The sequence below is a fragment of the Meriones unguiculatus genome, chromosome 7, assembly GCF_030254825.1.
Source record: "Meriones unguiculatus strain TT.TT164.6M chromosome 7, Bangor_MerUng_6.1, whole genome shotgun sequence".
Lineage (NCBI taxonomy): Eukaryota > Metazoa > Chordata > Mammalia > Rodentia > Muridae > Meriones > Meriones unguiculatus.
Window position 1 is genome coordinate 79,956,643 of NC_083355.1, and position 71,760 is coordinate 80,028,402.

The following is a 71,760-nucleotide window of genomic DNA, read 5'->3' on the forward strand; positions in this document are numbered from 1 at the left end:
CTCTCGAGAGGTGCGGAGGTATCCCCAGAAGTAGGGAGGTGAGAGCAGGAGGATGTTAAAGGTCATCCTCAGTTTCCTAACAGTTCAAGGTCAGCCTAGAATAGCTAAGACTGTCCTGAAACACGCATGCACACACGCACGCACACACACACACACACACCAGCACATCACTAAATGGTGGCTGTCACATAACTCTGTATGTCAGAATGTTAAATCCACGAGAATGCTCGGCATGCTGTAACTTGCTGAAGTACTAAAAGTGCTACGAATTTAGTCAGGTGTGGTGGCACACGCTTGTAATATCAACAGTCCAAAGGCAAAAGTGGGAGCGTCACTATGTTTGAGGCTAGCCTGATTTACACAGAGAATTCTAGGTCTCAATATAGAAGCCCTGTCTCAAGAACAAACAAAACAGGCATAAGCACATCCAAAAACCCTAACCAGGGCAGAAGACAGAGCTTAGTGGTTGAGCACTTGACTAACAAGCAACCCTCTTTTCAATCCCCAGCATCGCCACTTAACAAAACCTAAATGAACAATTAACATAGATGTATATAATACACAATTAATCCAAAAAGGCAGTCTTTCATTAAAAGATTCTACATCTAATTTAACTTTCTGCATTTGTGTAGAGAATTAAAAACTGTATAGTGAATTTTAATTTAACCTTATACACCTGAAAATGTTACACTTTCATCTTCCTCCCAAGAGACTGAGTGGCCTCCTGGGGAATTGGCAGTCACATTTGATCCTGCTGTTGGGTGTCAGGTGTCAAAGTGAAGGAAACAAAATCTCAAAGAAGTCATCCTGTAAATATCGGAAATGGTTTCCACAACATACAAAGCAGAGAAATAGTTTGCGGGATGATAAGCGGCGAAAGGCAGGTTGCATGTGATTTAAGAGTCAAGACAATGGGTGTTTAGGAGACACGAAGTAGCAGGGTGCAAATTGCTGCAGAAAACACCAGAGATAGAGAGGCCCTTACCGCAATTCATCTTCTTACTGGGAAGAACTCAGTTGGGCTAATAGTTTTGGTATTCGTTTTTCAAGTACTAGCCTGTTTCAACGGAATATTTGGTTTTTCTTTGTATTATACAACATCTTAAACTTCTTTTCCTGCGATTTTGATGTAAGGGTTAAGCGAATGACTGGGAAGCTGGGAAGGCACCCCAGCCAATGGGATCTAGTACTGGTGATGTACTGCTTTTCAGCTCTGTTTCATTGGCTGCCTACGGTTTGTCATTCTATCCCCGGCGTCTGCAAGCAGCGTGGGTCAGGTTTTCTGTGGTCTAGCGAGCTAAACTGGATTTTGGCCGCCCGCACGTGCATTCTGTTACCCTTAGCTCGTCTCTAGCTCTTCATGAAAGCAGCTGTCACGTCTGCGATTATCCTCTTAGATTTTGGAAAACCCTCGGTTTCATCAACCTCACTGGGAGGTCTTTGGAAGTGCCCGTTGAGGCCGAATCACGTGACCGTGTAGCGTGCACACAAATACAATCCGGAATCCCTGGAGCAACCCAGGGACAAACCCGCCAGCAGCTCTAGGCACGTGTCCCAAGGCGTGAACTGGTGGCACACGCACGTCTGTGGTAATGGCCGTGGCACCCGTGTGGGCCTCCTGGGGTCGCAGGGGCAGGCTGACTCCCCCGCGCCGGGCCTTAACCGAGGCTGCGCCCGGAGACTGGCGTCCGTAGGCTCGGGTAAAAGGGGGGAAATGGGCGACGGCGGCCGGGTTTGGAGGGGAGGCCTCCGGGCCCCCACCCGGGACTCCGAGGCTCCCCAGGGACCAGCCCCGGGCGCCGGCCGCCCAACAGCAGCCCCGCTCGCGAGCAGCGCAGGGCAGTGACGTCACCTCCGCCCCTCCCCCGCCCTCGCCGCAGTTCCGGCCCTCCCACATCCGGGTCTCTGGGGCCGCTGGGCCGCGCCGCAGCGGCAGGGCGGGGGAGGGGGGGTAGCGGCGGGGCGGGGCCGGGCCGGGCGGGGGGAGGGGCGGCGGCCTCGAGAGCGCGCGTGCGCGGGGACGCGCTAGAGGCGGCGGCGGCGGCGCGAGGCCCGGGAGCGCGCGCAGGAGCCAGAACGCCGTGGTCTCCGCGCCGGCCGGGTCCGCAGCTCGGGATCGGGTGGCTGGGGCGGGGGGAGGGGGGCCCAGGCAGGTGGGGCGGCAAGCGATGAGTCCTCGGCGCCTCCTCCGCCTCCCGCGGGCCCCGCTCTCTGCCTCCCGCTCCGACGCCCGGATGATCTGAGCCGCGAGGGCTCCGAGAGCCGGGGGCCCGGACCCAGCCCGGCTCCTCCCCTCCTCTGCCGGGGGCCCGGCCGCCGCCGCCGCGGGACCCCGTGCCCGCCCGCCGCCGCCACCGCCGCCCCGGCCGACCGACGGACCCGCCCGCTCGCGGCTGCTCCGGGTAAGCGCGGCGCGAGGGCGAGGGCGGCGGGGCGGGCGGGCGGGCCTGCGCGGCGGCGGCGGCGGCCAGGCCTGGGGCCTGTAAACAAGCCGGGCGTCTGCCCGGGCGATCCCGGGAGGAGACGCGACAACTCCACCCCCTGGGCGGCCTCCTCCGGGAGCCCGCGGCGGGCGGCGAGGGGTTAACGCGCGGCGGGGGCGGGGGCGGGGTGTGCGCGGCGGCGGGGAGGGGGCGCGACCCTCGGCGGCCGGGCGGGGCGGGCCCCAGCCCCCGCGGAACTTTCCGGGAGCCCGGAGCCGGGTCGCCCCTTGAAGCAGCCCAGCCCTCGAGTCCCCACGATTCGGGGACTCGGCCCCTGGGTGGAAAGTGAGAGACCTGCCCCCCCCCCGCCCCAAAACTCGGTAGTCATGCCTCCGCTCCATTCATTATTCCGACTGCGAGCAAACCCATTGAAGTGAACGGCAGGTTTTGCATCATTTTGGCCGCGTATATTGGAGGAAAGTTCTCTATGGTAGAGTTTAGTTGAGAGTTGAGGCGCGGCTCCCTTCTGCGTGTGGGTTGTAAATACGCTCGGGTCCTTTTCTTGAAAGACAGCTGGCTGTGGAGAGCCTTCTGCCAACTGGAGTTATAGATGTTTTGCAGATTTCACCGTCCGAAGTGTTCTCTCTCTCTCTCTTTCTCTCTCTCTCTCTTTCTTCTCTCAGTGGTACTTGAAAATCCACAAAGGTCAGAGCTGCCACCCCCACCTCAAGTTTCCTGCTAGTTGGAATAATGCGCCTGATGTATTTTTAAACGTGGTTAAGAGTATGAGGAGACTGGCATTGTTTGAGGAGAAGAAATGATTTTTGATGTTATGGAAATTAGTAATTTTCAACAGTTGTGAGAAGAAAAAAACAAAACGACAACAACAACAATCTTTTCAAACCCCGGCTTTCAGGTTTCAAACAGGACCACTCTCTCGACGGAGGGGAAACGGTCTCCAGAGTCACAGAACTTAAAGGGTTCTCTTCTGGGCCTTAGGGTTTCTGAGCGTTCACTCCATAGTGAAGCAGTTCCTGGTCCCCAACCTCCCTTTAACCAGACAGAATACTTCATTTTCACACTTTTCTGTGTTCTGGGCCTTTGCCAAAGATTATTTCTGTACTTACAGAGGAAACTGGAGACTAGAAAGATAGTGAGCAGTTTGACCCCTGCTTCTCAACCTTCCATGCTGCCTTTAAATGTCAGCTTTACTGTTTAATCATTTGAAGCACAAAAAGTGCATTTTCTTCGCTGCGTTACAGTTCTGTTCTGGGTTTTTGGTGTTTGTTTTGTTTTGAATTGCTGGAGATTTAGCCCAGGGCCTCTTGTGAGGTACAAGGGTTACGTTCCCATCCCAAGTTCTCTTCATCTGTCTATTTTTGTATATACACCGGATTAAACAACTATGTTGGGATGACTGCTTTTAAACTGGAAGTTTACAGCAGCAACACTGAAATTATAATGAACTACACGTGCAGGTGTGTTCAAAAAATTTTATTTAATACTAAACACTCATTTTACATCTGGGAAGTAATTACGATGGTGGCATAAAATATTAAGATGGATAACGTTTCTCATTAGTTGCCGTGATATATTCCCATATGTCTAAAAACAGAATAATTGGCTATTGGAAGGATCAGGTTGCTTCTTGGAAGGTCTGCATCTCTATATTTTCACATGGCTTGAATAACTATATTTCAGTATGAAGGGCTGAGGTGATAAACCTTAATTACAGCATAACCCGATGAAAGGAGCGCTGCTCTCTAGAAACATGCTGGAAAATATCTGTATTCACAAACGAGTCATTTAATTTTCAGAGTCTCCGCTTCTGTATCAGTAATGCCAAGGGGGTAGTTTATATCATCACATATACTGTCTGTTATTTTTTTTTTGTTATCTTGACATTCTGTGACTGTTACACATACCTTTAACTGATATGTGCCAGCCAGTTAGATGTTTTAGCATTCTGAAGTTGACTTCTTTCTGGGTTCTGTTCTTTTGAAGAGAACCTGAAGCTTGCAGCTGTGCTTTAGGGAAGCTTCCTGTGGTCCTTCTCTTGCCATTGGGAAGAGACAGAAGGATGGACATCCTGTGGAAACAGCATGTGCCTGAAACAGCACGTTTGAAGAAGCTAGGACTCTCAGTAGTTAGACATGAGGCGCATTCTGAGAGTACATTATATATATTATACACACACACACACACACACATACATACATGTGTATGTATGCATACATATATAGAGTTTGGTTAAAGCTGAGTGTTGTTGATTTTGTCCCATTAAACTTTTGTTCGGAAATTTACCTAATACCTAGTTGACCACCCCTCCCCCCAAATGTATAGCAACCTTTTTTGTCACCTGTTAAATATTGCTAAGTGATTACTAAATGTCAGCTTCTTTCTAATTTTTTCAGACCACACCTTGACTGTTTACTATATGGCCAATAAAATATTGCTGATTGTGGTTTAACCAAAATTACTCCTTTACTTGATAATTTTAAAGACTGGATTGTCCTAAAGCTAGTCTGTACGGATACAGAAATAATTCTGATATATATTTGATGTTCCCTTCAAATGATCATCTTTCCATCCTTAATCAAATCAGAAGACAGTCTTAAACAAAAATCAGTTCATGCAGAATTGACACGAAAAGATAAAGTAAGTCATATCCCTGTGACATACATATAGGGGTGGACCTCCAAAGAGGAAAAACAGGTAACACGGAGTAATTGGGAAGAGATTTCTTGTATGTGTTGTCATGTTTGTCCTGCCTTCAGATAACAAAAATAGTTAAAAGTTCTGTTGCCTCACATTATTTTCCTGTTTTTAGCAAGAATGTATATATTTTCTGGCACGTTAGCCATTCTTATGTAAGAAGCTTGGGTAATGTATAGCAAAAGAAAGGTTGATGATATTTTTTAATTAATTAATTAGTACACAGAGTTCTGCTTACATGTACACCTGTATGACACAAGAGGACACCAGTTCTCATTACAGATGGTTGTGAGGCACCATGTGGTTGCTGGGAGTTGAACTCGGGACCTTTGGAAGAGCAGCCAGTCCTCTTAACCTCTGAGCCATCTCTCCAGCCCATATTTTTTCTTCATACTTTTTAATATTTAATGTACTCCATATTATATATTTTAAAAATTTTTTGTTTTGTTTTTTGAGACTGTGTCTCACTACACTGCTTTGGCTGGCCTTGAACTTACAGAGATCCACCTGACTCTTCTCTCCCCAGTGTTGGGATTAAAGGCATTTGCCACCACAAGTGGCTATAAGTAACAATTTTAGACCTCGTTACATGTTTCCAGAATATACACACACATATATTAATGAGTTTAATCTTGTATTACTTGTCTGTATACTACCACACTCTGAACTGTTTTGTTTTGTGTTTGCCAAGGGTAGAGAAAGTATTGAGTGTAGTGAGCTCTATATACCTTTACCTAAAATGTACTAAGACTTGACAATTTTTATAAGAAACTAAGAAGTGAAAATTTATATATGTTGGTAAATTGGACTATCAGGCCTCTGGTTAAGAACATTTGCGGTTCGTGCAGCAAAGATCCGAGATTTGGTTCCCAGCACCTAAATGGCAGCCCATCAGTTACTACAGTTCCCGGGACTCTGATACCTTCTGGCTCCCAGCTGTGGTGAGCAGGCAGACATGTAGACAAAGCATTCATACACATAAATAAATTAGACTGTAGATACTGCGTTTTTGTTTTTTGTTTTTTTGTTTTTGTTTTTGTTTTTGTTTTTGTTTTCAAGACAGGGTTTCTCTGTGTAGCCCTGGCTGTCCTGAATTCACTTTGTAGACCAGTCTGGCCTCAAACTCACAGATCCACCTGCCTCTGCTTCTCCGAGTGTTGGGATTATAGACCTGCGCCACCTTACCTGGCTTATACTGTTTTTAATAGAGATGTCCTAAGCATTGTTTTGAGTGAGTAATAAAGAGGAAACTTTAGTTTTCATAATAATTCTTAATGCTTTTATTTGTAATCTATTAACTCAAGTGTATGTAGTATTAATAGTTGGGCTCTGAATTGAAGTTCTGGATAAATAGAAGTAAGCAAATACTAAAAGCTGTACTTACCAGCAGGGGTGGCGCACACCTTCCCTTTAATCCCAGTGTGTGGGGGAGGCAGAGGCATGTAGATCTCTGTTAGTTCAAGACCAGCCTGGTCTACAAAGCAAGTTAGTTCCAGGACAGACAAGGATACAGACAGACAAGGACAGACAGAGAAATCCTGTCTGGAAAAACAAACAAAAAAGCCCTATAGTCTATTGACAGTTTATTTGCATAAAGCTTTAATTATTTCACAGCAGCCCTCTAACGTTAGTACATGATGTTATCTCCTCTTAATAATAGTTTTCCACCTCTTTGTTCAATCAACCCTGACTCAATATTTTTAAGTTGTAAATGTTTCTAAACATTTATAGACTCTCATGTAATATTCCCTGAACAGTATAGCTTAATTTACTCATCATTTCCATCGTATTTGGTATTAAAGTGATCTGAAGGTGACTTAAAGTATACAAGTGGATGGAAATAGGTTACGTGGAAATACTACACCATTTTAAATGAGGGACGTTGCAAAATCATATCTATAGATTTAAAAATAGTCTTAAAATAGCCCTGAGTGGATTCTCTCAATTAAAAAGACCTTGTTCCTGGAACCAGAATTTTCAAAGCTCAATGTTAGTATTTCTGAATCATGGCTTTCTGGATTTTAAATTAGTAAATGTATGTCGTTGTCTTCATCTGCATGAATCCCCTCAAAAAGGATGATGTGTGGTGATGCTTATTTTTTTCATTTCCAGGGCTTTGGACATTAAAGCCCAAAATTCTGTCCTGCACCCGCCACTGTGAGATTGAGGAGTAGCGTTAATATACTCTTGAATGGCTGAGAGCCTTAGTAGAGAACCTGAGGAACTATTTCTGAGTAGATGAAACCAGTGCAGCCTCACGGAAGGGTCCATTAAGAAGTAGGGGCAAGACTACTCTTCAAAAGCTAGAACCCGGTCTGCTTCCCACAGAGTGGATGTTCTTGACTGATTCACTTGATTTTAAGCCTCAGGTCTTTACAAATCTGGCAAACAGAAATGTCTTTTACAAGGTCGTAAACGTTGGGTGGAATAAAGATTTGTATTGGTCATGGTGGCTCATGCCGGCACATGGTGTGATCTCTGGAGTTTCATGCCAGCCATTCTGGTCTATATAGGGAGCTAAAGGTCTGCCAAAGCTACATAGCAAGACCTTGACTCAAAAGAGGGCTGGGACACATGGCATTTTCCATCATAAAGAAAGTACCAAGTACATGGTAGCTATTGTTACTAAGTATATGGAAGTTTAAGATCCTGAGGGAAATAACTCTCAGAATGTGATTAGAAAATTGAGAACATGTAAAGACTGTTGGTATATGCACAGAATGAAAGTTGAGTAAGAAGAAAGTGAAACTTTTACTTGGTTTTCTAGGGTTGGAAAGACTCATGGATGGGTTTGAAGTTGGTGGTGAGGCAATAGTAGATGGTAAAATTGATGGTGAAGAATAGCAGTAATAAAGCAAAGGTGAGAATAAGTTGGGAAGGATAGAGTTGGTATTTTGAAGAGGAGTTAAATTTCATGGCCAGAAAAGATAAAAATAAAGAAACTACATTATTCTGCTTGACTCAATTATGCCTGTTTTAGAAACCCCTAAAGGACATTAATAAGACTTTGTGACTGTTCTGGGTTAAATAAGGCTGAACACTTGAAGTCTTACTACCTCAACCCGGAGCAGCACCAGCACTGTGACTGGCCTCTCCCCACTAATCCTGTACCACCACTAATCCATTCTATAAATACAACATTCTTCCCCAAATAATGTTCGTCCTCTTGCTTCAGTGCTTCCCATTTGGCCCCTTCTATGCTTAAATCCAGGCATTGCCTGTCTCCATCAGACGCACCCCCTGCCTCGGGAGTGCATCCATACTTCTTCTCCAGGGTCTTCTTCATAATAGTCTGCAGTCTGGAATTTGTTCCAGCCCCCTCCCTCCTTTAAATCAGCTCATTTTTAATAGCATGCCTGTTACTTCTTTATGACTTTTAAATCATGTATTTTACTTCTAGGTATTATATATCTTAATTGTGCTTTATTTTTAAAGGGGAAATACAAAAGTTAATTCCCAGGAACCACCACAATGCTATGTGGATAGTGGACATCCAGGTGTTTGTAGGGATAACCCTATCAGTGGGTATCACTGCTGGAGGAGGGGGAAGTGGTTTTGATCTCTCTGAGAGCAGGCTTTGAAGTGTGAGGGTTCTATACGTATGAGGCAGGAGAAGATTCTTACGTTGGTGTGCAGCATAGGTTGTCTGATTGTGGGCCATAATCTGACTTCTTATTTTTTGGCTTTGAGGGTTAATAGGACATTTATAATCACATTCCTTTTCAGAGCAGCTGACATGACAAATATTATCATGGCATAGTTATTCTTGTAATCACAGGGGAATTATGGAGTCACAGGAATTTGACAGTATATTAGTTAAAGGAAGACAGAGTTGTCAACAGATTTAATCTGAATCAGATTGCTAACATGTAGTCTGCTCATATATACCTCTAAGCTAATCTTTACAGATACTCAAAATGTTAAACTTATTTCCAGTATTTAGAAAATATGTGTTAATATTGTGTTACTAGATTTTAAGTGGGTAACTTCCTGAATAGTCAGTGGCTTCAATTCACTTATTGGACCATGATGCGAATGAGAGTCGTGAATTTAATTTTTATGTGCCTCTTATTTTTCTAACCTTGACATTGACCAGTAACAAGCATTTATATTAACAGGTACTCGTAGAAGATATTTTAGATTATCTCTTCAAAGCTTTGCAATTATTCCTTTTAGATAGATAACATTTTTAGTTATAGGCTAACAAATGAGGAAATTGAGACAGAGCTTTATAGCTGGTAAAGCCAAATGCGTGTTCTGAAACTTTGGAAAGTAGCTCTAAATGTGGGTCGGTACACTTTTTTTTTTAAACTTTTTTATTGATTCCTTGTGAGTTTCACATCATGTATCCCACTCATCTCCCTGTCCCCTCATGTGCACTTTTCACCATTGCAACCCCTCACCCAAATAAAAAAGAGAAAAAAATCTCATCGTGGAAGCATCTCTCATATGTCACAGTGGGTGCCACATTATATTCCTCTGTCCACACATCTTCACTTGCAGGTGTTCATTGCAGTGAGTCATTGGTCTGGTTCAAGATCTGGCTTCTGTGACACCATCAATATTGGCTCCTCTTCTGGACTCCTCCCAGTTATCCTGTTGTTGTCCTCTGTCATAGAGATCCTGCAGCTTTGGAACAGCAGGACCAGCCCTTTTTTCATGTCCCAACTGTTCCCAGATGGGCCAACTCAGAGCCCTAGATCTGGGCCTGAGTGGCTGCCAAGCTGGTCAGCAAGCTGGCTGTGCCTTATCCACACCAGCAGGGCAAGTTCTCCAGCACTGCTCTGGCTAGGCCACCCAGTGCCACCATGAGCAGGAGGCAGGGTCAACTTTCCTGCACCTATGCACTCAGAGCCCGCTCCACTGTGTCGCCCAGTCAAGGCACTGGTCTGGTCTGTCTCCACTGAGTGCTACAGCCAGTGAGGGGGCAGGGCCAGCTCTTTGTTCTTATGCCCTCAAGCCCAAATACTGACAGTGGCAAGGAGCCTGGGGGTAGGGACATCCACTACCGCTGACCCCTGTAACCCATGCCACTTCCACACAGCTAAGTGACAGGGCTGGCTCACCTGTACTGCCGCCGCCAGGCCAGCTCTACTGATTGCACTTTTACTGCTGCTGTTGAGAGTCTTTGCATACGAAGGATATGACTTCAGTTCTATTGTGTCCAAAGAATGTGACTCTTGTGGTGACTTGGAATCTAATATAGCAGTGCATAAAACATGTGAAAAACACATCATTTTGTCATGTTACCTTCCTTTAGAACTTTTCACCAAGCTGAACTATACATATATACTCAAACAAACACACATACACTCCTGGGGTACAGTACAGAAGAAAGTCCTTGAAAATTGGGGCCTTGTTTCAATCATTGGAAATAGGCCTTCAGTGTGTGTCTATTTAATCATTTCATTCTCTTCTGGTTTCTGATCACATGACAAAAAATTAAATGTGAACTAGAACTGTCAGACTATGAGAAAGCATAGGTCATATGTAATTCAGTTTAAATAAAGCCTAGTACTATACATTTATCTACAAGACTGTCTGAAGCAGAGGTAGAAAAAAATCATTTTTTATGCATGCTATGTGAATCTGAACTATTTTAGTGAATGTGTTATTGAAGAACTATATGTTCTGTTTCAAAGAATAATATAATTGATTACCAGCTTTGAATGCCTAAATTCTTAGTGCTGCTTCTTTTAGTATGATTGGTAGAAACTTTAATCAAATTTGTTATTACATCTATAAGATCTATAAAATGTTGTTACATGTATAAGGTGGTTTGCCTTCCTTGTTAACAGATTCAGAAGTGAAAAAATAAAGCATGGCTATGTATTTTGTCTTGTTTTTGTTTTCTATGCAAAAATCTCAGAACTTGTCAGGCTTTAGAAAATCATCTTTGCAGCTTGTCATCATTGCTTTAGAGTGGTGGGGAGTGAGTGAGCTTGTCCTGGCTGGGCATGCAGGAGACGGTTTCCAGCGAGATATGGAAGGCTTTGGATGTCGAGGGGTAGATCTTTGAAGTGGCAGCTTCTGTTGTGTGGTCAGCCCACAGTTTAGGCCATATAAGTAAGTTCAGATCTGTCATCTGTCTGCAAACATGTGTCTTGCTACTGTGGGTCCTCCATCATCTGTCAGTCACGGGACTGCTGGCCCTATACTGGCTGTGGGTCATGGGAAAGGAGCTCCATTATTACAACCTCAGGGCTGTGCCAGAGGGAGTGGCTCCTGCTCCCCTAAGTGGCTTTTCATGTAAAAAGACTTTTTAATTAATTTATTCATAACCCTCCAGGTTTATGTTTTCCTGGGATAGGGATCTCATTAGGGTGCCCAGGCTGGTCTCCAAACAACTCAATGCAAGAGATATTGCCACCTTATTCTCCTTCCCCACTTCACATGAGCACTGCCATGCCCAGCTCAGTATTTTCATATTTATATCTATTATGAGTGTTTCTGTGGCTGTGAAACAGAGTGGACTGTGCAAGATAAACAAGATGGAAATGCTAAGACTTTGTTGGTGGGTCAGCTTCCATGAAGATGGTAGCTGCTATTCATTTCCTGCACACATGTATCCTATCAGGTGTTACCCTGTGCTAACTACCAAAAGGCATGCCCTCTTCCCTTATGGAGCTTAAATGTACAGGGAGAGGCTGCTCTGGCAGTGATGGCTTCCAGAGGAACTAAAAGCCTCTGTGAGCCTGTGGCTGAAAGACAGCTCTATTTCCCGAGACAATGGAAGTGGTAGCCATAGGACATTCCTTGTGGGCCATGTCATTAGAAATGAGGTTATTCAGATGTAGGTGGTAGTTGGATAGAACTTTTTCGTCTTAATTTTTATTCTTCCTTCCTTTCCCAGCATCCTTATCCACAGGAAATATGTGTGTCAGTGTGTAGATTGAGTGCATGTTTGTGGCATTTGTCCTGGAAGACAGATCTCTCAGAAGTCTTGTCAGGCAGCTGTTGTTGACTGTCTTTCCTAGAGGGACTTTTCATATGTAAAATATTCAGAAGCCCCATGAATTTCCTGTGTTGAAGCATTTCTCACCTCAAATGTTAAATAAGTTACGTTGCTCCATTTGCACTTAGTATACAAGGTTTTTAGTAAATGCTAAAGACATTCAGTTGAAAAGAGATGACCGGCTCAGGAAGTCAGCTGGTGTTTTCTGGGTAGCCAAATCTGAATCGTTAGCAAACGAGGGATTAGCTCTATTTTAAAATTTGCAGTTATTGCTCAAAACTGATAAATTTGGATCAGTTAGCAGATAAGGCCAATTGAGGTTGTACATATCAAACATTCTTAGAAAACTTCATAGTTGAAATAGTTCTATGCCATTTAAATCCGTATTATAATTGTTGGAGAAAATGGGTCAGTCTGTAATTTTTGTAGTCGCTAGAGCCCTCTAACTAAATTTAGCTCAGGTTTTTATTCAGGTAGTTATTCAGTATACTTGTAAAATTTACTTTAAAAAATTGTGTAAGACACATGTAGGTAAAATATGAGACAACCACTTTATGCGTTACGCAATCCAAATCTCAGCAGGTCTAGAAGATTTGATAGCACTCTGAAACTGTTGCCAGCATCTGTACAAACGCCAACTAGCTGGAATAATTGTAAACTTTTACCTGGTCTGGCAAGAACTAGTTCTGTTTTAATAGTTTCGGTTAAAAACATGACCTTTGCCTTCTTTTAGTTGCTTCAGTTGATTCTAGCTGCATTTTGAATGCTTTAAAGTTTTTATTTGGGACCATATTTAATACAGGTGTTCATTTGCATTATTTGAAGCTTTTTGCAGTTAAAGTAAATAATTTAATTGAAAAATAAATATTTAGTTGAGGCTGTATGATGAAATATTGGGCAGCTGAGAAATTTTCCAATAATGTCTTTCACCTTTCAAAAAACAAATAAAGATCTTTTCCATATTAGTATGTCTAGTCTTGTGGCCATTTGTTTTAGCCATTTATGTAATAACACAGAGAAAGCTATAGCAATTGTCCTAAACAGCTTTTATAGCTCATGTCATGAATTTGCCCATTTAAAGTTTAGTAGCTTTTCTGGTATGTTCGCAGAATTATGTGGCCATTACTGCAGTTGCTGTGTGTGCGTGTTTTTAAACTGTTTGGGGCCCAGGATCTTATTGTTGTCTTCCAAACTGGTCTCCAGTTCTTGGGTGTGTACTCCTTCCTCCTACCTTAGCCTCCCGAGGCACTGACTGTGGGTGCAGTGGTGCTTCCTTCCCCTAGTTCAGGCAGGGTATTTCCATGGTCCCAGAAATAACTTATCCCCCCCAGGACTCAGTCCCTGTTCCTCTCTCTTCATCCTTAAAATCTGTTTATCTCTTTCCTGTCTATAGATTTGCCTATATGAGTATTTGGTATAAATGCAATGCAGGTAACTTTGATCAGTGATTTTTTTTTTTTTAACCCCTGAAAACATCATGAATGTGCAAAAAGAGAGCTACTTAGAGATAGAATGAATCATCCAAATAATGATTGCTTCTTTATTCTCTGACTAGGGTTAAAAAAAAATTGGTAATTCAAAGATTGTGACCAAATTTAAATCAAGAATTGAACTTGTCCCTGGCATAACTGAATGTGTGCTGTAGACCTCTAATGCTTTTGATGGTTGCTTAGTAGCTGCTTGGCTTTTTAAAAATGCTGCTATTGTGGTCTTGTTTGTTTGTTTGTTTTTTAAAGCCAAGAATATTTTGTGTCTAGCTTATTTTATATGTATGAGTGTGTAGCCTGTCTGTATGTATGTATCATGTGTGTGCCTATGCCCTTAGAGGTTAGAAGGAGGCACTGGGTCCCTTGGAACTGAAGCTAACAGGTGATCGATTGTGAGCCACAATCGATTAATTAAGGACAAATGATGGAAATATGTTGTGTTTTCTTAGATTGAAGTTTATTATTTTAACAGATAAAGTTGTCTGAGTTAAACTGAGCGTGTAATAGAAACAGGTCTAAAATGTGTATACTATTTGTTTTAATGATAAGGATACTTTGTAAATATATATCTACATTAACTTTTATAAATGACCTGAATTATAGGAGAAACTTAAGGATAATTGTAAGGATATTTATTGAATTTTTTTTTTTTTAATATGTAGGTCCTGGGAACTAAAGCCAGGTCTGCTCTAACAACATGGGTTCTTAAATGCCAAGCCTTCCCTCCAGCCCCGTATGTACAGTTTTTTAAGAAGATGATGAAAGTAGCCCCCACCAGCTTATAAACGAATTTTTGTTTCATTTTTGTTAGCATACTGGGTTTCGCTGCTGTCTTTGTGCGTGTGTTATGACTTACCTGCTCTTTAGAGTTGTCCTCTTTGCTGCCCAGCCCCAGCTTCCTCCTCCATTTTTATTGGTCCCCCTCCTCCTCTGAAAGAGTGCCCATCTGTGTGAGGGTTGTGTGTGTGTTGAAAGCGTGCAATGGTAGTCTTTTTAAATTTATTTATTTCATCTAATATTGTCTCTTCTCTGTTACTGCAGATATTTAGTTCTTTGTATCAGAAATAAGGTCTGGAATATTTTGGATATAATTTTTTAAGGACAAGTGGTAAAAATGTGTTATATTTTCTTAGACCAAGTGGGTTCTTTTTTTTTTTGAGGTTTATTATTTTAACAGATAAAGTTACCTGAGTTAAATTGAGCCTGTAATAGAAACAGGTTTATAATGTATGTACTATTTGTTTTAATGATATTTTGTAAAAGACTTCCATATAAATTTACATTAACTTTTATAAATGACCTGTATTATAGGAAGGAACTTTCAGGATAATTGATTTTTATCTAGTTAACCTGCAGGTTCATTGGTTTTTTGTTTTGAAATAATAACTGAATCAACAGAAACCTGAGGAAATATAATTCTGACATTAGTGTGACATTCTAAAAAATGTTGGCTTGGTAAACTGCCAACTAAGATACTCTGTAAGAAAATCTATGCCGGGCTGGGGAGATGGCTCAGTGGTTAAGAGTGCTGCCTGCTCTTCCAACGGACCAGGGTTCACTTCCCAGCACCCACATGGCAGCTCACAACTGTCTGTAACTACAGTTCCAAGGGATCTGACACCCTCACGCTAATGCACATAAAATAAAATTATTTAAATAAGTTATGTATTTACAAAAGGAAAATCTGTGCTGCTGACATAGGTGTCTCCAACGTGCACAGGGCAGCTCACAATTGTTCTGACTCCTGTTCCAGGGGCTCTGCTGGCGTGGATATCTCTTTTGATGTCAAGTTTTTTAGGAAACGAGCTATTAGAGCATTTGCTAAATGAGCTTTGGCTCTCTGTACGTGAGGCTCAGGCAATAGGCTTGGGGCTGGCACCACACAAGCACTGAGTACCCCAAGCACGCAAGTGGTGTGCAGATGTACACCAGGCGGGACGCCTCCACACAAATAAGGCTAAGAAGGTTTTTTCAAAAGAAGCTGGTAGGTGAAAAATAAGTTTGTGTGCAGTGACTAGTGAGATCGGTCGATGTTCCGTGTATTTATTGGCCATTTGTTTATTTACTTATTCATTTAATTGCCTGTTCATATTTTTCTTCCCATTTCATTTCCTTTGAAGTGTTTCTTCTTTCCAGAAGTGGAAGTTAGAGGGTTAGGACTTCTGGGTCTCAGGCACAGGTCCAGGCCCCTGGCTATGGCAGACTCGGTTTCAAAATGATAGTTTTTGCCTTAAAAGCCATTTACATGTTTTAGGATTAATTTTTGTTTCATACATTGCAGATTCTTAGACTTGTTTGACTTTCAGAATGTTTTGTTATCACTGTTGGGCTGTGTTGTTTTTGAGGTAGAGAGGGTCTTGCTTTCCCTTACAAATGTAACCTGCCTCAAACGCTTCCTGCTACAGGCTCATGAATTTCAGTGCAGAGGCTTCTTCAGCCGCAGCTCCTCGATCCTCTGGAGCCAGCCTTGGCAGCATCCCTGCTATTCTTAGAAAGCCCTTTCTGCATAGACCATTCCAGAAACCTTTCCGGGGTCCTGGTGTGGCTCTCCACCAGTATTGGGGGTGAGTCTTCACTCTGGTTATCTATAAGGTGGAGCAGGCCAGCTGTTGTCGCCATGGCTGAACCTGTCCCGTATTTCCTCCCTGAAATCTCAGTTCTTTTTTACTCATCAGGTTTTTGTTTCAGCACTGCCTCTTACATACCTTGATTGTGCAAATTCTCATGATGCTTGAGAATGTGTCACCATCACGTTTGTTTTGATGCATTTTGAAATTTCATCAGGGTCTGGGAACCTAAAGGCCTACTTGTGATGATTATATTGAGTTTATAGCCCACTAAAACTAGATGATAGCCACTTTTATAATGATTCTGTCTAGGTAAAAGTCTCTTATTCTCGTTAAGGGTCCTACTTTCTCCTGTTCTGAACTTCTGTGGCCAGGTCTTAGGTTGCCCAGGCTGGCCTTGAACTTGGTAGCCTCCCTCAGCTGCCCAGAAGCTGGGATAATGGACATGTGCTGCCATACCAGTTTGAACATTTCTTACTTTTATTGCTGTTTTCTCTTAATTTTTCTAAATGACAGTTGTGAATAACATACTTAATGACTTCTATATCCATATAACCTTATGATTTTTTTCATGTGTAAATGTTAGGTTTTCAGTAGTTGTTGGTGACAAACAATTTGATTTATTATCATTTTGTGTCTCTATCTCACCTTATTGACTAGTCTTTCTGGACATTGCTAAGCAACAGGAATAATACCTTGTTTTCTTTCTTAGGAATTGTTCTAATCACAGTGTTTTATATTTGACTTTAAATATGAATTACTAAAGAATGAATTTTATCAAAATGTCTTTTAGTGTATGCTATAGTTGTGGAGTTTTTTGTTGTTGTTGTTTGTATTTTGAGTTTTTTTTTTGAGATGGTCTCACTAAATAGCCGTTGCTGACCTGGAACTTGCTGTGTAGACCAGACTAGCCTCAAACTCAATGAGATTCACCTGCCTCTGCTTCTGGGATTAAAAGCCTGCACCACTGCGCATGAATTCATGATCGCCGTTTTGATTCTGCAAAGAAATCGGAAGCCAGGCTGATTTCTCTCTTTTGAGGAGGGGTTATGTTAAGTTTGTCTGAATCACTATGCTACTGAATTTCATTACTTTTAGCAAATTATGCTTTGATGCTGGCTAACTTTTACTAAATGTAAATTTATTCTGTGATTAGTAAAACCTTTCAGGCACATGTCCCCCAAAAGCTATGAGTATAGCACAACATTAAACTGTAAACCTGAAACATTCTGAGTTTTGTTTGTTTTGTTTTGTTTTCGCTGGGTTGTGCAGCTCTTGACTGTGAACTTTGTAGGTGACAGCCATGCTGCGCTGTCTAAAGCACTGTTGTTTGTTTTCCTCCTGCTTAGATTTGTTCCTTCTTCGTGCAGTTTCTCCCTGCTGCTTGATTTTCTTACAGTGTTCTAGGTAGATTCTGGGCCTGCTTACTCGGCACTGTTTCCACCCACTTACTTTGTCATTGGCTGGATGATTTTCTCAGTTCCGTCTCCAGAGTCAGATCATTTGCTTCTCTCAAGTTTACTCATGCTGCCTAAAATGTTGCAATGTTTCTTTATCTCCTAAATTAATATCTTAGCTTTTTAATGATTTTTTTTTGTTGTTTCTTATTTTTCTTGTTTCAGGTTTTTAAATTTTTTTATGTGTAATTTAGTTTTTGTTTTCCAGAGTAAATCAGAGTGGACACATTCATGACTACTTTTTCAGAATTTCTGTATTTAGGTTCCATAATTTTTTGGAGTATATTTTGTTCTTTTGACAATTTCACACATGTATATAATATATCTTGATCATATCCAATCCAAATCCCTTTTCCCCCAGATTCCCCTCCCACCTTAATGCCCTGTCATCTTTGTAATTTTTTTTTTTTTTTTTACCCTACTGAGTTCAGTTGGTGCTGCGTGAATGTGCTTTTATGTGAGGCCATCTACCAGTGGTGGGCAACCTCCCAGCAGCCCTCAGCTGCCATAGCTTCTCAGCTGGGAACGGGAGGCTCTGAAGCCACTCTGTTCGCTGGAATTGCCTGGCTTAGCCTTGAGCAGGTCCCCATAGCTGCTGCTGAGTTCGTAGCATTCCTCTCCATCCTCCAACTCTTGCATCCTCTCCTCCGCCTCTTCCTCAGTGTTCCCTGAGCCTCGGCAGTGGCAAGGAGAAGGGAAGAGCATGATATAAATATCCCGTTAGGGCTGGCACTCAGCTGTCACAAGTGCTGTTCTCAGCACTTTGACTGGTTATGTCTGCCTTGACTGACGCCCACTACAAACAGCAGCTTCTCTGACCAGACCCAAACCAAGAACAGCGTTAGCCTGTGGGTATAAATGTAAATATTTAAAGGCAGTTTGGCAAGAGATTTTAGCAACACTCCAGGAGTACGCTTCCCCCGAAGTCACTGGTTCCCAACCTTCTGCTGCTGCAGCCCTTTAGTACAGTTCCTCATGTTGTGACCCCAATCATAAGGTTATTTATTATGGAGTTACAGTTGCATAACTGTAATTTTGCTACTGTTACGAATCGTAATGTTTTCCAAGGTGACCCCTGTGAAAGGACCCCCGGAGGAGTTGTAACCTACAGGTTGAGAGCTGCTACCCTGTGGTCCATGATCTCCTCAGCCCTGAGCCCTTGACCAGGTTTATAATACCAGGCACCCTTCCCTCCAGTGGAGCAAGCCTGGGGTCCAGTCAGAAAGTAGTCGATCGCCACCGGTCCTGCAGTTTTGACCACCTTCCCTGTGAGGTGGGTTTTGTAACAAGCAGGGTCCACCACGGGGTAAGTCCACTTATTTTTTTTTCTCTCCTGCTGGCATGCATAGCAACTTCCAGCACTGTGAAAGGTAGCCGGCAGGTTGGTTTTTATTTCCAGGTCGGCTCTAGCTTCGAAGTTCCACAAACTTTGTTTCTGTTTTCTGTTTACGCCAAAATAGTGTGACTAGAAAATCCACTTGTCAGAATATCTGGTCATTTATATTATCTTATCTTCCCCGTGGAATTTAAACTGCCATACTGAATTATATAGACTTACAATTTATTATGACCATTCTTTGAGGAGTATAGTCGTCCTCTTAGTTTGAGGTAGGGAAGAAGAAAGCTTTTCTCCTTTGGCTGTTAAAATTACTACAGATTACCATCTTTTCCAGTAGCAGGGCTCAATACTGGGTATTATGTCAATATTCACAACTGATACAATGAATTATAATATAAAGTTGGTGGCTTAAAACAGTTTAGAATAATTGTACCCTTTTACAGTTGTAACGTAAGTTTCACTTGGTCTGAGTCACAGTCAAGGGGTTGCAGGAGTGTGCTCACACCAGTGGCTCTGGGAGACTCCTCCCCTCGCTTTCCCCACCTGCTTGTCTGTCAACAGTCTGTCCTTCCCTTGTAGGCGCATTAGTCCGAGTCTCGCTGACCATCTTCAGATTTCTCTGTCCGTCAGGTGACTTTGTGTGCCAGCTATTTTCTAACTCTTCTAAGCACTTGTGGCTGCATTTGTAGACATGGATCATCCAGGATTACTTTCCCATCTCAAATTCCCAATTTAATCATATCTACAAGACTGTCTTTTCCTGACCTCCAAATTAGGTAGCATAGGATTAAGGCCTGGTAATTTCAGGAGCCATTATTCAGCCCACAACAAGTATCATTTCGTTTTGCTGCTTTCAAATGAGACTCAAAATTAGACTAAAGCCCCAGATTTTATGCTGTTAATTAGAATCTAGTGGTATTTTCTTTGTATGAAATGACAGTGCACAGATACTGTGGTGGGAAAGTGGGTGAAATGAGTTCAGCCTTGTTACTGGGAGCAGCGAAGATTCCAGGGGATCTTGTTTGGGGAAAGAAGCTAACAGTTTGTGACAGTCAAATTGCACTCCTGTTGGTGGTCTTGATTTTTAGTTACTTTTTTTTTTTTAATATCTTGCAAGTTTATCTTTCTGTAGTAAAATAATGTGACAGTTTTAAGAATAACAGGTTTTATTGTTTTGGTTTTTTTCCAGGCAGGGTTCTGTGCAGCCCTGGCTGTCCTGGAACTAACTCATTCTTCAGACCCGGATGGCTTCTGCTTCCCAGATACTGGGGTTAAAGGTGTGAGCCACCGCTGCCTGGCTAAGAATGACTTTTTTAAAGTGGGAGTTTATTGACCAGATTTGTACTTACTGTTTTGTGCTGTTTACGTTCTTCAGACCTTCAGGGTTTTTTTGGTTTTTTTTTTTTACCATAACTTCTTACACATTTTCTAGTACAAGATAATTGGCAAGCAAATAAAATAATTTGCTAGCAAGGGAAGTTAGACATTAAGGTAAAAGGAACTGTCTAATATCACATATTATACAGATATACCATTTTACATTTTTGTTTTTGTTACATTTATGTATGTAGGGGGAGAGGTTACATATGGCATGCAAATGGAGATCTAAGGACAGCTTGTAGGATTCAGCTCTTCTACCAGTTGGTTCCTAAGGTTTGAATTCTAGTCATCAGATTTGGTTGTAATCTCTGAGTGAGCTGTCTTACCAGCCCAGCCCTAGCCATAACTTTTCATCTTAATCGTAATATGAAAGTGTGTTTCTGTTCTCCTGATTTTTTTGTTGTTGTTGTTGCTTTTTGTTTTTTTCAATAATTTATTTAATCACTTTACATCCCGATTGAAGCCCCTCTCCCCTTTCCTCCCAGTCCCACCCTCTCACCCACCTCCTCATGGTACTAACCCACCCTGGCACATCAAGACTTAGCAGGGCTAAGCGCATCCTCTCCCTCTGAGGCTAGACAAGGAGGTCCAGCTAGGGGAAGGGGATCTAAAGGCAGGCAACAGAGTCAGAGACAGCCCCTACTCCTCTTGTTAGGGGACCTACATGATGACCAAGCTGCACATCTACTACATATGTGTAGGAGGTCTAGGTCCAATCCATGCATGCTCTTTGGTGGTTCAGTCTCTGTGAGCCCCCATGGGTCCAGGTTGGTTTACTCTGTAGGTCTTCTAGTAGTGTCCTTGACCCCTGCAGCTCCCTCAGTTCTTCTTCCTGCTCTTCCACAAGACCCCCTGAACTCCGCCTGTTGTCTGGCTGTGGGTCTCTGCATCTGTTTCCACCAGCTGCTGGGTGAAGCCTCCCAGTGGACAGTTATGGTAGGCTCTTACCTGCAAGCGTAGCAGAGTTTCATTAATAGTGTCAGGGGGTTGCATGTCTCCCATTTTTTTTTGAGAAAGGTCTCTCTATGTATCCCTTGCTGTCCTGCTCTGTAGACCAGACTGGCCTCAAACTCAAGGAGATCCACTTGCCTCTAACTTCTGGGATTAAAGTGCTGGGATTAAAGGTGTGTGCCCCCATGCCTGGCTAATCTTCTGGTATTTTATAGTACTTTGCTGTTAATTTAATAAAGGTATGTACTGTTTGCCTAGTATTTACATGACTGGGAATTTTCTTAGTTCTTTATAAATTATGATTTTGTTTTTCTGGATATATTAAGAGTTCAGGGAGAGATGGCTCAATGGTTAAGAGCACTGGCTGCTCTTCCAGAGGACCCAGGTTTGATTCCAGCACTCACATGACAGTTTTCACATGGCAGAGAAACAAAAATGCAGGCAAAATACTCAAACACAAAATAAAGACAAATCTAGTATTTTAATTAAAAAAAAAAAAAGAGTTCATCTTGGGGTAGTGCTACCTATGTGTGCAAACGGACAAAATAAAAGTGTACTATGCATTGATAATAATGGTAGCTTGGAGATTAAGGTTTGATTTAAAAAAACTGTAAGCTTTCAAATATTTAAGAAGCATAATCCATGAGACTTGATGGAAGAGCTTAGGGAGGCAGCATATGGAAGGTCTGGGAATAGCCCTGAAGAATACCAGTGCTTAATGGCTGGGGAGGTGAGGGTTAGCTTCCTAGGGAGACGAGGAGGAGACCACTGGGAGTAGTATGGAAATCGGGTGTGTAGCAAAGTCAGGGAAAGAATGCTTCAGCAGGGATCAGAGTGTTGAAGAGTGCTGTGAGCTGTCGGTTAGATAGCAGCTGGGAGATGGTAAGAACACCGGCTGCTCGTCCAGAGGACCCAGGTTCAGGTTCCAGCACCCACATGCTGGCACACAGCTGTCCGTAGCTCTAGTTCCAAGGGATGTGATGCATGCCTTCTTCTAGCTTCTGTGAAGGCCAGTAGAGCTGCGTCGTACTGATACACATCAGGCAGAACACCCATACACACGAGAGAGACATGAATACAGTCTGTGTCCCCACCCCCAAAACAAACAAACAAAAAACCCACAACTCAAAATTGATTAAATACAGTGTCTTGGAGGAGTATCAGCACTTTTCAGAAAGGTTAATTGAAAAGGAAGAGAGAGGAGATGGATGGCTAGAAGAGTTTACATGAAGATTTTGGTGGGTGACTTGAATAGTTCTTAAGTCACACTCCAAGGCCTGGTGTGGCACAAACTTTTAACCCCAGTATTCTTAAAACAGTGTAAGTTCAAGGATCTCTGAATTCGAGGCTAGTCTTACTTACATAGCAAGTTCCAGGCTAGCCAGGGCTACTCTGCAGAAACCCTGTCTCTAAAAGGAAGAGTCAGGTATATTTCAATTGAAAGATACTGATGTGGAGGAGCCAAGTAAGATAATGGTGTAGGAGCCCAGAAAAGTCATCTGAAATTCATTTAAGCCTGGGCTGCCGCTCTCATAGAAGGGTTTGTTGTGGACAAGAAACAGTTTCTATTAGAATACAAATATATGGGGCAGGATGAGATCTGAAAGGAATTTAATCACATTTGCTGACTACCACTCCCATAGCTGTCTCTGTTTTTCATCCTTGTCTTTCATTTCCAGAAAACTATTTTCAGAATGCCTTAAATTGTCATCTCATCTTGATGGTTGGTTTCTGGCTTGTAGCTAATACATTTTACCTCTTTTTGACTTTCGATAACAAACACAATCTTTTGTATATAAGATGCAGTGTGTGTGTGTGTGTGTGTGTGTGGCCTTTAATCACAATTGTAGATTTTTTTCTTTCTTGGAAGTACAGGGATTTAGGAAATTATGTAGACTTGCAGGCAGGGAATAATGTTAACTCTGAAGGAAGTTGTTTTTGTGTTTTGTTTTGTTGTCAGAAAACCTTAACCACTTCCTATTGTCTTTAATTATTCCCATGTACATGTGATGGCATGTATAGAATTGGAGTGCAAATCTAGAAATCTGGATCCTCTTCTCAGCCTTACCTCTTTTTCCCTGTACCTTCTTATTTATAAAATAGGTTTTGACAGATTGCTTCTGTATTTATATCAAAATTAGGTTTGTAAATATAAATAAATGTGTTTCTGTTATGTTTGTCTCTTGTTAGCTCTTTCCTCCCAGTTTGTTGTAGTTTGTATGCACTCTTTTTCTCATTCTGTGGATAACCTGAAGTAGCTGCCTTAATGAATCACAGCTTGGGAAATGAAAGGTGCTTTGTGTGTTCTGAGTTATCCTTTGCAGAGATGTGACTGCAGACTGTGTGCTGCCTCATCGAACTGCAGCTGTTCATGTGTTGCCTAAAACTATTCAGTCTACTTCAGAGACCAGCTGATTGTTTGAGGACAAAGTTTATCTGTACATAAGCACTGATGAACTATGAAAAATACAGATTTGGTGGCACTGGTGCAGTTCTGTTTGCATCCCCCTTCATGTAACGTTTTGCACTGCTTCCTATGCCTTTAGCACGCCCCCCCCGTCCTCGCTCCATCCCCCTTCCTGTCCCCTCCCCTCCACTCTTTCACTGGGAAGCTTCTTGTCTCTTACTATATGTACTTACTTTTTCCATGGATTTTTCTTTCCACCTTTAGGTTCCCATCTCTAGGCAGATCTACTCCAATTTTTATAACTGACTATTTTAATGCTCATCAAAGGCTCTCCAGTTCCCAACATCCTTCCTGTTTGGAATACCAGCTAAGCAGTGCTCTTTTGTTATTTGAGTAGGTCCTTGTATCTTACCAACCTCCACCGTAAATATCACTAAATACGGCTTCTCAGAGCAAGTAGAGCTGGAATAATGTATCATTTGCCAGGAGTATCATTTTCCCCACATTGTTTACATGTATCTATTTGACATAGAAACTTGGGGGATTGTTTTATTAGACCGTTAGACCGTGTCCACAGGCAAATACTTGAGGAGTTTGTTTTAGTTTTTTAAAGACTGCCCAAATTGGACAATACTTACTTACTTAGAGGCTCATACGGAGTGCATAGGGATATTTAGTATAGTATAAATAGTATCCCCTTCTTTATCTATTCTACCTTTTAAAGAGCAGTCAAGCAGTTTCCATGTTTGCTCTTAACAGTCCTTAGAGAAGGTCAACAGAAAAATATGTGAAGCTTGTTAAAACTACTATTCAGTGATTCTTAGTTAATCCACTAACCTCCTGACTAGTAGATTGTTACATTAGCTTTGCCAAGTGAAACTTATAAGCTGCCAAGAGGTTAGGGGTGTAGCTTTGCTATAGACTGTGTCATACACCAGGTCCTGGGCTTGGGTCCTCACACTACAGGAAAAAACAGGCAGTGGTTGACCTTTAATGAGTGGAGTTTTCAGTTTTGAGGTTGGTTTTGTTTCAGGGGACTCAAAATGTTTACCATAGCACCTTGTTTTGAAATTCAGATCAGCTGCTAATACTTGAGATGAGAGCCTGAATGTACTCGGGTAGATGTAGGCTCTCTTCGTGGCCTAAGGAATCTCCTTGCCACTTACTAACTCGTGCATGCACACCTGCTCATCTGGTCATTGGAATAAGTAAAACACTGTTTAGTCATCCAGCTATGCAAGATATCTATGTAAACAGTCTTGTGTTAAGGAAGACTTTCTGACATCGTTACATAACTGGTTCCCATTTCTTACGTAGCTTAGAGTTGCCTACATCAGTGAGTTTCTGTAAATTATTCGGACTCAAGGTAGGTAGGATTTCTGAGATGCCTACTTTAGTTTTGAGGGATTGATTTATTTGGTGATTTAGGTGTTGCGTATCTGGTAAACGAGTCCTGGATTTGTTTCTAAGGGTAGAGCAACGTCTGTTAGGCAAAGTCCAGATCTAGATGTGCTGTATTTGTAATAGCATAGTAGTGATTAAATAGTGCTCTTTTGCTCGGTGCCTCCATTTTGCCAGGCTCGCTGTGACTGACTGGCAGTATCATTCAGGAGATCAGTATTAATATGTCTGTTGTACAGATGGGGAACTTGAAGAATGCTGGTGTAGATAGGCATCAGGTGTCTTTCACAACTCACATATACCCAGCTGGCTAGCCAGCCCTAGGCAAGTTGCTGGGGGCCTTTAGTAGGTAACTTAGCGGCTCACTCATTAGTAAGGTAGGGGTAAAATGTGCCAAAATTGGTATAAAGATTCATAAAACTTCCCAATAGTGCTTCGCTGATATCCTTCCCCCATGTGCACCCAATTAATGTGAGATGTTACTTTTTGTTTTCTTGAGATAGGGTTTCTCTGTATAGCCCTTGCTGTAGACCAGGCTGGCCTCGAACTCATAGAGATCCGCCTGCCTCTGCCTCCTGAGTGCTGTGATGACAGATATGCACCGCTACTACCTAATGACATTTTTTACTTCTAAGCCTGTAATAACTCCCGAATATCTTATCTAATTGCTTACATTTATTTTGCATGCTGAAAATTCTGGACCTGTGTGAATAATTACTTTTTGGTTTTACAGAGGTTTCTGATTGTGGAAACCACACTAAATAACTTGGAATCAAACTCTTAAAAATTCCTGAGTCTTCAGCCAAGGTACCTGAAGTAGTAGATACTTGCATTTTTTTATTTGACACACAACATAATTGCAAGATTGCACATGTTGAGTGCATCCTGAAGTCTTGTATGGTTCATGTAAGTTAATGAGCACCGCTGGGTCTCGTTGGGATCAGAGGCTTCTGGGGCCTTAGTTCCCTCTGCTTCTTATTTAGTTGAGCTGAACTTGATCAGCCTTTCCCTTTCTTGTTAATCTCCACATTGCAAGGCAGTAACACAACATTTATGTCTTACAGCATGTGAGTTTTTACAGTTTCCTTGTACTTTGTAGACACTTCGTAAAGACTGCTGGATGTGTGTTTTGTTCCAAAGACAGTTACTGACTTTCTTATTTCTCTTTGTTTACAGACCTAGAGGATCAAGTCATAATGGGAGCATTTTTAGACAAGCCAAAGATGGAAAAGCATAATGCCCAGGGGCAGGGGAATGGGTTGAGATACGGCCTAAGCAGCATGCAAGGTTGGCGAGTTGAAATGGAGGACGCGCACACGGCTGTGATTGGTTTGCCAAGTGGACTTGAGACATGGTCGTTCTTTGCTGTGTATGATGGGCATGCTGGTTCTCAGGTTGCCAAATACTGCTGTGAGCATTTGTTAGATCACATCACCAATAACCAGGATTTTAAAGGGTCTGCAGGAGCACCTTCTGTGGAAAACGTAAAGAATGGCATCAGAACAGGCTTTCTGGAGATTGATGAACACATGAGAGTGATGTCAGAGAAGAAACATGGTGCAGACAGAAGCGGGTCGACAGCTGTGGGTGTCTTAATTTCTCCCCAACATACTTATTTCATTAACTGTGGAGACTCGAGAGGTTTACTTTGTAGGAACAGGAAAGTTCACTTCTTCACACAAGACCACAAGCCAAGTAATCCCCTGGAAAAAGAACGAATTCAGAATGCAGGGGGCTCTGTGATGATTCAGCGTGTCAACGGCTCTCTGGCTGTATCGAGGGCCCTTGGGGATTTTGATTACAAATGTGTCCATGGAAAAGGTCCCACAGAGCAGCTTGTCTCACCAGAGCCCGAAGTCCATGATATTGAAAGGTCTGAAGAGGATGATCAGTTCATTATTCTTGCATGTGATGGTATCTGGGATGTCATGGGAAACGAGGAGCTCTGTGACTTTGTGAGATCCAGACTTGAAGTCACTGATGACCTGGAGAAAGTTTGCAACGAAGTAGTCGACACCTGTTTGTACAAGGTAGCTAGACTTTTGTTTATCTTCAGTCAACTTTATGCCATTAATTATTCCCCTTTAGTCATCTTAGAGCCTGTAGCTCTCAAAAATAAGTCTTTGGCACAATTACAGAATACTGTGTCCTAACTGTTAAAATAAAGGACCACTTAGGAATTAGCCAGTGTACCCCCTCCCCCATCTCTGTGTGCAAGAATGGTCTCTAAATGCTTGGTCTTTAACCATGAGTACTTAAGCTTTTTAGTACTGTAGAAGAATAGCAGAGATGAAAAGATTCTACCCAAGTGCTTAAGAAAGAGGGTGGGAAAGTTTGGAGCTTGGTTCTGTAAGCTCTAGAAATGCTTTGGAACTAGTTCAGTGAGTCTGTAGCATCAGTGCACAGGAGGTTAGTGAGCATTAGGTGTGGTGCAAAGAGGGTAGTGGGTTTTGGGTATGGTGTGGTACGGTAGCCTTGGATGTGGGCTCAGGACTTGCTGTGAGACGCCGTGACTTGAGGTAAGCTTTTATTTAATTGTCATATACAAAAAGAACAGAGATTTCCCTGTCTAAGTGGGCTTTTGGGAGGATCAAATGGGGTCATGTATATAGCTAAGCTCCCCGAGCCCCTTATTTTACAGATAAGACGCTAAAGCCAGAGAAGGTTCTGTGGACTTGAGAGGCAAACGGACCTGGGATCGAATCTTGCCTCTATTACTTTTGCACTCTTCAGTCTTAAACAGTCTTCAACCTCTCTAAAATAGAAATAATATCTAACTTAGAGGCCTATTATGGATTTACATTAGCATGCATGTGCGCTCTAGACTGGTAGATAGTACATAGTCAGTACATGCTGCTAGCTTTCCTGGAGAACTCAGAAATTCTACAGTAGCACACAACTTAAGTCACAGCCAACCAGACTAGAAAATCTGGGTCCTTGACTTGGCACCAGGTTTCTGCCACACTGTTGTATTTTGTCAGTGACGTTTGCTGACTTACTATTTGAAGACACATGCAGTTCAGTATAAAATCTTCATTCTGTTAGAAGTGAAGTTTATGTAACTTAAGAGCCTGTGGTTTTAAAGGGCAACAGAGTGACAGTCTGGTAGTGTGCCGTCAGTTTCTGAATAAAATAACAAGGCGCTTAGGATTTTAGTCCTGCTTAGTTTCACCAGCTCAGCAGCCTTTTGCTAGGTTTGCTATATAGTACTAGAGAATTAAGTGATATTAGCTAAATAAAAATCTGGTAAATTGTTAGATTCGATTTTAATAAAGTATTCAAATTATACTTTATATGCTGTTTTAAAATGATTCAGTACCTTAGCATTTGCCACATTAAACAGTTTGAATTATTTGTTGCTTAACGTGTATAAGATCGATTTTTCTGTGTAACTGAATGAAATACTAAGTTAGGAAAGTGTAGGGGGGCTGGCCAACCATTCACTTACAGCAGTATGAATGATTTGAATGTACTTCCTAAGTTAAGTCGGGATTCACAGTGTGTTGTGACTGAAGAGTAAATTCGTGAAAGGGAAAGTAAAAGACTGGTGCTGAAAATCTGTGTCCTGTTCTGTGACATGTGCAGCTCTATGGTACTGACATAGCAGGTGGCCGCCAGGGGAATGCATAGAAATAGTTTTGCTTTATAGACTCCTGACTGGTGATTCGCACAGCGGATCTAACCTGTAATGATTCTTTTTTCTGAATGTTTAATATATTATGTGGAGGCAACTGTCTCCCACATACATGTCTTTTTTTTTTTCTCTTAAAAATTACATTTTTACTAGAAACAGTGTAGTTACAACTGTCAAGTTGTAAAGATTCTTGAGGTTTAAGAAACAAACAAACAAACAAAAACAGAAGGAAAACCAAATATTCTTGATCTTTTCTTCCCCAGGGCAGTCGAGACAACATGAGTGTGATTTTGATCTGTTTTCCAAATGCACCTAAGGTCTCAGCAGAAGCGGTGAAGAAGGAGGCCGAGCTGGACAAGTTCCTGGAATGCAGAGTAGAAGGTGGATTCTTTAACAAAAAATAAGTAGCTTTATTTAAAAAAACAAACCCTTCAACACAATCAAAGTCTATAACATTTTAGAGTCTGTAGTTGGTTACATGCCTTTAGCATGTAGTACTTAGTGTGTAAAGTGGAAAGGACTTTGTAGTGACCGTTTAGATGTGTGCCCCCAGGCCTTGTGCATTATGGTTGGGAAACTTTTGTTCTAAGTGACTGAAGTGTGGCTCTAAAATTCTTTCTGAACTCACTCACTGACACGAGTAATTTTATGCCAGGAAAAGTTGTCCTGTGTTTGAGTATGCCGTCTTCCTGTGAAAAGATGCGTGCACTAAGTTAGAATCTCTGGAATATTTCTATTTACCTGTATTTGGTTGGTTGGTTTTGGGTGGCTTTGTTTTGTTGGGTTTTGTTTTTGATAACTTGAAGATCAAATGGTTATAACAACTGTCACATCCCACAGATTTTAAAACTTGTTTTTCCTCTGTTTCATGGCTTCGCTCCTAAGCCGTAAGCTGCTTCACCTACAGCACAAACCTGGCAGGAGTTCTCAGACGAAATCAAGAAAGTAGTCTAGAACTCTAGGCACGTGGTTCTGATGTTTCTGCAGATCGTTTCAGAACAAACGGAAAGTGTGTGTACCTCAAAAAAATGTGATGCTTTTAAATATTTTAAGAATATTTAAAAGAATATTTGGAGAAATTAATCCTTTGTTGATGGGGTTTGTTGGTTGTGAACTGGGGACCAAATCTAAGTTCTCTTGCGCAGAGGCAAGAGTTTCCCTCCAAGCCACACCCTGGCCCTGGCATGGTCTTTGGTGAAGCTGCTCACCAAGTATAAGCATAAGCATCATCTCCCCAGACACCGGGTTCCCTGTGCATGCCTACAATGAGCACATAGGTTAGCCAGGCCTAGAAGCAGGAACGTGTCAGTGTAAGCAGTGCATTCGCTCTCCTGATAGCACAGTTAGCACGCAAGCATTGACGCTGTTGCATCCCATTGTGTCTTCATTATTAAAATTAGTGTGCATTTTAATTTTATTTTCTTCCTTTTTTATTGCTTTTTCATTTGTAATCTGTCTATTAGAATTATGCTTGGTTTGGGTTGTCAGTGTATCTAGAGTCCTGAGAAAGTTTTGTTCTTATAACCCTCCCTCCCTGATGGTAATGCCTGTGTTTGGACTGTTTAGTATTCATTCGTTGAGTGTACTAGTCATTGCATTTCCTCTCACTGTTTTCAAGGGTCTTGTAATTTTTCACATCTTAGGTTATTTTCAATGTTTCATGTAGATAAAACAGTTAAAGTTAAAAATAATTAGGATGTTACAGAGTGATGGGTCTAAATTGCCAATTAGTAGAAAAACATGAAACCAAAAAATATGTATGGGGTAAGTTTCTATTGATGTTCTGCCACTTTAACGTGGCTTAGATTTTATTGGTATAAAGAAATAACAAGTACCTTAGTATTTTCACTATGAAGTGGGATCCAGTTTTTTAAATGAATTGCTATTTTTCTCTTAAGTGTGCTTTATTTTAAAGTAAGTTTTGGTGGAATTATTGAACATTCACCACATATAGTTTTATTATAGTAATATTTCATTCTATCAAATGAGAGTTGACAGATTGAACTCCACATGGGCAGAATTTATATTGATAGTCAATATTTTTGCAATGTTCACATGTTATACCATGCAGTTGGAGGTAATATGTTATAACTTAAGTATGGTATTTTTAGATCAGATGAGATGCAACTAGAGAGAAAATAATGTTAGTTAAAGCTGCTGCTATTTAAAGGCATAGAAAGAATGTAACTTTGTACTGTAAATGATGTATGTCTTAAATGAAGATACACAATTTCTAAAACAGATACCAGATACCTTTTTCTTTCTTTAAATACATGCCTTGACTAAATTGCTGTGAGCTGCTAAGCCTCATTTTATTTGCTTTCAATATATTTGGCTTCTGTGTCCACAACATTGGAAAGGACAGAGCTCCCTTTCTCCTGTTGTGTTCACCTTAACTGAAGGGGAGGTGGTGAAAAGATTGCCTCCTTACGTAACCAGACTGCTGTTGCGCTGTGGTCCATAGGCAGTTTAAGATCATACTCACCTTTGTGTGGCCTTCCCATCACTGCTTCTGGACCGGCCTGACCCTGAAAAGTTGCTAATGCTGAGGGAACTGAGAATTCCTTAAGCTTCAGTAAGGAGGGTGGTGAGGAGCAGATAATGTTTGTGTCTGGGTTTGTGAAACAGAATTCTTGACATACATATTTTTAAGAAAGCACCAAGTCTTTTAGAGTCTATTAAAATGTGTAGTCCAAGAGCAATTAAAACAATTTTTCTTTGCGTTCAATACTTTTCTAGAAGCCAAAGGAAGAGGGATAGTGTAATTGTTCAGTTAAATGATTGTCCCACATCAAATAAATCCTAATTGTTTCTAAAGCTTTTATTATTCATAAAATAATTTATTTTCCTGTATTCTTTGCAATTAAAATATCCAAACTTATATTTTAATGAAGATGTAAGCTACATCAAATACAGTGGGGTTTTTATTTAGAACCGAAACCATCAGTGGTTGAATTTATCATCAGTGTTCATTTCTCTTGTATCTAGAGCTCTAACCAAACGATTGTATGGCTTACTTAGTAGACGCTGTGTTGTGTGTTACACTTTGAGATTGTGAACTTGTGTAGCTTAGGGAAGCATCCAACCCCCTTATTTTTGTATAGTAGATTTTCTGCACTAGAACCATGTAGAAAATCAATATGCCAGAATGTTAAAGATGACACAATAAAGGAACTTGGCAAACCAAATCTGAGATCCTTGCTTTTTGTTCAGGTTTAAGACTGCTTCATTTTGTTAATTTTTTTATAAAGGAAAAGAAGGCATAAAATAATAGATGTAAAAATTTGGCCTTTATTTTAGAAGGACAATTATGAACCATGTAAAGAGATTTTATGGGTAGCAATGTCTATTTAACTTGTGCCTTTAATGGTGAATATTTGGAGGCTTGGTCAGAGAATGAAAAGTTTTTATATGCATTGTTATTTTCAGAGGTGTTTACAGATGGAGAACTAGGATGATAAAAAAAATACCATTTCTTGATGTAAATATTCAGAAACAAAAAAGTTGCAAGTGCCTTTGACTGAAATTTGCACTGAGATTAAAACATGCTGAATCTCCAGATGATGTCTTGTACTTAGCTTAGAGTTGGGGTAAGGCTCTGTGTTTCATAACTTGTGATGTTTGTGATAAGAATGACACCAAATCTGCAGCTCCCTCGCTGTGCCCACCTAGTAACTGAGGTTTTGAAACAAATCATTTTAAATGCAGCTGTGGAGGGTTTTTTAAGTCTTTCTTTTTTTTTTTTTTTTGGTCATGAAATTTAGACCTTTTTCATTTAAAGCCTTGCTTAAGTAACAAATGGAGGGAAAACAAATGGTATTTTAAGTGTTGAGCTTTAATTTATTTAAATATGTGCAATGTATTTACAGGGTAAAGAGCAGAAAATCTTGTATCTGGTATAAGGACAGAGTTGATCTCCTGCACAGTAACTAGTCAGCATCTTAAGAAAGAAGATCTTCATTTGTGCGCGCACACACACACACACACACACACACACGTTCTTGATTGTATAACACCTCATGTTAAGGCAAAGAAATCTTTTCACATTTTTATCTTGCTTTCTTTCACTGAGGTTAATACTTTGTGTCTTTTTCTGCATCCCTTCGTCTTTCTAGGATCGGTGATAAATGTTATACTAGTTTAGAAAATCTCAGGCATAGTGAAAGTTAATATTGTCTGTGATAACATAAGATACCTTTGTTTCAGTGTTTTAAATATTGAGTTTTGATAACACTTACAAAAAAAGTACTTCTGATTCCCAGAAATCATAAAGAAGCAGGGGGAAGGAGTCCCTGACTTAGTCCACGTGATGCGCACATTAGCAAGTGAGAACATCCCCAGCCTCCCACCAGGGGGTGAATTGGCGAGCAAGTGAGTATGTTTGCACGCTCTTGGCCTTTAGATAACTGCATCTGCACCTAATGTCTGTATCATGTGTGGCCGATTAGGAAATGTGCGTGTTTGGGATCAGTACTTGAATGTCAGTGTGTCTGTACTGAGGCTCATCCTTAGTGGAAGCGTGGGTGACATGAGGTAATACAGTGAAAGAATATTTTAAATGAAATTATATGACCCCCCAAAAGTATAAGTGGTCCTAGTAGTGGTGGTGGGCCCCCCCCCTTTTTTTTTCATTGTTAAACCCTTAACACTTTAAAGATTATCTTCAATTTGGGCAATGTGTCTACATGTCTGTATTTCCCAATGTTTGGTTTATTGTTGATTAGTGTTTGGTGTCAGAAAGGGTAGACACTTTTTTTTTCTTTTATGTTGCTTTGTAGAACCATATTAATTTGTGGTAGATATTAAGCTTATATCTGTAGTTAGCAATACACATATGGAATTCATGTGTCTGTTCTAATTCAGTGCTTGGCACAAAGGGATATTGTGACCATTTCTTTTATTTTCTGTAGTTTGTACATATAGTATAGTTTTATTTTTTTTTATCATTTTCACCAGGAATTGTAAAAGGCCCTGTTGAATCCTTTTTTTTTTAAAATAACTCTTAGTTTGACTATCATTGATCAGACTATCTATAAAATTGCTTCCAATCAACTTTAGAATGTGAAGCCTATAACTTTAAAAGCACCATTACATCATAGTGTGAGTGTGTGTGTTTGGTATGAATAAACCTGAATAAAGTCTCGTGTTTGCTAGCGAAGTTGGGACCCTTTTTTGAGCTATGATCTTATGGAAGCCTGGCCTGGCTACTGACTCAGGTAGTCTTGCCTCAGCTGAATGTGCTGAGATTGTGGCCTGTTCCATCACACACGGCCAGATTGTAAAACACGATGCAGAAACCAATCCCTATACTTGTCCTGGAAGTATTCAACACTGTAGTTTTTGTAGTTTTTAGAAGGAATGTTAAGAAAGGCAAAGATGATCTGTACAGTGGATTGTTTTACTGTGACATGTTAAAGTTGTTCTGCTGTGGTGCCACTCCTAACTAGTATGTCTTAAGGTGGGTATTGGTGCTGCTCACTTGTAGCCATCTAAGTCAGCATAGATAGAAATAGGGCCATATAGACGTTTAGTGCTCAGGTACATGTGCCAGAGGTTACAGAAGGCGGACAACATCTTCCTCTGTCGCTCTCCTTATTTGTGAAATTGGTCCCTTGCTAAACAGAACTCAGCAGCCAGCTGAGCTGAAGCTCCGGGACTCCACTTGTTTCTTCCTCATGTCTGGTGTTAAAGGTCCGGGCAGGGGCAGCCTGTGCGCGCTGGGATCCCAGTGAAGGCCTGGGCTTGTGCTTGGAAGGTAGACAACCTTTCTTGCCAGCTGAGCTGCTAAATCCCTAGGCTGAATCTTTGGGGGTTGTAGGTTATTTTGTTCCTTTTTGTTTTTAACCAGCCTGGTGGCCTCCCTTTGGTCCCCAGAACCCATATAGTTCAGACAGAGAACAGACGCCTGCAAACTGTCCTCTGACCTCCAAACACATGTACACACAGTAGTAATTGTTTAAAGAAAGACCAGCCAGTGGTTTGTTAAGTAAGTAAAAGAAACTATAACTTTTGTCTAGTGTTACCTGGACCAAGCTGTTACTCCATTTTAGAGTAACTATAGCTCTGCCTTAACATTGGGACTCAGGTGTCTTAAAGACAGGCCAGGTGTTGGCGGCAGGATAAATGTACTCAAAGAGCAAGATTAGTTTCTGAGGTTTTAACCGGGTTGGGGTTATTAAGCAGGGGGTTACTTTCTGGAGGATTAACTTTCTGCATCTTTTAACATCTAGGCGGAATGTAATTGAAGCCGTTTACAATAGACTGAACCCTTACAAAAATGACGACACTGTGAGTAGACTTCCCTCCCTTTTTCCCCCTCCCTCTCCTCAGTCAGTGCACATCTTTCCCTGGGGAGTTAGACACATCCTCAGTGAGTACTTTGAAGTCTGCTTGCTCTGGTCTGTGCGTATACCAGAATCCCAGTGACTGCGAACATAGTGATGGTGAGTGGCCACCTCTCTCTGAGAAGAAAGTCACTTTTTAAGCCTCCGCATCAGTCAGCCTCAAAAGACTTACCTTCACCAGTTTGTTTGTTTTGGTTTTTTTTGTTTGTTTGTTTGTTTGTTTTTTCAGTTAGGAACCGCTTTGCTGAGAATCCTGGATTATTCTGAGTTTTCTGAGGAGTAGCCCTAGATTCAGTGTTCATCTCCACGAAGCATGTTTTTATCTGCAAATACCTGAGTCTAAAAGCAGAGCCCTCCCTGAAGTCCCAGAGAAGTCCCTTTCTCCAAGCCCTAGCGTGGCAGAGTGGCGGAGACTCCCTCCGCTGTCAGCTTACTGTCTGACTGACACTCTCCCCTGCTCTGCAGCCCTGTGAGGCTCACCCTAGCCTTTTTACTCCCGCAGTGCAATAAGTTTAATGAAAATGGACTCTCAGGATAAGATAGGTGAATTTTGTTGGTTTAATGATTTATTTGTTCGTCTTCAAAGTGTTTTCCAAACAAAAGGATTTATTTACTTTTTTTTAAATAGAAAATTTTAGCTGGTGGGGCCAGACCAAACAATTTTTTATTTTTTAACAAAACAGTTTAAATACTAGTATTTCATGTGTGCACATACATACTTTAAAAGTCAAATAAACTCTAGCAATCAGTGCTATAACACCTTATCTTTCTGCATTATCCGGAAAGTGGTACATTCTAGCATCCTGAAGTTTCCATTGAAATCCTTGTTTTGTTTCTTTTCCTGTGTAAAGGATTCTGCGTCAACTGATGATATGTGGTAAAGCTGCTCACCCAGGCGTGGATCGACCTTCGCCTCCGAAGGAAAGTACAGCTCAACTTGGCCGAACCTTTTACACTCATCGTCGACTTTAAGCAAGGGGTCCGACCTGACACGGGTGAGGGACTGCAGCTCCAGCGGTGGAACAGCTAGCCCAGAATGGATTTTTTTTATTATTGTAAATTTGAGACTTATGTAAACGTGATTTCAAACCGTAATTCATGTTGTAAATCAGACTCCAGCAATTTTTGTTGTATGATTTTGGTTTTTGTAAAGTATAATTGTCCTTGTACAAAGTGCTCATATTTAATTATGAACTGCTTTAAAATCACTATCAGTGACAAAGGAAACGTTGGCTTGTTGTGTGACACAACAGATGTAGTCATGCTGTGTTTGGACTTGGGGTTGGGGTAGGGGAAGCAGCAGCCACATAGCTAGATGCTCATGTGCACCTGATGATGAAGAATTCCAAAAGCTTACAAAGCTGTACATCCAGGGAGTATTGAAAACTGTCTTTGTGTTCTGGCAAGGGATTGGCCTGTTGATAACGCCGTTCCTTCTTCCCTGTCTCTAGGATGTCCTCTCCTTGTAGCTGAGAGTATTGCAGCTGATACCATATATTCAGGAGAATATCAATTCTGGGCTAAAATGCCTTGATTTTTTTGCACCTCTTTATGAGTCCTTACATTTAATTACTAATTGGTAAGCAGCGACTTCCTACATAGTAGGAGACTGCCACATTTTTTTTCCTATCATGATTGGCTGGGCCTGCTGCTGTTCCTAGTAAGATATTCCGAATTCCATTTTATCAATAAAGCTTGGTTTAACAAACAAAGAGATTTAATCATGTATGTGTAATTCCTCTTTTACCCGGCTTTCAAAACCCCATGTAGGGTAAATGGGATGTTCCTCCTAGGGAAAGATGTTAGTCCCCTTAAATTGGATGATGGCGTTACCCCGGGTGCAGATGGATCAAAAGATTGACGTCTGTGTCGTTTCCTAATCTGTTTTAAAATGGGTTTCTTTCAGGCTGCTTACTTTTCATTAAGATGTGCGTCAGCTTGAATTTACCTACTGTTAATTAAAATAATTGTCAAAGTTTGACAATCTTAACACTATGATAGATGTGTGTGTGTTGAATGTGTGTTTGCCTGTAACTTTTAATTGATCCACGTCTTTAGAATCTAAGAGGTTAAGATGTATTTGTGATTTGAAATATAGCATGTCGATAATATTTAGCTGTTGGCCTTTAAAAATAAACTTCAAAGCTTAAGGAATTGTAGATATAAAATACCTAATTTAATTTAGGCTTAAGCCCCTCCAACTAAGCATGTAAGAGTAAGTTTCAGTCTGTCACACTGTAAAGACTACTGTTCTATACCTTCTGTGTCTGCCTCTCTAGGTTGAGTGCTGTATTTACCACCACACGGCTGACTCAGTTGGTCAGATGTCCCACTAGGAAACAGTTAAAATGCAACGTCAACTACAAAGTTACAACTTTGTGTACAGAAGCTATTATAATACATTTCTTTCTTATTTGTTTTTTTCCCAAACTTGGAAATAAACATGTCTGTATATACAGCCTCAAGACCAATGTCAAGCTAAGGACACAGCAGGAAAGTACCATGAAGTGTAGTGGACATCGTTACCCCTCTAACTTGTGAGGTGAATAAATGTCACGTCATTGTATTTTATTTATATCTTAGTGTAGCATGAATGGAGAGAAACTGAAGTACTCTTTATATTTAGAAATTTATAACAGCCGGAATATAGAACCAATTCCAAAGTTAACTTACAATAAATGCTTAATGTCTACATGTGTGGTGGAGTTGGGAATATGGTAATGTTCTAAGCTGTGGCTTTGCCGTGATGTAAATGTGCATTCCATGAAAACCAGTGCTTCTAGCACAGGCTGGCCTCTTGACTGACAGCTGAAGCTGAGATCCTGATGGGTGACCCAGTTTCATTTTTGAAATTGAGACTTCTGTGATGGAAAGCTGTGTATCAAACCATAGCAGCTTGGTTAGAGCCTTGTTATCTGAGATTAAACAAAACAACAACAAAAAAGAGGAAGTTAGAATATTCTCATACCAAAGGCTGGAGTAAAAAGCAGCTATGATCTGAGAAGACTAAATCGTTCACTTGAGTCAGCACGTACTAGGTGCAGCTTTGCATTACAGAACCACAGGATGGAGACGTGCATTGTAAAAGCAGATTAGGACTACTTCCTAGGAAAATGGCTGTGGTGGAAGCCAGCAACACTTTTAGAGGGGGACATTTGTGCTTGCATAGAACACTTCATTTTTGATCCCCATCCTCTTTCCTGCTAATTAACTTTCAAGACAAATGCCTCATGGGGTTTTTGGGTTTTTGTTTTTAATGTGGAGGGGAAAAAAGTTCTTGTGTGATGGTGACATAACATGCAGAGTGTGCTCTCATGTCAGTGGGAAATTCAGCTCTGCCTAGCAGCCTCTTGCTAACTTACCATTAAAGCTTTGCGACTCTCACTGTTTCAACATTGATCATAAAAATAAACTAAAGCACACCCCTAGTGCCAGCACTCTGGAGACAGAGGCAGGTTGATCTCTCTGAGTTCCAGGTCAGCCTGGTTTACAGAGTGAGTTCAGTGAGTACAGAAACCCTGTCACATCTGATTTTCACTTTTCTTTTGGAACATTCTTCCCTGGATACCAAAAGCGTCTCACAGCAGCATAAACTAAAAACCAAAGCGGTCCCTTTTTTGTCTTCAGAACACTTGTCAGACACTGTGCATTCAACTCCAGCTAGCTACCCAGCTGTGTGGCTGCTTAACTTTATGTCACATGGTAGCAGGAACTTCCGGCGGAAAAGCCAGGTATGGGGGCTGTGCCTTGGTTTTAGCACTTGGGAGGCCAAAGCAACAGGTCATGGAATTTAAAACTAAACTGGGCTACAAAGTGACACCCTGCTTGAAAAAAAAAATTAATAAAGAATAATGAGTTATGTGATACAGATAGTTTGAATTACAGTGCTTCTTACAATGGCCATGTGTTTGAGCACGTTAAACTAGCTAAGCTCAGCTTTTTTCTATGTATTGTTAACAAAACACTGTTCTAGGTTAAGTCCCTCGGGACTAGAAAGAGATAAAGTAGGTCCTTGTTCTCAGGGAGTTCACATTTGGGCAGAATTTAGAATCTAGTGTATGTGCTGTAAGCGGAACATTCATACAAACACAAACGTATTGCCCGCCTCCTTCTCACCCAGTACTTTTTTCAACTAAGTAAAAAGAGTTAGTTGGTGCTTCCTTTATTTCCCAAAACTTTTATTTTCTTCTCCCCAAAAGTTGAATTTTATCCAATAGAAAATTATACTCAGCATAAGAGTGAACTGGACTGCTGAGGTATGTCTCGGAATCTCTTCAGGGCTCTTGGTTATCTCTAAGAAGTGGCCTCGACTTTTCCTAATGACAGCAGCAAGTCACAAGTAATGGACGTCCCAGCGGCCTCTACCCTGCAGCTTGCAGGCGGCGCCTGAGCTTAGAGCCTCCTGTAGATTCTGCCGGACTTCGTAGCACTGCGGTCTTCATGGTGCAGCGCTAGTGTTCTTAGGAAATTGTTGCGCTTTTTCCCCCTCTTAATGTGTGCTAGTATTTAAGTGGAGCCGTACCCCCATCCTTCCTGAGCAAATTAACCTGGGAGTTTAGCATGCGGAGTCCAAAAAGACTGATGAATTGGTTTTGTTTTAACTTTTAATTTCATGGTATAATTCTAGTTCAAACTTGATGATTTTACAATATAAAATTTGGTATTTGAAAGAGATGTAAATACAATATTTCAGCATGTGGGTGTTTCTCATTGAGGTTTTTCCTTGGAGGGACCTCCAAGGATGTTATATATTCTCACATATTATGGTAATGACATGACCATTTTAAATTTACTAGACTCCTAATTAGTTTTTTCAGGTGTTTGAAAGTCTTCAATTTTAGAAGCCTTTTTTTTTTTTTTTTTAACTTTTTACCCTACAATGCTGTGCTGTGGGTTTTGTTTTGTGGTTCTTTTAAATTTTGTAGTATTTCAGAATGTGTTTGAAATATTTAAGAACATGTTTTCTAAATGTAGAATACTTTATTGTGTTGGTCAGTAGCTCAGCTAAATGATATTCTACAGGCATTGGCTCTGCTGTATTGTCAAATGAGCATTTTTCATTTAGGGTCAACTTGACACAGTTTTTCTCTTCTTTTATCTGCTCTGTATTCAGCTACTGACTTCTGCTCTCTTCCATTTAAGTAGCAGGGTGGAGTGTCACAAAAACTCAGAATGTAGCCTGGCGGGGTGGCACAGGCCTTTAATCCCAGCACTTAGGAGGCAGAAGCAAGCTCTGAGTTCAAGGACAACCTGAACTACACAAAGAAGCCCTGTATCAACCCCTGTGCGCATCCCCCCCAAACAAAACAAAACCCCAAAAAACTCAGTTGGTTTCCAAATTTCATGAGGGAAGTTTACTTCTATTGAAATAACAGTAAATGACCAGTTTTCCTCATCCTTTGTGAAATACTGTCCCCCACCTTCCATTTCCTCTCCTCTCTCAGTGCCCCTCCAACTTCTTACTCGAAAGAGGCCGAGTCCATTCTCTTGAACAAGAAGAGCCATGTATTACTCATTAAGACCAATTCATGCTTTGTTACATTGGGCTGAAAGCAGGAAACCTTGGGGTGTAAAGTAGCAGGGGAGGGGAGGGTCACTGTGATTGCTTTAAAGTCCATAAAATTGTCATCTTTGGATCTGGCTGTCAGTGTTCCAGAACTGACTGCGCATCACAGAAGCCAGCCAGGGGCAACTCAGTTTATTTCTCTGATTTGTTGATAGTCAATACAAGCAACTGAGACAAATGCCCAGTGTTTTCACCCAAACCCATCCATTTGCCTCTTCATTGCTCCAAATCCCAATTTCTACCGGCTGCCTTCACATTAAACTAAATGTTTAGGAGAACTGTTCATTTTGTGTCGTCCTGACTGATGAAAGAGTGCTCAGTAATATTTGTGTCTATATGGTCCTGTCTGAAATAGGCTAGTCTGTGTACGAGATTGTGTAGCTGTAGGACAAAATTAGATCTTGATTCCGTACATTGAATAGCACAGGTTTGTTATTGAGGGGCTTCCTAAACTTTTGGGTCTCGGCCCTTTGAGATGTGAATCTGAGGGATTGCACCCAGGAAAATGACTATAACTCCCCAAGAATGTCTCTCTGGCCTGGCCAAGACCCTCTGATATCATGTAGGGCATCCTTCTCCAGCAGAGCCCCAAATATTCCAAGAGCATAAAAATCTATCAGAAGGAATTGTTTGCCTTACTTTGAAAAGAGTAGAGAGGCAGGTGGGCACCTGGCTGGAATTTGGTATTAATGTTGGGGGTTTTTTGTTGTTGTTGTTTTATTTGTTTTGTTTTTTTTCCCTAAGGGCCTGTGTTGTGGGAACCTATTTGTAAAGGTGGAAGCATGGTGATTAAGCTAGTTTTGGAGGTTTGATGTTAAGGTTTGCCACTCTTGAAACAAAAGGTGAAATGGAAATTGAATGTTTCAGGCATGTTTCTGACCCCTGTAGTGTAGGTGAAAAATATCAATGCATTAGCTGTAAGTCTCACTCAGGTTTTAAAAGTCTCGTTAAATACTAACTTAATTTCAGATCCTAAGGAATTAAATACTTATAAAAATGTTTTTAAATGGTCTTACATAGAAATGTAGAAGACTAATGATTGCTACAAAAGATACCATAATTACATTGAGAAATAATTGTGAAATTTGTTGCCAAAATTTCATGTTCATTTCTAGCTTGATTTGTGTTTGTGGGACTAGAAACAGAATTCATTGTTTTACCTGGCTAGCCCTTAACTCACTTCGTAGCATATCTGCAGGCAAATATTGTGTACCTATGATGCTCAGCACTGATTAGTTTCCTAGTTGTAATTATTTCACTTCATTTAGAAGAGTGTTAAGTGGGGAGGCGTGTACATGTTAAAAGCATGTTGCATTATACATAAATTCGGTTTTTTTAAACTTACCGATGTAAGAACTGCAGAAATATTTTCTTAAGCATACTGTGTAACAGAATTCTCCACTTTGCAGTTTATGTGACTCACAATTTTAAAGAAATTCCATAAATGTATATTTTGTATTATGTACCATTTCCTGGTCCAAAGAAAATCTGTGAATTCAGTTCTAATTTTAAGAATGTACTTTTGTTTTCTAGAGCTTTGAAAAATGGCATTCAGCCTGTGAATGGTTACAGATTGTATGTGAGATGAAAAGTAGAAATTTCTAGTTTGCAAACCCAGTGCCACGAAATAAAGCAGGCAATTGCATAATGTGTGTGTTTATGACTGTTTGCTGCTGCAAGGAGCGTGTCTGCTGTGTCTAGAAACCTGGGAACTAGTGATTGAGTGATCTGTAGAGAACTCTTTCCCTAGTGGAACTCGGTAAGTTGACCGGTCAGATAAATCGTTATTTGGAGTACTGATTTTAAGGAGATGATTGGTAGCCACAAAGTTTGGATTGATGGTTATGGCTGTTACAATATTCCAGAAAGAAAGAAGCCATTAGTTTTTCATCTTGGACAAGAGACTGGAGATTGTACGTGGTCTGAGGAAGGACTGTCGGCTAGTAGTGGTCCTGGAGTTGTGTGTGGGTGTGCGTGTGTGTGAAGAGAGGTGCTTGCTGTATGTGTGAGAGAGAGAATGTGAAGGGAGGCGTTTGTTCTGTGTGTGAGTGAAGAGAGGCGCTTGCTGTGTGTGAGTGTGTGTATCTGAAGGGAGTCAATCTGTGTGTGTGTGTGTGTCTGTCTGAAGGGAGGCACTTGCAGCTCCTTCTGATGGCCACAGCAAAACCATCGTATGTTCACCCATGTCTCAAAATGACCCACAACTAGAGGTTTGAAAACTGAGCAGGTGGCTAAATGGATGCTCTCTAAAGCTACCAGCTTCTCTTCCTCAGCTCTTACCAAAGTCTAGTCTAGTATTTCGAAGTGTTCTTTTGCTTGTTAGCTCTCAAGAGCCCGGGCTGAACTTTCCGTCAAAGCAAATGTGATCCTAGTTGAAGATTATATCCTTGTATTACAGGGCAGGTTTGCCACAAAGCTCGCCACATGGCCAGGAAAAAGACTTTGACTCGCTGGTTGCCAGCAGTCAGCAGGAGATTCATGTTGTGTGTTTGTGTTCTAAGGGCTTTTTATAAAACTGTTTCATGATGATGGGTGGGTTGTTGCCTAAACAGGATTATTCACTCCAAGAACGTCATGGCTGTAGGTTTCAGGCATAGGCTTGGATCTTCCAGACCAAAGTGCTCCGTCTACAGCTATCCCTCTAGCCACACACAAAGTGTCTTCCAGAAGTTAGTTTGACCCGTGAGGATTTCCAATGCTTGGCCATTATTGATCTACAGTGATCATTTTGAACTCTTCAATTTGATACCCTTTGAAATGAGTTTTCAGCCAACCAGAGGGTCAGTAGCTAGTTTTTCTCACCGTATTTTTATGTGTGCCTTTGGGATGGGTGGGAGGTTTAAAAAGGAAAATGCACACACAGGCACATGTGTGAGCGAGTCTCTAAGTATGAAGTTTTGTAATAGGCAATACTGTGTTTATAAAGGGTCAATCTGTGAGTCGTTTTTTCCAAGTGAGGGAAGGAAATGGTGTTTTACTCTTGTTTTTGTCTTGGTAATGACTGGCAGAATTGTGTAGAATTGAAAAATCAAAGGGTTTGCCAGTTTGTGTCTTTTGTGGTTCAGGGAGGTTCTGTATGTGCTTTGCATTATATAGACATTTCCAGGTTATCTGCTCAGTCTATCAAACGGTCCTGAATGTGCATTTGATTCTATGTAAGAAAAGCTTTTTTTTAATATACTCATTGTTTATTATGCTAAGGACATACTTAACTTTGAACTACTCAAAACCGTGGAGACCTTTTTAAAATAGCAACTTCAAAAATATTTCTAGAAAAGATAACAGACTTTTTTTTGGGGGGGGTGAGTATAGTAGATACAGAAATAGTCCAAGTTTATAGGAAGTGATTTTTTTTTTTAAACTTGTCATTAGGCAAAGTAAGTAAATGCTTGTAATTGACATAAACCCCACCCAGCCTTTGCTTTTCTTAGGCACCCTGCTGCAGGGATCCTTAGAATAAGAGTGGCTTTAGCATTTCCTGAATGCAGCAAAACTGCTTTTGTGTTCGGAAAGGAAATGGACTTGGCATTCTTCTTAAATGTTTGCTTGCAGTCTAGAGTCAAAGCCCTGGCCTGCCTTCCACACCGTCCCTTGTTTTTATTTTAAATGTGCACGTTTCCAGACTGCTTTAGGACATCTGTGAGTTCTTCAGAAGCCTGCATCTTTACACGCCACTGGCATCTCTCTGCCCAGTGTTCTATCCTTTTGTAACACAGTAGGATGGTTTGAGGTGTGTTGCATATGCCAATATCCTTGTTTTTTTGTTCAGAGTCAACTCCACCAATCAGCTTGATCTTCAGAGAGGCTTGTGGGGTTTGGAGACCAGATGGATCTGTCAACTACCTGGACATGGTATTGGTAAAAGCGTCAGCCCAGGAGTAGCAGGGCTTCCCAAAAGGATTTCTGGGGAGCAAGTCCCCATAGTGAGCCAAGAATGGAGTGTTGGAAGATTACTTGTTTGGTTCTGTTGGAACTGCCCATTCTGGTTTCCTGAGCTGAATGTCAAACAGGTTTGTTTGAAAATTATTTGCTCAGGAACAAAAAGTGGGCTCTTCATTGGGGAAATAATGGTGCTCTGCAACTTGAAGTTATTTAATGAAGTCAACATTTTCTCGTTGGATGACAATGGAAGAAAAAAAGGGAACGTGGAGAAAATGGTGCCAGAAGGCGGTTGTTTTAAAGTTAAACAATTTCCACTGTTTTAAGTTGAGAAAATACCACTGGTATAAAGTTAAAGTAAAATTAGTTGAGGCACCATAAAGCATCCATGTGCACCAAAATAGGAGGTCACTGTCATCTTGTGTATTAGTCTCTTCAGCCTCCACCAGCTCCTCCCGGGGCCTGAATCAGAGGAAGGAAGGGATGGGCAACTTCAGTCGTCATCTGTCACTTGTGGGTTCTAGTATGGAAGCAATTAAAGTTTCAGAAGATGCCCCTTTGTCACTATACCCCTGAAGCAGCGGTCCGCAGCTGACCAACAACATAGAATGACGGGGAAGCTTTGCAGTAAATGCTAGGTTGGAAAGTTACAATTGAAAGTTAAACTCTTCCCCCAGGGATCCTGCACCCTCCCTTCTCCTTGGTGGGATGAAGGCACACCCATAATCTTAGCACTTGGGGCAGGGAGGCAAGGGGATCAGAAGGTTAAGATCCTCCGATGCACACCAAGTCTGAGGCCACCTGGGTAACGGGAAAAACCCAGTCCCAAAGACATCTCTGTTGCTCTGCAGTGCCTCTATGTCTGGTTCCTTTGGCTGCCTAGATTCACCCCTTTCTCTTCTGCCTTGGCCACACATCTGGATAAACCCCAGCATGTACTTGTCTCACTCCAACCCCAGAATCTTACAGATATTTGCTCTTGTCGCCCCTACCTGGATGGTTTCATTGGCGAAAGCAAGTCACGTGAGAGTTCAAGGAGAGCTGAGAGAACACACCGTGGTCTTTCCCGAGGGATCCTGTTTTCGTTTGATTGAACTGGTTTATGTTTGTGTGGGGGCAGAACAAGAGATTGGTCTTCTGCGTGCCGAGAATACACTCTGTCCCCTACTGTGCCATTTAATTTGTGGGGGTTTTGTTGCTTGTCTTTAGAGGAGGCTTTTCACCCTGGCTGGCCCAGACCTGTAAATCAGGCTGGCCTTGAACTCAGAGATAGGCCTACATCCACTGGGATGCTGGAATTAAAGATGCGTACCACCATAATAGTGATGCCATGACTGTGTCAAACGGCCTCACGCTGTAAATGCTCATAATGGGGGAGGGGGGGCAGAAACAGAATTACAGACATAGCTGTGAGTCTTGGCAGAACTTGCCCTGGTCCTAGTGTTTTTCCTGCTCAGCACCACCTTGCTCGCCTGGGTAGCAGTGGGTTAGTAGGTACCAATACTCAGGATCTAATCTGAACTGTGAACACTGGGTCAAGCACATTGAGTGCAGAGGACCCTAAACCACAAATGCTGTTGGAGTTTCCTGTTTACACTTGGGCAGTGCTGCAGCCAGCCTTGACCCCAGCTTCCACACCAAGCAGCAGAAGATAGAGTCAAAGCCTAAACTCCTCTCCATAGGATGGTCTGCTGATATTTCCTGTTTCTTACAATGAGTAGCAAATACTTTTGCAATCCCTTTCACCTGGTTCATTAACAATTTCTTTTTAGTATGACTTAGAAGGCGCATACATGCCTGGTGGACCTTTCTGAGCTGCTCCTACAGCTGATGCACAAGTCCAGTCATTGGGGTCTTGGATCCAGTTCGAGTCTCTGTGCTCAGTGCAAGCGTCCAGCTTCATCCTTTTGCCCGTGGATGCACCATTTTTCCCGTACCATTTTTGAAAAGATCGCCAGGTTTATTGTTTTATTTCTGCTTTTTTTTTATTTGTGAGCGGTGGTAGCATGTATGGGCCCAAGCACAGACATCCAGAGGCCAGAATATATTGTCGTCCCCTGTCACTTTCTGCCTTTTTCTTTAGTGACAGAGACTCTCTCGAGACTGACCTGGAACTTGCCATTTTGGCTACCCTGGTACATTTAGCCATGTCTGCTTTAATGTAAGTGCTGGGGGTTTGAACTCAACTTTTCTTCCTTGTGCAGCAAGTGCTCTATCCGTTCCATTGAGCCATCTCCCCAGCACCCAAGACTATCAGCTTTATTTGCAGTGGATTGTGTAGCCCCATTCTCTTCCTGCATCACCAGCCCTGGCCAAAGATGGAGACAGGAAAGCCAAAAGGTTATCTCCTGTTCCTGTTAGTTAGCTGGTGAGGATCAATGACCAATTTCTTTGATAATAATGGCTCCTGACTTCCCATTTAAATTTTCTAATTAGCCAAGGAAATGAGGTCTTGCCGGTCTTGTTTCCCAGAAATTTGCTTTTCTATGCATGTTTCCTCCAAGGAAAGGAAAGATGCTATGAAAATAAATATATAATAAGATACCTAGCACAATGCCTGCCACACAGAAAAACAAAACAAACAAACAAAAAACAGTGTGGGCCTTCTTATTGACTAGTTTAGTTTAAACTAACAGTGAAATGTATAAAAATTCTATTAGAGGTCTAGGCAAATAGCTCAGTGGATAAAACACCTGCTTATCCACAAGACTCAGAATTGGGGTTCAGTTCTCCAGGACCTATGTAAATGCTGAACAGACATGGTGGCCATCTATAATTCCAGTACAAGGAAAACATTTAACTGGGCTGACTTACAGTACATTATCATCATGGTGGAAAGCATGCTGTCATGTAGGCAGACATGCTGCTGGAGAAGGAGCTAAGTGTTCTATGTCTTAATCCACTGGCAGCAGAAAGTGAATGCCACGCGGGGCCTGGCTTGAACTTCTGAGACCTCAAAGCCCACAGTGACACACCTCCTCTAAAGAAACCACACCTACTTTAACCATGTCACACTTCCTAATGGTGCCAACCAGTCAAACACATAACTCTATGGAGGCTATTCCTATTCAAACTGCTACGGAAAGCTACAAAACAAATTAAAAATGGGTAGAAGCAGATAACTAAAAAGGATCTCTCTCTGGTGGGTGGTAGTGTTGAATGAAAAATACACAAAATATCTTAAGTATTTGCATCACCTGTCAGGTGGGACATCAAGCAGCCAGAAAGTATTCTGGGATAGAGCCAGGTATGGGAGAGTCACCAGGAAGGAGTGAAGAGGACAGAAACATGGTACCTGAGCACAGGTAACCAGCCACATGGCAGAATGTAGATTAGAATAAATGGATTGTTTTAAGTTATAAGCTAGTAGAGAAGAGCCTAGCTATATGGCCTAGCTATTTTGAGTCTCACAAGTCTTTATTTCAGGAACTTGGGGCTGGGAGGAAAAAACCACCACAACAGAGAATCCCATGGAAAATTATCCAGTTTTATTCTAGGACCTGAGCCCAAGATGCCTTGTAACTTATTGTAGCTTCTGTTCAACTGTTTGCTTGTATAAACCTCCCCTTGCAGCTACTAAGCAAGATCCAAAATACGATTTTTGCCTTTAAAAACCCCTTAGTCTAAATCCTTGTGTCCCTGAAATACCTGAGTATAGTCCCAGCCTGCTGGAATACTTTTAATTGTCTATAAACTGTGCCTGGACAGCTCTAGTGGACTCCCTGAAACATTTTGGAGGCCCCAGACACTAGACCCTGATGCTTAGGTGCCTCAGGAACCCCTGCAGTGAGAAGAGTACACCTGCTGGAGAGGATGCTTAGAGGTGTGTACCCTGAGATGTTGCAGATGTTCCAGACATCCCTGACTGGTCACTGCCAAGCACTCCAGAGGCTCCCCGAGACAGCCTGAGTGGGGGAAAGGTAAGTTGAAAGTCCCTGAACACCTCCAGGGTAAGTTTGATCTGTAGCAGGCACAATCTAGTTAGGACCCAAGAAGGGAGGTCTGATGCAACCGTAGACCCTGTGTCTGGGATCTGTGTGAGATGGCACGGGATTCCCCTGGTCTGTGTACAAATGTGTGGTAGCCGCTCCTGATTGTCTTTACTGTGTGTCTCTCTGCATAACTGTGTTTTGCTGCTGTGTTTTATTCAGGATCACTGTTGCTATGATGAAATACCATGACAAAAGCAACATGAGGAGTTACTCATATTCCATGTACAAAAGTTCATCCAAAGCAGTGAGGGCAGGAACTCAAGCAGGGCAGGAACCGGGAGGCAGGAACTGGTACAGAAGCCATGGAGGCGTGCTCTCCATGGTCTGCACAGCCTGCTTACTTGTGGATACCAGGAGCACCAGCTCAGGGATGGCACCACCCAAAATGGGCTGGGCTCTTCTCATCAATCATTAATTAAGAAAATGTCCTACAGGCTTGTCTACAGCCCATCTTACGGAAACTTATTTTTATTTTTTAATTGAGGCTTGCTTCCTCTCCGATGACTCTTGCTTGTGTCAAGTCTATTCTGTGTATTTCTCTGATTCTGTTGGTTAGAGAAACAGTTCTAAAATTGAACGGGGAGTGAGCCATCCCAAGACCACAGCCACAGCTGCCCTAAGGTGGTACATAATTGTCTACTAACAGAGCCACTCCAGGGCTGCCCACCCGTGCTGTGGTGCTGGCTTTCTAGTAGCGACTGGTGCCACATAGGCAGCCAGCTACTACTGTTGCTATGGCAATGCCTGCTGCTCCAGAGCCTGCTGTAGTCACCAGTTTTATTGTAATAAACAATGGCTTTCTCTGGTGCAAGACACACTCCACCCCTTGCCGTAAGACATGTTCCCTCAGCTGGGTGCAGTGGCTCAAGTTTGTAATCCCAGCACTCTGGGAGGCAGAGACAGGTGGCTCTTTGTGAGTTCAAGGATAGCCTGGTCTACACAGTGAGTCCAGGACAGCTGTTGTAGTAAATAGTGGTTATTGGGTTATATAATGTTTATCATTATTAAATCTAAGGTTATCACGGTGGTATTATTTAACCCGCTCTCACAAATGATAAGACACAGATACCTGTTAGATTTTATAATTGCCTTATTTACCTTGGGCCGGGCTGATATTTTACCTACACTGTTTCAATATCCTCACCATCCAGCCCCCATCCAGTGCCAGCCACCTTTCTATCTTGTCTACCTTCCATCCATAATCCCATGTTTCTTGTGTTCTTCATCTGGGCCTTTTCATGCCATTATTGGAGTCTTTCTTTCTGGCCCCATGTGGTTTCTTCTCCACGCTAACTCATTGTGGTGTCCTCCTTCCTCCTCTCTTCCTGTCCATCTGTTTCCCATGATTCTGTTGAACGCAAAAGCCCAGGAACCTTAGCCACACCTATCCCATTCTATCCTGCCCAGGTATAGACCGTTGAATCAACCAGTCAGGTATGTCTTAGGCAGGTTTACACAACAAGGATAGATGTAACCAGATCTTGAGGTTCAGCAACATGCATCAGACCAACCTCTGACAACAGCCAAGGCTACCCAGAGAAACACTGTCTTGAAAAAAACCAAAGGAGGAGGAGAAGACCTGTACCCTCTTATTGGGCACCCAAATCCTTTAAGCCCTACCAGGGCACCCAGAGAAACCCTAAAACCTTCATCTGTTCTCAGTCCTACCTGCCACAGGAAATTGATCTGTCTACCCCCTTCCTTCTCTGAAATCTTCAATTCCAGCTTGTTTAGTTGCTGGAGTCCCACTCCTAGTCCTTGGGTCCTGATCCTGTTCACTGAGTAGAAGGCCTCAGAGTATGTGCAGCAAGGAGAACTAGGGCCCCGAGCCATATGATCTCTGCTCTTTCCTGGGCTCTAAGTAGCTGGTTGTACAAGGGAAGGAGGAAATAATTCCCCAAATAGAGTTGGGGGAAGGGGGGTGTGGGGAATGGAAAGGAAGTTCAGCCTCCATATTCATGGCTTATGTCTCCAGTAACTTGTATAATTGGAAGACCCAGAACCTCTCCATTTTTGGAAAAGCTGCAGGCATTTATCAGCCTGTTAGGAACTGTTTTAATGTAAGAAGGCGTTGGACAGACAAGAGAGGAAATGGGGGAAGATAGACCAGGAGAAGGGGGTTAGGGATTCACCAGCAGTGTTTGATGGGTCCCTAAGTATACATCTGTTGGAATTTAGACAAAGCCACCCACAAAACACCCTGCTCCATTGTGTAGATTGCCTCCTCATAGTGCTAACCACTGAGGAAGAATGTGGACAGGCAAGACGTTTTTAGAGCTTCTCCAAGCCCTGGGTCACAGAGTCTCAGCCAAGAAGGCTCAGCTGTGTGTCCCTCAGGTCACATGTCCAGGCTATAACCTAGATAAAAGAAAGCCAATGCTGTATTTCAGCCATGCTGTAAATTCCCGATTCCAAATGGCAGGGGTTGGGGGGAGCAGGTGCAGGAATACTTGGGAGTGATTGGATATTGCTGGCTGTTGATGGTGGGATTTTCTGAAATAGCCAAGTCCTTCTATACCTGTACTGTGAGTACGCAGCCTTTGGAATGGACAGAGGGCCTTCCAAGAAAGGTCCTGGTGTCTACCCCAGCCCTGGCCCTCCCAGACATTACTAAGCCATTCTACTTGTATGTGGATGAAGCTAGCCAGAGGCATGGCCTACGGGGTCCTCCTGCAAACCTTGGGACCCTAGAATATCTGTTCAAGAGACTTGACCTGGTTGCAGCTAGATGGCTGGTGTGTATAAAGACCATAGCTGCCAATGCCTTGCTGAGAAAAGAAACTGACAATTTGACTTTAGAACAGGAACTGTTTCTGACAGCCCCACACTTTGTTGAGCCTTCTTGAGAGGATCACCTGAGAGTTAGATGTCTAATGCCCATGTTAGCCAATAGCAAACCCTGCTTCTAGGTCAACTATGCATTCGGTTACAAAAGACTTCAGCCCTCAACCCTGTCAGTCTCCTGCCAAACAATGACCCCATGGGTCCCCTGCATGATTGTATTGAGCTGACTGACCTGACCCATTCCAACCTAGCAGACTGATCTGACTAATGTCCCATTGGTGATATCAGACAAGGTATTGCTCACAGATGACATCCATGATGCCACAGATGAATCCAGCTGTTCCAAGATGGGATCAAGTATGCAGGGGGAGTGGTAGTGACCTAAAATATGATTATCTGAGCCCAATCTTTAAGCAGGAGAACCTCAGCTTAATGAGCTGAGCTTTTAGCTTTGACTCAAACACTTTGCTGGGGGAAAGACAAGCCTATCACCATGTATATTGATAGCTAATATGCTTTGCCATGGCCCATGTCCAAGGAGCTCTGTATAGGGAAAGAGGATTGCTAACCTTAGCAGGAGAAGCCATCAAAATAAAGAAGAAATCTTAGCCCTATTGGAAGCCATCTGATGAATCAAAATGGTAGCCACTGTCCATTGCAAGGAATACTGAAAAGCGGATTTTCTAGAATCCAGAGGCAATAGAGCATTTCCCCTAGGGAAATGGCCTGAGAACCAGTGGGGCCTCTCCAAGTCTTAGTAGCCTAGCTTACCTGGCCACCCAGAACACACAGTGGAGCAAGATTGACTGGGTGGAACAAGAACTGGCCAAACCAGATAAACAAGGATGGTGGACACTGGAGTCTGGGAAGGCTACTGGTTATAGATCTCCACCAAGCCACCCACCTAGGAGCAATGAAACTGCTTGCCACCCATCTGCTAGTAAAGTAGCTTGTGTCATCCTTGGAAAAAAAAAAGCACTGAGGATGGCGACAGGTGGACTGTGATTTGGACCTCAGACCCCTTAAAGATAAGCCTGGACAGAGTTTTCTAATCCCAGATGTACCACTCCTGTCCGTCCCAAACCTGAACATGGGAATTCAACATCACCAGGGTTGGAACATCCTCTCTTTTGGGTGGACCTCTGCTCTCTTAGGTCCCTTCCAGAGGTGGGACAGTATGGATCTAGGGGAGGCATAGGAGTCAGTAAATCAGGTGATAGAGAAGACTGGCTAGAAAGGCCTTCAGGAATTACAATTTTATGCACGCTCTGTTAAGGACAAGGTGTCTGCACTATGTCCTACGTTGCCTGGTTGCATGTATGAGTGGTTTGACTAAATGGGCCTCTCCTAACACACTTGAAAGTCACACCGCCCACTCCATGAATACTCATCTATGTTACCTGCCGTGTTTGTGCCTGTAATCAAGAAGGGAGGAGAGCTCATATTGGCCTGGACTCAAAGTTAATGAAGATCAAACAGGTTCCAAATCTGGTCTTGATCCTAGTAGGGGCAGAAATGGCCAGTATGATTGTCATAGATACCTCAGCTTTGATTGTTGGGATCCAAAACTTTAGGGAACTAAGTTCCCAGATAAACTTGGACCTAGGCCATTTGGAAAGTTTCATTTCCAGCCTGGAGAGCCAAAATGACCTTGCAGAGGTAGTCCTACAGAACTGAGGGAGGCTAAAACTCATTTTTATGAAACACAGGGGCCTTTGCATGGTCGTAGGAGAAACTTGCTATTTCCATGCCAGGCAGTCAGTGATAGTTAGGGAGAAGTTTGCCATGATAAAACCTCAAAGAAAGGAAAGACAGAAGACATAGATCATATAAGTAGTGCTAGTCTCTGGTCCCCATGGGTGACCAACCTCCTTACTGTCAGCATTTAGCCAGACTGTTCATTCTCATCCTGATCAGGCTAAAAATGGGACCCTGCATCCTCAACTGTTTGGCCAACTACATCAGAGAATAAACTAAGGTAAACTCTGGTATAGCCTAAGACATGACAAGTCAATGCTTTGATTCATGCTCATAGAACCCGTGGGGAATGTGGCAAGGCAAGACAGTGCAGAGGTTCCTCCATCTTCTATTCGTACTGAGGGCACTTCAGGTTTGACTACAGTTTGATCTCCTTGATGGAGAATCCGGTGGAAAATTACCCAACTCTATTCTAGGACCTGAGGCCAAGATGGCCCAGCTAACCTATCTTGGCTCCTGTTAAACCGCTTGCTTGTGCAAACCTCTCTCTACAACTGCTGAACAAGATAAAAAGATGTGGCTCTTGCCTTTATGAGTTCCTTGGTGTAAATGCTTGACGCTACATTTGGGTCCCCAAACACCAGAGTGTAGTCCCAGCCTGCTGGAATAAAGATTTTCGTTTGGCTATAAACTATGTTTGAGTAGTCATCTTTTATGCACTTCCTGAAACAGTTGGTGGTGCAGTTTGGGGAGGTTTAGGTGGTACAGTCTTCCTGGAGAAAGTCCATCAGTAGGGGGAGAGATTTGAGATCTCTAGTCACCTTGCTGCCCACATCCAGTTTGATCTCTACTTCTGTTTACAGTTGAGGATGTGAGCTCTCAGCTTTCTGCTACGCTTTCCTGCCATGATGTCCTCTTATCCTTATGAAACAATAAGTTAAAACAAACTCTCCAGTAAGTTGCCTTGGTTATGGTGTTTTATGATAGCAACAGAAAACTAGCTAATACATAGGCAGAGCAACAATCTGTGGCAACTTCTGGCAGTCATAGAACTCACTGTTTTTCCAGAATGGTATGTGTGCCCCCAAGTGACCTGTCTCACATGGTGTATTTCTCAAAAATGGGTGAGCACCTCCCTAGCAGACCCCACACACTATTGTCAGTTATGTTTTGGAGTACAGGCCATCGCTGTTAATGGCTATTGACTATTTCTTCTTGTTTGGGGGTGGTGGTAACTTTGTGGGATGTTTTGTTTTGTTTTGGAAATGGGTGTCACGACGTGGCTCAAGCTCAACTTAAACCACCATCGTCCTTCCAAGTGCTGGGATCACAGTAAGGCCACCCTGCCCAGCCTCTGTGATGTCATCCATCACCGTCCCATCACAATTAGTAACTTATATACTAAATGGCAAACTTAGACAACAATTAACGGTAGATTGTGGGCAAATAGATGGAAAAGGTAATATTTGAAAATTCAGATGTGTGCACTCCCCCCCCCCCCCGAGAGTTAGCCCAACTATTGTATTTTAATCAAGCACGTCCTTCTCTAAAAGCCTCCTGGGACATTCCCTTGGAAAGGTCATACATGGATGTCCTACTGCTGTCAGACTGGCCGGGAGGCTTGCTTGCTCTAACCAATTACATGTGATTTTGAGTCTTCAAAGAAGATGCCTTAACCAAGTGATTCTGCTATTTTCCCTCCCGGGCTGCAGACTCAGCACGGCTCCACGAAGGAAACACTCCATTTTCCTGGTTCCCAGAGTGCATTGCACACGGACAGCGCCACAGCTGGTGGTTTACAATTTATAGATAGCGTGCTTCTAAAATAAGCTTCTGTTACTGAAAGCCGGTGAGAGGGGGAAGTCCCTTGTCAAAACAAAACAAGTATCTGCCATCAACACGTGGAGTACCTGTGTTAATCCGGATTCCTCAGAAGGGGAGATCTGATTGGCTAGCTACTCAATAGCCATTATCAAGAATCTTTGCTGGGCTGAGCTCCTCTTTCAGGCCATCTCATATGCAACAGGCGAGACTAAGGAGACAGCTGCCTTTGACTCGGGGAGGTGCCAACTTTCGACTTAAGAGCAAAAGGACATGTAAGATAAAGCGAGGTCGCCAACAGAGGCTGTGAGCATGGCTCACGGCCAGCATCTCACACCCAGTATTTAATTAGGAGATTTTGTTCAACACTCATCAGTTCCTGCAGGACCCTGAGCTAACTGTAGGAAATGAAGTTTTAGAAAAGACTTGTTACTGTTGTTGAGGAACAGTGATGGATGCTGTATGCAGAAGATGGGCAGGTGAGCATGGAATGGGTGGAAGAATGGCAGCTGGGTGAAACGTTTAGTTCCACCCCAAGGTAAACAGGGTCAGTTCTTAACTTAGGACTTGCTATACAAGGAGAGTTCCTTGAGTGATGCTCGTTGCTATGGAGACGGCAGACACAGCCCCATCCAAGGCATGTTCCAGTGCCCCACCCAGTTATGCTGGACCAAGAAGGGCTCAGTTAGGTCAGGTTATGGTGTGCAATTGTTTTTGTAAAACAGAACCAGGCGGGAGTAAAGTCCACAGGCCTTTCCCCAGTCATCCTAAAGTGTCTACAAGGCTTTTCCTAAAGCTGCCTGAGCCAGAGGGACATTTTGCTCACGTTAATGTGAAGTTCGCACCAGGGGCATTCATGGGAGCTGCCACTTTAAAAAAGATGTTTGTGGTCTTAGGGTTCCAGCCCTTCATTCTTCTTGACCCCCTGAAATCTATGAAAATCTAGCTAGGTGCTTTGTCCCTAGCCCACACAGAGACTGCACAGTAGCCATTCTATACCGGTAGAAGGTTCACAGGGGACCCACACCATACTGTGTAGCTAGGGAGACCCTAGTCTCAAACATAACAGCCTGCGGATCGCAGGGAGTCAGAGTGAACTGCCATTGATACTTCAGGCAACAGCAGAAGCCGTTTCCCAGGTTCATCTGATTCTTCAGCTCAAATCCACCATTTTATCTTTTAGTCTCAAAGGCAGCATACCACATGGCTGGAAACGTTACCTGTGAACTAACTCTTGGGAGAGGGGGATTTCTACCTTTGGAGGAGCAGAGTCCAGCACTGTAATGCCCAAGCCACCCCTGAGGGGTGACGACCAGAGCCGCTGTCCCCCACAGACCAGGACAGCTGACTTCCCAGCACGTGTTTATTAACTGTGTCACTTAGACTGAATTTGGCCTAAGTTCTAACCAGTCAGTTGTGATTAGTCATTTTAAACAGTTAACGGACAGAGAACGCAGCTGTCCCAGAGACCAGGAGGAGGTCTTGTGGCTCAGTGTCACACTCTTCACCCCAGCTAAGGTGTCTGGTCTTCTTAATGAGAACAGGACATAGAAACTGGCCAAGTAGGGCTGGGACCCCACAGCAGCAGCTCTGAGAATGTCCTTGCCAGAGGACAGAGAGAGCGGTGGTTCTTATGTCCTTCTTGTTTCTTAAAAGAGATCCTGTCCCTGGGCTGTATTTGACTACATGCTTGAAACTGAGAGGTGGCACCTGGACACCTGGCTGGGCCAGCTGGACTCACAGCTCACCCCTGCCCATCCCTTACCGGGCTTCTACCATAAGGCCTTTTAAAGTAGGCCTCAGGTTAACAGCCCAATAGTACCATAATCCCTGCCTCCCTCCACCCCTGCCACTTCCAGTACACAGGAATACACACACACACACACACACACACAGCTACCACCTAATCTGTAAAAACTCTCTAAAAGTCACCCTGTGGCCATGAATTACATTATTGGAATTTGCAAGATGAGAACCTGAAGGCCCTGGAAGCTATCGTGGTCATTAAGTACAGAACCTGTCTTCATTTGCGTTCTATTGCTGTGAAGAGAGACCATGACCTCGGCTACTCTCATAAAGGAAAACTTGCCATTGGGGCTGGCTTACAGTTCAGAGGTTTATTCCGTTATGGTCACGGTGGGAAGCATGACAGCATGCAGGCAGACATGGTGCTGGAGAGTTCTACATGCAGATTGGCAGGCGACAGGAAGTGAAATGTGCAGCTAGGCCTGGCTTTGAACTTCTGGGAACTCAAAGCCCACCCCTAGTGATACACTTCCTCCAAGTCGAAGACTGGGAATAAAATGAGGCAGTGACGTGTGGCAGCTGAGAGGAGGAGGGCCCATGAAGGACAGTGATAAGGATTATTAGGGCATCTTTCAGAATGATGCCTTCGTCTTAGATTCAGCGTCAGGACCCTTATCAACTGAGCTATCCCAGCCTTTCAACTTTTTCTCAGAAAAAGGAACGCAGCCAGGGAACTAGCATTCACCATTTCCTCAAGGGTAGCAAGGGCACAAGGGCTGGTGAGACAGGGCCATGGGGAAGCCTGACCGTTAGAAGAGGGTGCAGTGATACACGCCTATAACCCCAGCACTCGGGGAGGCAGAGGCAGGCAGGTCTGTGTGAGTTTGAGGCCAGCCTGCTCTACAGAGTGAGTCCAGGACAGCCAAGCCTACAATGAGAAAACTTGTCTTGAAAAACCAAGGGGGAAAAAATGAAAGAAAGAAAAGTAAGGATTGTCAAATCCTACACAAGTGGCTCCTTAGAAACGCATTGGTCTGGAGGGGACCCATGATCCACCTTGCCATACCTTTTGGGATCTGTTGCATCCCCAGTGGGGTTCAGCACTCATTAGCCCACTCCTGAGAAAACCCAGTGGAGACACATGGACCACCTACAGCTTACAGTCCCCCAGTGTTTGGGTCATAATATCGTTCGTCCATCCCTTTGTCACCTGGGATGAAAGCTATTTACTGATCACTTCCTTGTCTATTTCAGGTCAGAGGGGCAGACTTTCCATCCTCACCATCCAACCAGGCCTCAGGTCTCCAGACAATGACAGAGGAGAGGTGGGGAAAGACACAGGCTAAACGCCCCCAGGAGCAGGGGACACAGAAAATGCTCCAGGGTATCACTGTCAAGGTAAGGGATACCATACCTAGGCTGCTTGCCCTTGTAAGACCAGGCTAAGCAAACAAACTGACACCACCACGAGGCTGACATGGTCCACCTGCCCTGGCACACCCAGGTACTTGCGGAATCCTGACACTAAAATCTTTAAAGGAAGGAAACTTCAGGACACAAAGGCGAGAATTGTCATGACTGGGCTGGGTATATGGCTAAGTGTCAGGGTCTTTATCTAGAATGCGTGAGGCCATCTCCAGGGCTGCAAAGAAAAAGGAGGAAGAGCCAGGAGAGTTGAAAAAAAAAAAAAAAAAAAAAAAAAAAAAACAGAGAAGAGAGACCATTGTATAAATGAAAAGGTTTGAGGTGTGTGACCAGCAAGAGCAACATGGCTAGCTGGTGAAGCCAGGATTTGAACCTAAGAAGGCTGCCTGACCAGCCTCTAAATCACTCTGAGCTACCCACTCACAACCCGTTGTGTAGATGCTTCACTTTCAGTTGGTACTGAACCAAACGCGCACTCAGGCGTTCAGGGCATAGTAGCACCCGATGACCACGCTTCTGCCTCGAGCCCCTGCCCTTCCAGGTTCTGGGCAGCCGCTGTCCGCTTTAGAGGCCGCAGTCAACCCTCCCCTACCCGGGACTAAAGAAAAGTGAGCTGCAGACTCCTTTGTTCCCCGGGTAAATTCTATTTCCTCTTCTATTGTCTCAGGCTTTTGAGTGATGTAACATGACACCCAGCGTATCCTGCTTTTGAAAGGAGACTTCGATGGTGGTTGGCAAATTACCATTCACAGCTCTGACGGATGGAGTCACCGGAGAGGCGAGAGAGCCGCCACACCTGGTGTCTGTAATTACAGGCTTTCACCGGAGGAAAGAAGGGATGAAGCAGCCGAATACAACTGAGCGCGGGGACGGGGAGGGGTAGCGCAGGGCTAGGCAGGAAGAACCGGCGGCTGAGGATGCCGCCCCGCCCCGCCCCAACTCTGCGCCCCCCATCTTACTTGGGGCTTGTCCGTTTCCTTTTCTTTCTCCTTCCCCTCGTCTCAGAACTCTTTGTCCGGCCTCCCACAGTAGCGTCAGGCGGGCCACAAGGCTGAAATCAAAGCTCCCGAGGCACCCACATCTCCGTGGCAAGAGACCTGTGTTTTGCTCCAGAGGCGCCCTCTCTGATGTTATTATGTCTGAGAACTTACCAGAACACTCAAGAATTCACTTCGGAAACAATGCCGAGGGGACTCGAAACAAAACAGGCCGTGATGTTCGCTGTTCCCCAACCAGGCCTTTCAGCCACCCCGTTTAATTCCTGAAGTGGTATGAGAACATTTTGTACCTGAAAAGTAATCGAGTGTCCTGCGCCAGAACGGTAACCGGCTGGCTTCTTTCTTCCCTTTCCCCCCCTCCATTCTCTTCGTCAACCTCCCCGGCTTTCCCTCTTCTGTGCTGGATCAGAACCCAGGGCTTACACAAGCTGTCTACCGCTGAGATGCAAATCAACCCTGGGCTGCATCTTTTATAAATTAAAAGACATCAGATGTGAGTTGGCAACTCTACTTTAAAGGCAAAGGGAAAAAAAAAGGAATTAAAGTTTACGCCTAGATTAATACAAGTGATCATGGCTAGATGAACAGAGATCCAGCTTACTTTGCAATGATAGGGCCCACAATGAAAGGGATTACATGACCTTTTACAGCCACAGAATGACATCAAAAAGTCAAATCAAGTTATTAACCAATTACATCGGTGGGGGCTTCAGGATTACAGAAAAGCTGATGTAACTTTTTTTTTTTTTTTTTTTTTTTTTTTTTTTTAGCTCCAGCGTTGCTGGGCCAAGGTGGTCTCCTAAAGTGCCACGTTTTCATAAGTTCATCTAGCGCAAGAGTGTTAGCTAGGTCAATGACAAAAGTTAAGGTAACTGGCTATTAAAGGGCTTAAATAGTCCAGGGTGATTGTGACTCTCACTATAATGTTTTTTGTCTCTCCACAATCGCAATGTTCTAGCAAGCCAAAGGCAAGCAGTTTGTGAGATCTCTGAAAAAGCTTCGTGTATATTAAAAAGGAAAATTCGGGTTACGTAAATGACGCCTCAAGGGCTAAGTATTTGTGGGGTATGCGTAGCTGGTGGCTGGACAGCGCGGAGGCTGTGTTTTAATCACAGCAGCGAAGCCTTGGGCACTGGGATTATTGTCCTAACGCTGATGATTTTGTTGGGCAGAATTTCTAAAGAATAAGCTCAAAGGCTCGGTTTGCTGTCAGATAGCTGTCACCTCCCCAAGCAGCCCACTTAACACTTTTTGGGAACCACTTAGCCAAAGATCTGTCTTTGGGTTCTGAAATAGGGGCTCCAAAACTTATCCTGGCAGTGAGGGTGGGGTATCTGGGCCATGGGGCATCCATCCCTTGTCTTCGATGGCACTAAGATAGTTTCTATCCCCACTGGTTGTGTCACAGGCACTTAGAAATCGCCTTTGCTCACCTCAATCCTCACCTACCCCACCAGGTAACTAAAAGTGGGGGAAATGCCGTCTCTGCCTTTATTTGACACCTGTCTTTTTACCTGGGGTCACACTCCTGCTTAACTCTGTGTAGACAAGCTATCCCTTGAGGAGCAACTGGCACCATCCAGCCTGCCTCATTCCCCTTCAAGACTGAAGGCACAAACAGTGCTGAGGCTTCAATGTCATCTTTTTCATTGTCCCAGCTTAGACTCCAAGAAGGCAACAGAAGACCTCCAACCACTGTCCTAAACTGCTGAACTTCATTACAAGTAGGGAACAATTGTCTGATGGAAAACAGATTGTCTTCTCAGTCTGAAAGGGCTCTGAGGAGGAGGTGGGAGGGGGGATCATGCCTTTAACCCCAGCACTGGGGAGACAGAGGCAGGCATCCAGATCTCTGTGAGTCTGAGGCCAGCCTAATCTACAAAACAAGTCTAGGACAGCCAGGGCTACAGAAAAAAAAAAAAAAAAAAAAAAAGCTGAAAATACTGAAAATAGTGGTCACTCAGGCATCTCTAACTCTGAGCAGGAGCCAGGGAAGGGAGACCTTGCTGGCCAGCTAGTCTTGATTATACGCCTGTCTCGTATCATGTATTTCTGTATTGACTCCTGGCTGACGGTTTTGCTCTTCTTTGGCAAACTGTCCCCTGAGTTAACATCCTGGAAATCTGACAGCCCTGGCCAGAGTGTGTGGTGTGGTGGACCCAGACCTCTGTAAGATTTTCCCTAAGGAAGCTCCTTGGAGGGTAGACAGGTCTGGGAGGGCACCTGGAGCCCACCCTTTCTGGCCCCTCAGGCTGCCTCTGTCATGCTGGCCTAATGCAGCAAGCCTGGTGTGTTCCCTAGGGCTGAGGCTTTAATGTCAGGGGTTGTGACTCCATTCACATTGAAGATGGATATTAAGTCTTTTAAGTGTGCTTGCCATCAAAGGCATAGAAAGCACCCTTTCCCATAACAGCCGTGTCTGTGTTCGGTGGTTCAGAAGGGACTGTGGGTCCCCAAGCCCACAAGGCAGCTCAGTCAAGGTCAATTCCACTGATCTTTTTCGATGATAACCTAAAGAAGATTAAGTTAACAACTGACCTTTAAAGAGTTTAATCTCTGGGGAACCAACCTAATTTTAAAATCAAACAGTTGCTTTTTAAAAATATTTAGACCAAAGCCTAAGGAAAGCATGAACATGCTGCTATGGCAGCAGAAATAGCTGCAGAAATTCCAAACCGTGAACCAGATCTGTTGTCACATGCCTGTGTTTTGAAGAGTGGGGATTCTGGGATTAAATGAGGCAGAGTTGATTCCTGGCTCTGCCCCTTTCTACTCGGCAAGCCTCCGGTGAGTTTCCAGCCTTCTCTGGACTTTGTTGTCTTTATAAAACGGGGATCATAGTAATCATTTGTAAGTGCTGAGAAGGGCACATGAAATACTGCTTGTTAAACCCTGTCACTTAGGCTCCGATGTAAGTGTGTGCGTGTGTGTGTGCATGTGTGTTTCTCTTCCTTCCATTCTGGGGATGAAACATGGGGCTTCATACATGTTACACAAGCATTTACCACTGAGTACAGCTGGTCCCTACTGTGGATCCCCTCCCCACCGATAGTCTTAAGTGTCCCAGGTTAGCTTTAAACTCACTATGTAGCAGAAGGTGAGCTTCTGATCCTCCTGCCTCCCCCTCCCCAGTACTGAGATTACAGGCATGCACCACCACACATGATCTGGGCAAGGCTGGGGATCAAACCCATAGCTTTGTGCGAGCAAGGCGAGCGTGTCACCCCTGAGGTGCGTCTCCAGCTCCGACTGTGGGTGCCTTTTAAAATATGCTTGGCTTTTACCTAGCGAGCCCCATTCCCCTCTCACTCCCTCTCTCGCTAGAACCCTTCTCCTCCAGACGTCTTCCTACTCTTGTGTCTTCTTGTGTGTGGCCCTTTGAATTTGGAGTTTTCTGCCGGGAGGTGGGTGGGTGGTTTCTTGTTTGTTTACTGAAGCAAGAGCACCTTATTAGCTTCAAGGGTCCCCTCCCCCATTCATGATGAAACTGTGATGGACTCAGTCTTGTGCAGGTAACCATGGTACTTCAAGTTTATGTCATGCAATTGTGGACACTTTTAATTTTATTTGTTTGTTTGGTCTTACCTACATACTCTGTCATACTGACAGTTGAGCGGAATCTCTTGACCAAGAAGTTTGCTCTCCCTATGTCTACAATTCAGAGAAACAGCAATGAAAGCTACAGCTCCCCAGACCACAGCCAGAAGATAGAACAACAAAGAAGGATTCCTTACTTGCAGCAGGTCCGGGGAGCTATGGAGTTAGAACAGCATCTTCCTGGACCAGGAATCACAATTGCTTTATTTCTGTAGCCTGTATAAACATGTTCTACCCAGGATCATGTATTTGACCAGCCTGATGGTACTGTTTTGGGAAATCATGGAACCTTGGGGTGTGGGGCCTTACTGGGCCACTAGGCATGGATGGGCCTTGAAGAATAATAAATCAGCCTCTTATTAGAGTTCTTGGTTTCTTGGTCCACCAAGGTGTGAACAGGCTGCGCTTCAAGCTCTGACTATCATCGGCTGAGCCATGCCAGCCACCATGGATTCCTGCAATCACGGGCTGGTATCCCCTGGAGCTAAGATCCAGTAGCATAAATCTTGTCTTCTTTAGGTTGCTTCTGTCTGGTATTTTGGAACAGCCACAGGAAACTAAGCAAAACAAATACTTACGGAGGAGCCTCTTTGGGAGCAGACACATTCCTGAGCACAGTGCAAGAAGGAAAGATGGCAGACTCACTTCTAGGCATGCTCAGCTCTGGGTCCTAGAGCACAAGGTCAAAGGTTAAGATGCCTAAAGGATGTGTCAGTGGCTTGGTGACCTTTGCAGATTCTCTGCAGGTTTCTCCAATAAGTTTCCTTTAAAAAAAATTGATTTATTTATTATGTATATAATGTTCTATCTCCATGTACTCCTGCAAGCCAGAAGAGGCACCAAGATCTTATTATAGACGGTCATGGGCCACCATGTGGTTGCTGGGAATTGAAGTCAGGATCTCTGGAAGAGCAGCCAGTGCTCTGAACCTCTGAGCCGTCTCTCCAGCCTGTCCGGTAAGTTTCTCAGCTGACACAGAAGACAATTCTGCAGGTACGTTGTGTTGATTTCTCCCCAGGTACCTGCTATCTTAGTGGCTAACAAAACCTCTCCATTCTGAGGTGGCTCAGCTTTGGACCAGGTGTCACTAGCATCTATCCAGCAGCGCCAGCACCCCAGCTGTCCCAGCCCTGGACCATCTGTTCCAGGTTCACAATAAGACAACACTGCTTCTGCTAAAGCTGTCTTGAGACTCGAGAACAGGGGTGCATAGCAACATATCCAGAAAAGTTTCCACCCTCAGATTCTCCTCCAAAGGCTTTCAACTCCAGGAGAGATGCTTCTTTTCTGTTTGTTTGTTTGTTTGTTTGTTTGTTTTGGGAGGAGGGTCTTTGTGTAGCCCTGGCTGTCCTGGAACTCACTCTGGAGACTAGGCTGGCCCTCAACTGAGGGATCTGCCTGCCTCTGTCTCCTGAGTGTTGGGATTAAACCTGGCTGGAGACATTTCTTATGCCTTCTTCTAGGGGTCTGCTCCTCAGTGAGTTTGTTTTCCTTTCTTTCCCTGCTTCTTTGTGGGGTGGGGACGGAATTTAGGGACTCTCCACAAGCTAGGCAAGGGCCCTGCTGCTAAGCCACACCCCGGGGCTTTTCTCTCTGCTGCTTTATGAGATGGTTGAACTCTTTTGTGCGCTGGCAAATGGCCCAAAGCCATATGGACTGGAGATGGCCTGAAAATCCGATCATGAACTTTCTGAAACCCAGTTCTGCTTGATCCCAGGCCCCTCCTCCTGCACCACAGCCTCCATATCACACAGGCATTTCTCAGAACTGCACAGACTTTGACCTGGCTCCAGACTGCTGACTCAGAATCTGTATTTTATCACCCCACCTCCCCAGGCGGTGCCAATGACATCGATGTTGGAGTTGACCCACTGGGCAGCGCACACTGGAGTCACGTGGGCAGCCTGGCAATGTCCCAGACTGGATAGGTGCTAGGACGTTTAAAATCTCCCCAGGTGGCTGAAACGTCCAGTCAGGAACGCTGAGAGCTGACGCTGAAGGATTCCTCACTCTTCCTCCACTTACCGCCACCCCCACCCTACTCCCAACCTAGCCCAGGCTGACCTTGGGCTTCTGGTCCTCCAGCTCCCACCCTTCAAGGTCGCAAGCCTCCACCTGCCACCATTGGGTTAGGCCATGGTCGAGGACTGAAGTGGGGCCTCACGCAAGTCAGGCAGACACTCTACCAACTGAGCTACATCCTCTCTCTCTCTTCTTTTTCCTGTTTTTTAAAAAACAAAATTTCTCAAGTTGACATATAGCGCGACGGCTGAGCGGTTTCTGGGTGATGCACCCCAGCTTGAAGGTGCAGTTTTGAATTTTCGAAATAACCGTTACGAGGTCCTTCAGAACCCGGTCATGGTTTCCACCTCGCTCTTACTGACAGGCCCAGAAGCAGATACTGCCTGTCCTCCAGTAGAACCCTCGCACAGTGCTGGACATCTGCATAAAGGCCTTTTGTGCGCTTCTGAATGAAAGGTACTGTTTCCATAAAGTCAGGCCATTCGGAATGGCTTTGATGGCCAGCAAGAGGTTCCCTCATGCCTGTAATCGGAGGGTGAATGTGCCAGTTACATAAAGAGGAAACCTCCCTCTACGCTGAGCTTCCTAATTGGAGCACTAGACGCGCTGTTACGCAACCAGACGCTGTGATTAGTAAGCTTTCTTGCATCTGTAACTCGTGGATGCCCAAACACGTAAGCCTGTCCTCTACTTTGAGACAGTTCAGTTGATGTCACAAACACAGACATCTTCTGAGCCTCACGCTTCAGAGATGAGTGACCTCCAAACTGCCCTCCGCATAAAAATTACCTGAACTGCCGACGTGCGTAGAGGTCTGGCCAGAGGCCTGTGGCTTTGAGACCTAGAAGAATTCCTTTCAATTTCCAAAGCTGAGTGAATGTCTCGGCCAGGTGTGGTGGCTCATACCTGCAACCCCTGTGTGGAAGGCTGAGGTCGGAGCAAAGGGCCTCGTTCAGGATTCAAGGCCAGCCTGGGCTACCTACTCAGTTCCAGAAGATCAGCCTGGGTTATAGACTGAGACCCTTTCTTTAAAACCCAAACAAAGTTTAAAACCAGTAAAAGCAGGTGGGAGGGGTGTGTCTTGCACAAGCTTTTGTTCCGTTCACTCTGTCTGGGCTGTATGGGTCTCAGAGCCTGCATTTCCTGAGGTCTCCTGTCTTCATGGGTCACACTGAGCGGTGAGGGCCTGGATACTATCAGCGATCAGGCAGTTTGAAAACCAGAAGTTGCCCCAAGTAGGGGGGAGAATATGCTTATCTCCCCACGTTAATGTTAATCACGAGTTCAGTGTGTGTGGATGAGGGCTGAAGAAGAAGAGAGACAAATGGCACAGCACGGCACGGCACGGGAGCTAATTAAAAACAAAACAAACCCTGAGTTGGCAAATTCAATTTTCAACGGTGGAAGGAGCCTAGTTTTAAGTGTTCAGCTGTGCCCGTGCCTTGCCAAACCAAATACAAGAAGAGAGTGAAAATTTCTTTTTCCTCTAGTGATCTGCCCTTCGCGTCTGCCAGCAAGCACAAAGGCAGGAGGAAGTGATGCTTTAAATTCACATTATTTTAGCTGATGTATCTGGAGCACGGTGATAAATTAATCATGACGGCCGGTCTGATTCGCCATCGTATTGTAGCCCAATTTACACTTCACATTTGCAGAACTGAAATGCGATGCATTAAAACGGTGCACACGTCACAGATTTTTCTCTCCAGTGAACCCACGGAGGGAAGGGAGGAGCTTTGTGTCTGTTCCTTGTAAGCACCTGCCTGTAGGCTCGGGCGCAGCCCCACCACCGCGCTCGGAGCACCCAGGGGGCGGAGGGAGAAGGGACGCTGCGGGAAGCCTGTTTGCAGCCGAGCGTCCTTTCAAACTGTCTTCTTGGCGGCGTAGTGACCCAGGCCGGCCTGTTCACAGTGGAGGGGGCGTGGGGCGGTGTTACTAAACATAACAGATGGCAGCTGTCTGCAGCTATATAGGGCGCGCTGACAAATCCTCCTGGACGGCGGAGCGGCGCGGGGCCGCCGGGAGTGGGTGTCGCCTGCGGGGCGCAGGGCGGCGGGGGCTGCCAAGGCCAAGCCCGGAAGGGCGCGGTCCCTCCAAGGTCACCGCCCCGCCGCACCTGCGCCCCGACCGGGCCGTGGGCCCTGGGGACCGGTGATGTCCCCAGACAAGTAGGCAGCCGCCAACAGGAGGGCGTGGCCGGTCCAGTGCCCGGGACTCACCCACCCGGGAGGAAGCCGAACCTGGCCTGTGCGTTGGGTCTGTGTGAAACAGGTTTCTCGCCATTTCTGGTGTCTTCCAAGCCCCAGATCAAGAATCGGTTTCTGTCCCGGCGGCTTGTTTTTCTATGATTCCGAGATTTTTTCAGATGGAGGAAAACCTCAATAAGTATAACGGGTGTCACTTTCAGAGATATAATTTTAAAACGTACCTGTTGAAAATCATGCCGATCAGAAGGACTGGGCAGCCTCTTGGCATACAGGGCCGATGCTGTTTTGGCTTGGCGGCGGAGGCAAAGAGAAATTTGAAGGATCAAACAATATGCTGCTCTAATTGTCAGGCTGCAAAGAGCATCAGAGACATAAAGGTGGGCGTCAAGGGCTATCTGCAAAACGATGGGAGCTGTCCAAGGAGAGGGAACGGACGGCAGTTCACCGTGGTGCGTGGTGCGGTGGCTAAGTATTTCACCGAGTACTTGTGAAAGGGTGTTTGGGAGAGAGAGCCCCAGTGAGTAACAGACGAGGTTGTCCTCTCTCAGTCACGCTCTCACGAGCCGTACGGCTGTGTTGCCTTTTTCCATACAGTGTCTCTCTATGTAGCTCCGGCGGTCCTGAAAATCACTACCTACACCAGGCTGGCCTCAAACTCACGCAGCTCTGCCTGCCTCTGCTTCCCCAGTGCTGGGATTGAAGGCCTATGGCACAAATCTTACTTGAGTCAACTCTGTCATGAGCGTGTATAATTTACAATCATGTATTTATACACTCCTTTAGTCTTTGTTATCTATAAAGAATAATGACTTTTAAAACTTTTTGCCATTTTTAAAGTTATGCCTACTCTTGCTCAGGATAATACAGGTGAACTTTAAATGTTTCAATAACTAAGCATATATTTTATGCAATAAAATTGCAAAAAATATTGTATGCAAATTGTATGCAAAATATAGTTTTATCAAACTAATGTTGATGGAAATAACAAGACACAAACAAGTCTTAATTTTTTATTCATGTGCTTCATTACTTTCATTTTGCTTGGTTTTTCCAAGACAGTGTCTCATGTAGTACAGACTGGCCTTAAACTCACTGAGTAGCTCAGGATGGCCTTGAACTCCTGATCATCCTGTCTCTATCTCCAAATGTTGAAATTACATGTGTACACTACCATGCCAGACTCACACAAGTTTTGAAAAGGTGAATTATTAAAAAAAGTTAACATTATAGCATTCAGATACGGCAAAAATAACACAGGTGGTAAAGAATAAAGTTTCAGTGCAAGATCCTACCGGATGGAAGTAGACCAGGAAAGGCAACTGCTGGAAGTCCTACAGAAAACTTCTTCACAAAGCCCCTGCAAACACGCCACTAGTGGTCACTAGCAGAAGAATGAACCTAGCCAGGCACATGGGCACAAGAAAGAAAACAAAAAACAAAAAACAAAAAAACATACACCTTTCTAGGTCTCAGGAAATCTCTACAGTGCAGCTTTAGCAATGGAAAATTTCTGGGTCACAGGGCATCTGTGTTTAATGCAATCATGGCTTCTGAGTTCATGGGCATCAAAAGCATGCTAGATGCCCTTCGGTTATTACTTCTGAAGAAAATTAGCCAGGATTGAAAGCTCAGTGTGGAACACTCCATGCAAACCATTAGGAAACTTGTCACTCCCCGGTGACAACTATGACATTCTTACCCCAAGAAACTCACTGAACAGGATATCAATGTTTTAACATTATTGGGGGAAGGGTATGTGTGTCTTACCACTGGGTGCATGTGGAGATCAGAATAACAACTTTGTGGGCCCCAGGGATCCAACTCAGGCCACCAGGCTTGTGCAGTAAGCTGAGCCATGTTACTGGCTCCAGAACTTCCAATTTGACAGTGGACTCATTCATATACTTTTGAAAAAAGAAACAAAGCGATTATCTAGTGTTGCTCAGCAGGGTTTCCGATGGCTTTGGCAGGATGGGCACTGTTGCTTGCTCCTGGGTGAGCAATGCCAGGTTCCCCCTCCTGGGACCCCCAGTCTCTGTCACATCCCTCTCCCGTGGCACTCTGGCCTCTGTGGTTTACTCCCTCATCGGGAGCCATTACTACCTCACTTACTAGTAGACCTAGGAAGGAGAAAGGCAGCAGGTACTCACCTAAGACCTAAGGCTGGCCCTGTCTGTGTTAGAACTTCAGGTCGTTCCAGATGCCCAGATGCTGGGGCCTCATTGAAAGTTCCAAAGATGGGGTAGAGAGGCATCTCAGGGGGCTGCCCCAGTTGTGGGAAGCAGAGGAAGCCCTGTGTGTAAATGAGTATTGTTGACATGAGCATGGCCATAACAAGGACCCCAGTGTCTCAGAGCAGTGGGAGTGGCAAAGCCTTCCCTACGTTGGGCTTGGCCCAAGTATGACTGACCTTTAGCTAATACCTGAGTAGAGAAAATGTAGAGCCCAGCTTCCTCTTCCTGTGTTAGCTCCGCTGCAGGGGCCTCCCATCCTTCCTCCTTGTGCTGTATATAATAAACAGGCTGGGTTGCCTTGGAGGTGCCCTCCTTCAGAGGGACCACAGCCCGGGTCTGTGTGTGTGTGTGTGTGTGCGTGTGTGTGTTTGTGTGTGTGTGACGATTCTTCATTCCAAGCAGCCTCAGTCAGGCCTAAGCCAGGCAGGAGGCAGCACCACACCCAGCATGCCTCCTGGGGGGGCAGAACACTTCCTCACACTGCAAGTCTCACAGAACTGCTCGGGTCACTGTGTCAAACAGCCCCAGGACTCACTGACACAGGAGACTTTGCTATCTTCTGGCTACATCACTCTCTGCTCCGTTTCCTTCTGCTCCCTTTTCTTATTGCCTATGCTCATGCAGCCTTTGATTGTCTTATACTCACCCTTCAGGGAAAGTTCAGACAGGATGGTTAAATATTGCTGATAAATTTTGCTCCCCCGTAGATGATCAAAGGTGCTTTGGGTGAGGGCCAATGGCTTGTTTCCCCAGTAGGGGGCAGCATAGCTCACTGGTATCTTGAGCGTTCACTGTCTCTGTGGGGCTTGATAGGAGAATCTGGCTTTGAGAGCCACACACACACACACACACACACACACACCTTTGTGTTATGTCTACTGTTTGCCTCATTTTCTGATTGGAAAAATCACATAATAATATAGACTTCAAGAGCTGTATGTGCAGCAATCAGAAGGGGCATCAAATGACTAGGCATTTTAAAGCACTTAGCACCCACTGAGCCATGAGATAGCTCAAGTAGACCGAGGTGCTTGCTGCCGAGTCTGATGATGTGAGTCGGACTCCCTGGACCACACGGAGAAAGGACAGACCTGACTCCTGAAAGCTGTCCTCTGACCTTCACGCATGTGCTGTGATCCAAGTGTCTTCCCCTTACAAATAAAGACAACTTTTTAAAGAATTTAACCTTTTTATTTACGGTTGTGAGCCTAGCCTTTAACGGCTGAGCCATCTTTCTAGCCCGAATTTAACCTTTTTAAAGCATTTGATGAGCATTGCCTGTTTCTCTTACTGCAATTATTACTACTAAGTAGGAAAAATGATTGTTTTATTACCATTAAAGCAAGAAGTTAGAAATTTCCCTCACTCCCTACACTTGCCTGCTCCAGACTTTCCCACTCACAGCTGAAGACTATGGGAACATAGACCCAGGGAGGAAGGGAGAAGGGAAGGGAGGCTCTAAGCATCCAAGGATAACCTGGAAATTTCTAGGAAATCGTTTACTTTATAAACGGTTTCACGTGCTACCTATGCACTGAATAGATTAGACAGGTTTCACATGTGATATGCTGTAATATAGTCTTATTAGTTCCAGAGTAAGCGTTGTAAATTATGTAACAATCTAAATGTTTTGTTTTGACCCCAAAATAGTTAAGAGAATCTTTTTTTTTTTTTTTTTTTTTTTTTTTTTTATGCCAGCACATACGTAGAGGAAATGGACCTGTCCTGTGTTGCCCTGATTCTTAGCCTTCCTGGTTGCAGTTCTCCTCCAGAAAGACTGACTAGAAAAGCATCTTCTAGCTGCCCTCTCTCGTTTGTGGATGCCAGATTTTACTTTTTCTGTAGGAATGTGTGAATTTCTCATAAAACTATAAAGTAGACCTTGAGAAAGGAAAAAAAGTCCTTAAAGAAGGTGGGAAAGGGGAGGAAGAAGGTATTAGCATACACGTGATATGGCTAGCCCGTGGTGCCCATGCCTTTAATCCCAGCACTTGGGAAGCAGAGGCAGGCAGATCTTTGTGAGTTCAAGGCCAGCCTGGTCTACAGAGTGAGTTCCAGGATAGGCAAGGCTATACAGAGTAATCCTGTCTCAAAAAGAAAAATAAACAAACAAAACAATGTGATGTGAAAGCAAAATGGGGGCGATGCAGAAGGGGCAGGGGCCAGACTGGGGGAGGTAAGAAAGGACAGCATAATTAAAGTGTGTATGAAAATACTGTATGGAAGCCATTATTCTGTCTGCATGCCGACTTAAAAAACTAATAAAAAAAATCTCACAGCTATTTACACTGTCAAGATTATAAAACTGTCTCTGACTTGTCGTGGAACACCTAACCAGCACAGAGGATTTCTCTTTACTTTCTTCTCCACTCGTATCTAATTGTGACCGTGATGTGGTCAGTGTAGACTCCACATTGCTCAGTCTTTCCCACAGGGCAAGGGCGTGGCATGGAGCTTCCACTGTACTCCCTACAATTTGGTCTTCTTTATGGCTGGCTATTTCCCGGCTAGCTGCTTTCAAACTCCAGGGGGAACAAGGACAAGGATGATCTCTTTTGCACAGGAAGGTTCTTGGCTCTTGGGTAGATCAGTAAGCATAAACAGGTCTGGGCACCTCTTCCAGGTCCACGGATGCCTCATGCTCCCACATCCCAGCCTTTACCGAGTAATTCCCATTCCTCTTCTTTGGGCCATTCACCATGATTAAGTACTTTTAGTTTTGTTTGTGTGG

General features: G+C 43.6%; 1 protein-coding gene across 2 annotated transcripts; it reads left to right on the forward strand.

The window, feature by feature from the left end:
- Positions 1 to 1,548: 1,548 nt before the first annotated feature.
- On the forward strand, positions 1,549 to 36,772 carry Ppm1a (protein phosphatase, Mg2+/Mn2+ dependent 1A). 2 transcript variants are annotated; one of them, XM_060387637.1, is made up of 6 exons: positions 1,549 to 1,589; positions 26,259 to 27,112; positions 28,980 to 29,097; positions 32,979 to 33,087; positions 34,947 to 35,004; positions 35,912 to 36,772. In XM_060387637.1, the coding sequence occupies exons 2-6, from the start codon at positions 26,279 to 26,281 to the stop codon at positions 35,939 to 35,941; spliced, it is 1,149 nt and encodes a 382-aa protein (XP_060243620.1). In that variant the 5' UTR covers positions 1,549 to 1,589; positions 26,259 to 26,278; the 3' UTR covers positions 35,942 to 36,772. The 2 variants fall into 2 exon arrangements, with proteins under 2 accessions (XP_060243620.1, XP_021502925.1); XM_021647250.2 differs by lacking the exon at positions 1,549 to 1,589 and adding an exon at positions 2,040 to 2,402.
- The last annotated feature ends 34,988 nt before the right edge of the window (positions 36,773 to 71,760 follow it).

Excerpts from the sequence above, each read along its gene's own strand:
- Ppm1a (XM_060387637.1), top strand. The coding sequence starts at position 26,279 with ATGGGAGCATTTTTAGACAAGCCAAAGATGGAAAAGCATAATGCCCAG. Across the intron at positions 27,113-28,979 it reads TCGACACCTGTTTGTACAAG|GGCAGTCGAGACAACATGAG; the intron begins GTAGCTAGACTT and ends TTTCTTCCCCAG. Across the intron at positions 33,088-34,946 it reads GGGGGTGAATTGGCGAGCAA|GCGGAATGTAATTGAAGCCG; the intron begins GTGAGTATGTTT and ends TTTAACATCTAG.